This window comes from Neomonachus schauinslandi, unplaced genomic scaffold, assembly GCF_002201575.2.
Source record: "Neomonachus schauinslandi unplaced genomic scaffold, ASM220157v2 HiC_scaffold_132, whole genome shotgun sequence".
NCBI classification, from domain to species: Eukaryota; Metazoa; Chordata; class Mammalia; order Carnivora; family Phocidae; genus Neomonachus; species Neomonachus schauinslandi.
In genome coordinates, this window is record NW_025408833.1 from 1 (window position 1) to 63,078 (window position 63,078).

The window sequence follows — 63,078 nt, forward strand, 5'->3', positions numbered from 1 at the left end:
GCGTGCGGGGAGCGTGCGGGGAGCGTGCGGGGAGCGTGCGGGGAGCGGGGACGACCGACGCGACCCGCTGAGAAGTTCAAACCAAAACTGCAGGCAGAGAAAGCGCCTTGTGGTGCGTTTGAGGTGAAAGGCCAGATTTTGGCTTTGTCTTTACTACGGGAACAGGTTTTGAGTCGTGCCCCCTGTCATTCTTCCTAGGGTGGTGTTCAGAAAACCTCCTCAGTGCTTTCTGAGCCAGGAAAATGGTGTAATCTTTGGGGAGAGCAAAGCGAGAAGCGAAAACCTAGGAACATTCCGCGTCCTGCCTTTTTCCAGCGGAATGCTCCCTCGGAAGAGTTGCCACAAGTCCTGGCCGAAATGGGTGTGTTGAACGTGTTCCGAGCTGCTGGTGGACACCGGGTGGTAGCCTGCTTGTGGGGAGAGCGGGGCTTCCACGGCCATGGTCAGGGTTCGGCGGCCTCTGCTTATTAGCTTTTTGCTCACCGTGGCCTTGACCTCCGCACTTTGCTTCTCTGGGAAGATTCATGCTTTTCAGGACACCTGTTAGGTAGCTCTCGGTTCTCTAGGCTGTTATCGTTATGATGACATGGAGGATACATTCAGAAGAAGGTTGGAAATAACCGTAGTAATTGGTAAATATGCACGGAGCTCAGTTTCCTAACCACCTGGCCCTGCACAGGGAGTCTGTGTTTGACATGAGCAGACCAGGGCGGTGCAGATGTGGGCTCCTTAGAATAAATGTTTACATACAGCTCTCGGCCTTTTCCTCTGCTTGTAGGAGCGTATTTGGGAGGCAGAGTGTGAACAGAGGGTTGGGTGGGAGTGGGACACTGCTGCCACTTCCTCTTCAAGGGAAACCTGTCTGGGGGCGGTCTGTGCGGGGACACCTGTCATTCCTGCCATGCTGGTCAGTTCTAGACTGTGAGCAAGTATGACTCTCTCCCGTCTGTAGGGAAGGAATCGATTAAGCCTGCAAGGGGAATTAGGTTCAGGCTGCTGCTTCGATCCAGTCTCTGCATTGTCGAACTTGTATTTCCTGAGGATATTTGCATTAACAAAGATTACTTTTGCTTTTACTGTGTTTACAAAAACCTCATCCATTATTTCAATCCTGCTGTCAGTTTGCTGTAATAAAATGCAGGTAACACTTGACTTCCCAAAGTTGTATCACAGAAGGGTATTATATATGTTTTTACGTGTTAATGTGACATCTTGGGGTATATGTGGAAGGCAGAACCCTAAAAACGTCTCCCTAAGCTTGCTGGCCCCTGCTCGCCCCATCAGACACAAATCTAGCACTGCTGTGAGAGCACTCTGGAGGTGTAACTTAGAGGTTACTGAGTAGCTGACTTACAGGTAGGGAGATTAACCTGGATTATTGGGGTACAACCCAATAATCACTCAAGGCCCCAGAATTGTAGAGGTAGGCAGGAGGGGAGGTTCAGGAGATTCAAAGCATGAGGAGGACTCCACCTGCCGTGATTGGCTTGGAAGATGCATGGGTGGCTGGGAACAGAGGAACGTGGGCTGCCTCTAGAACCTAGGACTGATCCCTGGGGAACCTCCATCCCACAGCTGCGGGGACCTGAGTTCTGCCAAGAACCTGAATGAATTTGGGATGGCACCCTGCCAAGTAGCCCTACCATGTTGCTGTCTTGTGAGACTCTAAGCAGAGAACCACCTGCCCCTTCTGACATGGGAACTGTGAGGTCATCAGTGGGTGTTTTTCTTTTCTTCAAGGTTTTTATTTATTTATTTGAGAGAGAGAGCAAGAGTGGCGGCAGGGGGTGGGGGGGAGAGGGAGAAGCAGACTCCCCGCTGAGCAGGGAGCCCGACATGGGGCTCGATCCCAGGACCCTGAGATCATGACCTGAGCCGAAGGCAGATGCTTCACCGACTCAGCCACCCAGGCACCCCAAGTGGGTGTTTTAAGCCGTTGAGTTCGTGGTGACAGCGGTAGAAAATGAATACAGTATGTCACCGAGGGGAGTTCTGTTTTTGCTGTATCTTAGAAACATCATAAAATTCCAATTAGTGATCCTCATCTTTCGTGAATTAGCATCTAGTTTGTCTTACCACATTTTAAGGTGGCACATCCATTGGAAGGTGGACTTGAAACCTCTCTGTGAAATGGGGTTTCAATAGGTTATTGGGATAGGGTTCAGGCATACTTTTTCATATTTGGGAATAGTCCCAGAACTGCAGAAATTTAGAGGTGGTGGAACCTTGGATAGGATTCTGTTCAGCCCCTGGTTTTTCACATTTTGCAGGAAATTGAATAACAGAAGCAAAATGATTTGCCTAGGTTCTTACAACCAGGAAAAAGGAGAGTCAGAAAAAGAACCCAGATTTTTTTTTTATATTTTTAAAATTTATTTCATTTTTATTTTTAAAGTAGGTTCCACACCTAGTGTGATCAAGACTTGAGCTGAGATCAGTAGTTGGTTACTTCACTGACTGAGTCACCCAAGCACCCCAGAACCCATATATTTTAAATGGGTATCTTTTTGATGTTTTATTGTCACACATCATCCAGCCTTTCTGAGAAGTGTTAAAAATAGACTTAGGTATTTTGGGTTTTGGGGGTCTCCTTAACAAAGTAGCACAGGCTGAGTGGCTTAACAAAACAGGAATTTGTTCTATCACTGTTCTGGAGGCCCGAAGGCCCAAATCAAGGTGTCGCCAAGGCCACACTCTGTAGGCTTTAGGGAAGAGTCCCTCCTTGCCTCTTGCAGCTTCTGGTGGTTGCCAGGAATTCTTGGTGTTCCTTGGCTTGTGGCAGCATAGTTCACGTCTCTGCCTGTCTTTGCTTGGCTGTCTTTCCTCTTAGGGAGATGCCAGTCATGGTTTAGGACCACCTTAATCCAGTGTGACCCCACTTTAACAGGATTACCTCAGCAAACAAGGTCGCATTCACAGATTCTGGGGGACATACTCAGCCTAGTACCGTATTGAATAAGAACAGCAAACTTGAACGTGGAGAACTGAGTGCCTGATCTTCCTGCACTGGTGCTGCCCCCGCAGTCCCCATGTCTTCATTGCTGGCAGCCACCTTCTTCCTTGTTTTGGGGGCTCAAAACCTTAGATTCGCCCTTGACGACTCCCTTTGTTTTCTATTCACATGGAACCTGTCGTCCTACCTTCATACTTTATCAGGAGTCCCATGCTGGTCAAAGCCACTCACCTGTGGCCTGGATTACTGCCAGGATAGTCCGGACAGGTCTGCTCTGCCATTGCCCCGCTTTGTTCTGTCTCAGCACAGCCAAAAGAGATCCCCGTAAGCTTGTCAGCTCAGGTCACTCTGCCCAGGACCCTCTGTTGCCGTAAGAACCAAAGTCCTTGCAATGACCCTGCCTCTCTGACTTCTGACCCTTGTGCCCTCAGCCCCACTGGCTGCGTCCTAGGCGCACTTCTCCCTCGGGCGTTAGCACTTCCTTCCCCTGGATACCCTGCTCCCCTGCAGAAGCCTTCCCCGAACCCCCGGACTCCCATCTGTCCCTCTGGTCACCATCCTCTTTCCCTGGCAATATCCCTTTTGAGCTTTTCAAAACATTTCTGTATTGTGAAGTGTATTGTATATGTAAAGGTAGATGGGTCTGTTCAGATGAAAAGTAAAATGAACATCTGTACACATGGCTCCCAACCTAAGAAATAGAACATTTGGGGTAACCTGGAAATCTTTGTGCTTCTTCCCTCCACCCCTGCAAGTTACTGCCGCTAAAGTCTAGTAACTGGTTCCCTTCCTTTTCTTTGTAGTTTTACTGCTCAATATACTTATAAGCAACATACTGTTTATTTTTGCCTGTTGAACTTAATAGTTGAGATGGAACCGCACAGTGTGTGTTCTGAGAACTTTTGCTGAGCACTGATTCTGAGATTTATGCCTGTCATAGCATATAGCTGTGGTTCGTTTTCACAAAGCCAAAATTTGTCCAGTACGTTATGGATGGGCGTTTGGGTTGTTTCCAGTTTTCGGTTATTGTACATAGAATGCTGCTGTGGACATTGCTGGTGCATCTGCACAAGGTCTGCATCCGGGGTGTACTAACAGTCCTGGAGCACTCCCATAATCCACATTCCTGGCTCGTTCCCGACTGCTTCCTTGTGCGCGTGTCCCCGTGCACGCTGCCTTGAATGTTCACTGATGCCTTGGTGTTGGGCACGGTCTATGTTCACCAACATGATTGTGAGGCCTGGTGCCTTGTGGTTTTAATTTGTGTGTTGTGATTAAAGTTGAGCATCCTGTCGTGTTTGTAGGTGGTTTATGGGTTTTCCTTTGTGAAGTGTCTGTTTGTGTCTTTTACCAAATTTCCATAGAGTAGTTTGTCTTTTTTTATTGATTTGTAGATGTTCTTTGCATATTCTCTATTCCTTTATATATCCCTAATCCACTGTTGGTTATATATGTTGTAAGTATTTTATCCCTTTTTGTTCTTTGTCTTTTCAGCCTTTGTGGTGTCTTTTTTTTTTTTTTTAAGCAGTTTTAAGGTTTAAGTTATATACAATAAGTTAATATACTTAAAGTTTACAATTTGATGAGTTTCGGTGGATGCACACACCTGTGAAGCCGTTTCCACAGTCAGGATGATGGGCATAACCACTGCCCCCTGAAGTCTCCTCCTGCTTCTGGAATCCAGCTCTCCTGTGCCTTCCTGTGCCCCCAGATCCCAGCCAGGGACTGACCGATCTGCTTGGAGTCACTATAGAATGTTTTGTCTTTTCTTTTGTCATGATTCTTTCATCCAGCATAATTCTGTAGCCATCCATCCTCCGAGTTGTTGCTTTTCTACTGCAGAGTAACATTCCACTGTATGCACAGACCAGAGCATGTTCATGCATTCACCTGTTGGTGGACCTTTGGGTGGTTTCTAGTTCTTGGTTAATACAAATAAACCTTCAGCAACATTGGTGTGCATGTCTTTCTGTGGACATACATGTTCATTTCCCTTGTGGAAATACATGGGTCACCTGTGAAGTTCATGTTTAATTTTTAAAGAAACAGTCACACTGTTTTCTCAAGTGGTCGTACCATTTTACATTTCTACCGTCAGTGTATTAAAGAGTTCCTGTGGCTCCACTACCTTGTCCACACTTGGTATGGTCGGTTCTTAAATGTTCAGCCATTCTGTTGGGTGTGTAGTGGTATCTCATTGTGGTTTTTAATTTTTTTAATTTTTAAGACATCTTAATTTATTCTACCATTTTCTGTGCCTTTTTTTTTTTTAAGATTTTATTTATTTATTTATTTGAGAGAGAGCGAGAGCGTCAGCAAGCACAAGCAGGGGGGGCTGCAGAGGGAGATGAAGAAGCAGGCTCCCCACCAAGGAAGGAGCCTGATGTGGGACTCGATCCCAGGACCCTGGGATCATGACCTGAGCCAAAGGCAGACACTTAACCAACTGAGCCACCCAGGAGCTCCTCTGTGCTTGTTTTTTAAATTAAATTTTTAAATTCAATTTATTAAAAAAAAAAAAGAACCCCAAACCAAAACAGGTCACTCATTTCCCCCACCCTCCCACTCCCTTGCCTCTGGCAACCACCAGTCTGTTCTTTCTTTGTATGACCTTGTTGTTTGTTTTTTTTTTAAGATTTTATTTATTTTTTTGACAGAGAGACAGTGAGAGAGGGAACACAAGCAGGGCGAGTGGGGAGGGAGAAGTAGGCTTCCCACTGAGCAGGGAGCCTGATGCGGGGCTCGATCCCAGGACCCTGGGATCATGACCTGAAGCAAAGGCAGATGCTTAATGACTAAGCCACCCAGGTGCCCCTATTTTTTAAATATATTTTAGATTCTGCGTGTATGAGAGATCATACAGTATTTGTCTTTCTCTGTCTGACTGACTTCACTTAGCATGATGTCTGTCCGTGTTGTTGAAAATGGCAACAATTCTTTTTTACGGCTGAGTAATATTCCATTGTGTACAGGCTTACCTTGGAGATATTGTGGGTTGTGTTTCAGACCACCACAATAAAGTGAATATCACTATAAAGCTGGCCAAGTGAATTTTTTTTTGGTTTCCTGGTACATATAAAAGTTATGTTTACACTGTACTGTAATCTGTTAAGTGTACAACAGCATTATGTCTAAAAAAACCACAAACAATGTACTTACCTGTGTTTTCCTCATTGTATAAACTTGGCTCCTTTGTTGTAAGTTAATGGACCATATATGTGTGGATTTATTTCTGGGTTATTTTGTTCCACTAATCTATGTGTCTGTTTTTATGCCAGTTCTACAGTGTTTTAACTACTACAGCTTTGTGATATAGTTTCAAATCAAAGAGCATGATGCTTCCAGCTTTGTTCTTTCTCAAGTTTGCTTTGGCTACTCTGGGTCTTTTATGGTTCTATACAGTTTTTAGGAGTGCTCAATTTTTAAAAAATGCCATTGTAATTTTGATAGGGATTGCATTGGATCTGTATATTGCTTTGTGTAGTATGGACATTTTAATAATGTTAATTCTTCCAATCCATGAGCATAGGGTATCTTTCCATTTGTATCTTCAGTCTTTCATTAATGTCTTATAATTTTTTTTTTAAAGGTTTTATTTCTATTAATTTGACAGAGGGAAAGCACAAGCAGGGGGAATGGCAGGCAGAGGGAGGGGGAGAAGCAGGCTCCCTGCTGAGCTGGGAGCCTGATGTGGAACTCGATCCCAGGACCCCAGGATCATGACCTGAGTTGAAGGCAGATGCTGAACCAACTGAGCCACTCAGGCACCCCAGTGTGTTGTAATTTTCAGTATACAGGTCTTTCACCTCCTTGGTTAAGTTTATTCCTAGTTTTTTATTCATTTTTATGCAATTCTAAATGGGATTCTTTTCTTAATTTCTTTTTCTGATAGTTCACTATTAATGTATAGAAAAGAAACAGATTTTTATGTATTGTTTTTGTTTGTATCCTGCAACTTTACTGAATTTGTTTAACAGTTTTCTGATGGAGTCTTTAGGGTATTTTATGTATAATATGTCAGCTGCAGATAGTGACAGTTTTAATTCTTCCTTTCCAGTTTGGGTGCCTTTTACTTCTTTTTCTTGCCTAAATGCTCAGGCAAAGATTTTGAATACTCTGTTGAATAAGAGTGGTAAGAATAGGTATCCTTGTTTTGTTCCTGATCTTAGAGGAAAACATTCCAGCTTTTCACCATCGAGTCTGGTGTTGGCTGTGGGATTTTCATATATGGCTTTTATTATGTTGAGGTATGTTCCATCTCTGCCCACTTTGTTGAGAGTTATACATGGATGTTGAATTTTATCAAATGCTTTTCTGCATCTGTTGAGATGATCATATGAATTTTATTCTTTTGTTAGTGTGTGCATATTGACTGATGTGCAGATGTTGAACCATTCTTGCATTCCTGGAATAAATTCCACTTGATCATGGTGTATGATCCTTTTAATATATTGTTGAATTCGGTTTGCTAATATTTTGTTGGGGATTTTTGCATCTGTGTTCACCAGGGATATTGACCTGTAATTTTCTTGTGGCATTCTTGTCTGGTTTGGTATTATGGTGAAACTGGCTTTGTAAAATGTTCCCTCTGCTTCTTTTTTGTTTTTGGAAGAGTTTGAGAATGGGTATTAATTAATTCTTCTTTGCATGTTAGGTAGAATTCACCAGTGAAGCCATCTGGTCCTGGACTTTTGTTTGTTGGGAGGTTTCTGATTACTGATTCAGTCTCCTAACCAGTAATCAGTCTGTTTAGATTTTCTATTTCATCATGATTCACTCTTGGTAGGTTATGTGTTCCTAGGAATTGGATTCCATTTCTTCTAGGCAATTTGTTGGCATACAGTCGTCCAGAGTAGTCTCTTATGATCCTTTGTATTTCTTTGGTGTCAGCTGTCACATCTCCTCCTTTGAGTCTTCTCTCCATTTAACTCGGTGAGTCTAGCTAAAGGTTTGTCAATTTTATGTTTTCAAAGAACCAGCTCTTAGTTTCATCATTTCCATTGTCTTTTTAGTCTATTTATTTCTGTTCTAATGTTTGTTACTTCCTTCTGCTATTTTGGACTTCATTTGTTCTTTTTCTAGTTTCTTGAGTTGTAAAGTAAGGTGGTTTATTTGAGATTTTTCATGTTTCTTGACATAGGCATTTATCACTATGAACTTATCTTTTAGAACTGCTTTTGCTGCATCTCATAAATTTTAGCATATTACATCTCTTTATGTTTTAATTTTATGTCTCAAGGTATTTTTTTCTTTTGATTTCTTTTTTGACTAATTGGTTATTCAGTAGCATGTTGTTTAATCTCCATATATTTGTGAATATTCTAGTTTTCTTCATGTAATTAATTTCTAGCTTCACATTATTGTGATCAGAAAATGCTTTATATGATTTCAGTCCTCTTAAATTTGTTAAGACTTATTTTGTGGCCTAACATGTGATTTGTCCTGAAGAATGTCCCACTTGCACTTGAGAAGAATGTGTATTCTGCTGCTTTTGAATGAAATGATCTGTAAATATCTGTTAAGCCTATCTGGTCTAATGTGTCATTTAAGGCTAGTGTTTTCTTACTGATTTTCTGTATGTAAGTGGGGTATTAAAATCCCCTACTATTATTGTATTGCTATTTCTCCCTTTAGGTCTGTTAAAATTTGCTTTATGTATTTAGGTGCTCCTGTGTTGGGTGCTTAAATATTTACAAGTGTTACATCCTGTTGGATTGACTCCTTTATCGTTACATAATTCTTTTGTCTCTTAATACAGTCTTTGTTTTAAAGTCTGTTTTGTCAGATGTAAGTATAGTTGCTCCAGATTTCTTTTGGTTTCCATTTGCATGGAACATCTTTTTTTATTCCTTCACTTTCATGTGTGTGTCCTTACATCTGAAGTGAGTCTCTTGTAAGCAGTATATAGATGGGTCTTGATTTTTTTTACCCATTCAGCCATTCCCTTTTGATTGGAGAATTTAGTCTACTTACATTTAAAGTAATTATTGATAGGCATGTGCTTGTTGCCATTTTTGTTAATTGTTTTCTGACATTTTTTTAAATAAGATTTTATTTATTAGAGAGCACAAGCAGGGGGGAGCGGCAGGGAGAGGGAGAAGCAGGCTCCTGACTGAGCAGGGAGCCCAACGTGGGGCTCGATCCCAGGACCCTGAGATCATGACCTGAGCTGAAGGTAGACACTTAACCCACTGAGCTGCCCAGGCGCCCCTTCTGACATTTTTTGTAGTTCCTCTCTGTTCCTTTCTTCTTCTTTCCTTTCTTCTTTGTGGTTTGATGACTTTCTTTGATGGTATGCTCCTATTTCTTTATCTTTTGTATGTTTGCTACAGGTTTTTGCTTTGTGGCTACCATGAGGTTTACTTATAACAACTCATGTTTACAATAGTCTATTTTAAGTTGATAATAACTTAAGTTTCTAAAGCTCAACATTTTTATTCTCCCTCGCCCCCACATTTGATGTTTTGATGTCACGCTTTACATCTTTTTATCTGTATATTCTTTAATTATTATAACCATAGTTACTTTTACTTCCTATGTTTTTTAACCTTCACCCTAGCTTTATAAGTGCTTAACCTGCTACTTTTACTATATATTTACGTTTCCAGTGAGATTTATTCTTTCACATGTGTTCTTGTGACCACCTTTTTCAGCTTAAAGAAGTCCCTATAACATTTCTTGTAAGGCCGGGTTAGTGGTGATGAACTCCTTTAGCTTTTGTTTCTCTGGAAAACACTTTATCTCTCCTTCACTTCTGAATGATCGCTTTGCCGGGTACAGTATCTTGCTTAGAGATTTTCCTTTCAGCACTTCGAATATATCGTGCCACTCCCTCTGGCCTGCAAAGTGTCTGCTGAAAATTCTGATAGACTTGGGGAGGATTTCCTTGTACTTAATAAGCCGTTTTTCTCTTGCTGCTGTTTTGTTTTTTTTAACCTCCTTCCCCCCCCGCTCCAACCCCATCTCCTGCTGCTTTTAAGATTCTCTCCTGGTCTTTAATTTCTGACATGTAATCATAATATGTCTTGGTGTGGGTCTCTCTGGGTTCCTCTTATTTGAAACTCTCTGGGCTTCTTGGATCTGGATGTCTGTTTCCTTCCCCAGATTAGGGAAGTTTTCAGCCATTATTTCTTCAAGGAGATTTCTGACCTTTTCTCTCTCTCTTCTCCTTCTGGAAGCCCCATGATCCAAATATTAGTCTGTTTGTTGTTGTCCTATAAGCCCCTAAGCTATCTTCACTTTTTTTTCATTCTTTTTTCTTTTGCTGCTCTGATTGACTGAGTTCCACTGCCTTGACATTGAGCTGTCTGGTCCTTTCTTCTGCTTCATCGAGGCTGCATTTCAGGTCAGCTATTGTAGTCTTCACTCTGTGACTTTTTTAATTTTTTTTTTTTTTAGAGAGGGAGAGTGAGTGCAGGGGGAGGGGGGCAGAAGGCAAGAGAGAATCTCAAGCAGACTCCACCTAGCGTGGGGCCCTCCTGCACAGAAAGACCAGGCTCCTGAATCTGTGGCTTCTTGCTTTCCCTGGAGGTGGTAGCTGTTTAAGAACTCTTTCTTCATTGGTTAGAGTCCTCTGGGACCCATGGCATAAGTCCAGCTGATCGCTAGAGTCAGGTGATGTAGGGAAGTCCCCAGCAGCAGTCATAAAATTTGGGGCACCAGATGAGTGAGCTCCTTCCTGTGTGGTACTGATTATTACAATTTCATGGGACCAGGAACTCAAGCATCCCTGGCCTCCAGAGCCATGATCAAGAGGTGTCCCATAGGTGACAGCCCCAGAAATCAGGACACTAGCTGTGTGTAAAAGCTCCCTTCAGGGAGATGCTGGTGCCCTGGAGCGTGGCAAAGGGAGAGGGCGAAGGTGGCGCCCTAGTCTCTGTCCACAGAGAAGAGTGTTCTAGCAGGCTCTTGACGTGTGTGTGTTAAATCAGATGCCTGTCCTCAGGCTGGTGCTCCGATACAAGCAGGTGAGCCTCCTTCACTTAAGTCTGGGCACAATCCACGGGCTCCCTCTGAGCTGGGCCCTGGGACAGGTGAGTCCCAGCATGCAAGCCCTTTAAGGGAGGTTTCACAGATTGCTCCTGTGTTGTGGGTCTCAGGATGTGAGTCCTGTGGGATTTCAAAGTTAGGTGTTTTGGGGGCTTGTCTATCTAAGTGTATGTCTTAAAAATTGGGGTGCTGCTGTGGGGTTTGAACCTTTTGCTCCTCAGGGAGAAGCTCTGGGTTTTGAGTTTTCTCCTGGTTATGAGATACTGCGAGGAAGTGTTATGATTGTATCCCAGCCTCTCTTAGCTGCTTCCGTGTGGTTTTCTCCTCATTTGCTTGATGTGCACTTATGACCCAGCCAGTCTTTAGTGTTTTTGCTTTTTTTCAAGATTTTTATTTTATTTATTTTAGAGAGAGAGTGTGTGTGCACGCGAATTGGGGGGGGGGCAGAGGGAGAGAGAATCTCAAGCGGACTCCCCGCTGAGCACAGAACCCAATGTGGAGCTTGATTCCATGACCCTGAGAACATGACCTGAGCTGAAACCAAGAGTCGGAGGCTTAGCCAATTGAGCCACCCAGGCACCCCCAGCCTTTTAGTGTGTTTTTAAGAGGAAATTGTTCTGTATGTAGCTGTAGACTCTGTGTCCGCGGGAGGAGGGGCGCTCAGGGTGTTCCTAAGGTGCCATCTCCTCCTTCCTGGCTTTGATTTGTGCTTTCCTTTTTTAAGATTTCATTTATTTTCTTAGAGAGAGAGGGAGGAGAGCACGCACAAGCAGGGCGAGTGGCAGAGGGAGAGGGAGTGGGAGAGGTAGAAGCAGGCTCCCCGCTGAGCAAGGAGCCCAATATGGGACTTGATCCCGGGACCATGGAATCATGACCTGAGCTGAAGACAGATACTTAACCCACTGAGCCACCCAGGCACCCCGATATCGCTTTCCTAATAACCGATGACATTGAGCATTGTTTTGTGTGTTTCCATGCCATCATAAGTGTCTTGAGTCTTTTGCTGATTTTTAATCCTGTGTATTGTTTTCTTAGTAAGTTGTAACAGTTCTTTATATAATGTAACTACTAGTTTTTCATTGGATATTTTGTAAATATTTTCCCTTAAACTGGGGCTTGCCTTTTTTTAAATTGTGGTAAAAAAACCCACATAATTATATCTTCTTCTTTTATTTAAGATTTCATTTATTTATTTGACAGAGACACAGGGAGAGAGGGAACACAAGCAGGGGGAGAGGGAGAAGCAGACTCCCCGCAGAGCAGGGAGCCCGATGCGGGGCTCGATCCCAGGACCCTGGGATCATGACCTGAGCTGAAGGCAGACGCTTAATGACTGAGCCACCCAGATGCCGTATAATTTTATCTTCTTACCAGTTTTTAAGTGTACATTATGGTATTGTTAACAATATGCATATTGTTATATAGCAGAGCTTTAGAACTCCTTGGTTTTGTGTGACTAAACTTCTGCATCCCTTGAACAGCACCTCCTGTGGCTTGCTTTCTAATTTCCGTAACGGTGCCTTTTAAAGAGCAGAGGGTTTGGGGGGCGCCTGGGTGGCTCAGTTGGTTAAGCTTCTGCTTTCGGCTCAGGTCGTGATCCCAGGGTCCTGGGATCGAGCCTAACGTTGGGCTCCCTGCTTGGCAGGGAGCCTGCTTCTCCCTCTCCCTCTCCCACTCCCTCTCCCTGCTGCTCCCCCTGCTTGCACTCTCCCTGTCTCTCTCTGTCAAATAAATAAAATCTTAAAAAAAAAAAGAGCAGAGGATTTTTTTATTTCACTGAAGTCCAATCTGTTTATTTCTAAAATATTTCATGCTTTCTGTGTTAAGAAATCTTGGCCTCCCACGAGATTACTACGATTTCCTCATATGATAGAAATCGTATGTTCTCGATGATGTTTAGTTTTAGCTTATGTTTAGATTTGTGACCCATCTAGAGTAAAGGTTTGTTCGCGCCATGAGGTAAAAGTCAGGGTTCATTTGCAGATTACTTACAAATGGCCATCCACCTGTTCAAGGACCGTGTTCGTTTCCTAGGGCTGCCATAACAAAATACCGGAGACTAGGGGCTTCAACAACAGAACTATTTTCTGATGGTCTGACATCAGACTGTGGGCAGGCCTGGCTCCTCTGGAGGCCTCTCTCCTGGTCAGGTGGACGCCATCTTCCCTGGGTCCTCACGTGGTTGACCCTCTGTGTGTGCCTGTGTCCTCAGCTTCCAAGAGCACCAGTCATGTTGGATTGGGGCCCTTAGCAACCTCATTTTAATTTAATCACCGGTTACAGACCCTAGTTACAAGCTTTTCTCCACTTTGCTTTCTTTCATTTAGTATATATTGGAGTTCACTGTAAACTAGTACATAGAAGTGTGCATCTTTCCTTTTCCTAGCAGCAAAATACTCCATTGGTAACTATATCATGATTTGACTGGTTCTCTAGTGATAGATGTTTGGGTCAAATTTCCAGTGTTTTGCTGTTACAAATAATCCTGAAATGAATAGTCTCATGCATGCATCTTTTCCTGTTTTTACCAGTGTATCTGTCTCTCGTGGTGATTCTGAGATGTGGGATTGCTGGGTCAAAGGTTGAGTTTATATTGCATTTTGTGTGGTGGCTGTTTTTTAAACCCCTATTAAAAACATGTTTTTAACAGATTAAGTCTCAAAGATTCAGTGCTATAGTTTGTGCAGATTTCTCTGATATTATTAAGAGTTTTTCTTTTTGAAGTTGCTTTTAGTAGTAAACAGGAAGCCGTGTGTGTGTGTGTGTGTATGTGTGTGTGTTTGTTTGTTTGTTTTTTGGAGAGAAAACCCGAGAAAGGAGAGTGCAGTCAGGAAACATTCCCTCATTGTAGTTCTTCCCTGACCAGTAGGTGCCACTGTTGAATCAGGATGCGGGTGGGCCGGCCGCTGGGTTCGAGGTCTCTGTAGTGGCTGTGTAGACCACCCTCCACCTCCCTAGGAGGAGGGGATCTCAGAGGGAGGTTCCAGTGGGCCACAGATGAAGAAGAAAGCCAGCTTTCTGGGGGAAGCTCCCTTTCAAGGTTCCGGAAGAACAAGTGGTATCTTTCCTCTGTCCTGCTCTCAGGCACCCCCCCCCCCCCCCCCCCCCCAAGGAGTTTGTAACTCATCTGCTTTCACTTGGTGGGTTTCTTCTTATACTAAGTTGATTTGACTTTAGACATGAAAATTAGACTGGATTTCAGATGCTTGGGTGTGTAGAGCCTGGTGAGCTGGGTTCTGGGGTCCCCTGGGCCCCTTTTCCTGGTCTGCTGTCACGCAGAGACGGGAAGAGGGGCTGAGACAGAGTCTGTATTGCCACACCCAGGGGGCTCAGCCTTCCTGGTGCCCCTCCTCATTCGCACCTGATTCTCCCTCCGTGAAGCCTTTGCTGTCCTGCTTCCCGGGCCTCCTCTGGGCGGCTGTGCCGCCCCTTCCCTTCCCGCATGCTCCCAGGCTGGCATGCCCTGGTGACGCACGTGGCTCTCAGCTGTGCCTGCACCTGTTGCTGGCCAGGTGGTCTGTCTTAACAGCTGTTCCTCTTCCTTGTGGAGGACTCATTTGTGGCAGAAGGTTGAGCATTCCCATTCCCGGTCCCTTCTCCCGACATGGCGGTAGCACTCCCTAGTCATTGTGGAGACCTGACGGTGGTCTCTGAGTTCCCAAGTGTCCCCTGGGAGGACTGCTCCAGCGGCTCCGTCTCTTCCCTGTGCACGCAGCTCCCAAATTTATACGGCTAGTGTCGTTTCTCCCTGGAGCTTCACACTTGTTCCTCCAACCACCTGCCTGTTCTACTTCTTTTTTTTTTTTTAAGGTTTATTTTCCTTATTTTAGAGAGAGAGTGAGAAAGAGTGGCGGAAAGGGGCAGAGGGAGAAGGAGAGAGAATCCCAAGCAGACTCCCTGCTTGAGCTCAGAGCCTGAAGCGAGGCTCGATCCTGCGACCCCGAGATCATCACCTGAGCCAAAATCAAGTCAGACGTCTAACTGACTGAGCCACCCAGGCGCCCTCTTACTTGTCTGTTTACTAGTCTCCACTTTCATGTGTTTAAATTAGAATTCCTGCTTTCCCCTCAGACCTGTCCCTTCCCGTTCCATCCCAGGAATAGTGCCGCCATTCACTTAGTTCTTTGGGCCAGGAACCCGGGACCAGCCTTGTTCATCCTCACATGCCACATCCACTTCTCTCTACCTGCAGAACAGATCCCCAGTGGCACTTCTGACCTGCCACTCTGACTCAAGCCATCATCTTCCCTGCCTGGACTGTTGCAGTAACAACTTTTAAAATATATTAATTTGAGGGGCGCCCCAGTGGCTTGGTCAGTTAAGTGTCTGCCTTCGGCTCAAGTCATGGTATCAGGGTCCTGGTATCGAGCCCAGTGGGTGCGTGTTGGGTTCCCTACTCAGTGAGGAGTCTGCTTGACCCTCTCCCTCTGCCCTCCCCCCACTCATGCTCTCTGTCTCTCTTTAGTCTCTCAGATAAATAAAATCTTAAAAAAAAAAGTTTGAAGTGAGGTAAATACAGCTGGTAAAGGACAGGTGCAGGGAAAGACATGTTCCCCTCAGTGAGCTCTCAGAGCATCACTACCCAGGGTAAGCAAGAAGTCTGCCAGCTCTCCAGAACCCCACAGTGTGGGACCCCCCACCCCCCAAAGCAGCTCTGTCTTCACAGGATAATCACCACCTTGCTTTGTTTTTCCACCAAAGCATGCATTCTTTAACATTGTAGTTTAGCTTGCCTGGATTTAATGAATGTAATCTATCAGTAAATGTAGTTATGTATTGTGTATTCTGTGTTGTGTGTATATATGTAGTGTGAGGGTTTTTTTGTAAAGATATGTACAGACCTGGCTTCTTCACACGACTTTATGTTGTGTGTAGCTGTGCATCATTTATTTTCATTTTTGTTCCATTGTATGACTATACCACAATCTCTTGACCTCTTCTACTATTGATAGATATTCTGGTGTTTTCATTTTTTTGGCTATTATGAACAATACTGCTATAAATACATAGCACATATACAACGGAGTATTACTCAGCAATAACAAAGAAGGAGATCTTGCCGTTTACGACAACATGGATGGAGCTAGAGGGCATTACGCTAAGTGGAATAAGAGAACGAGCATGTCAAATGATCTCTCTCACATAGGGAATCTTAAACAAAACAACTCGGATAGAGTACAGGTTGGTGGTAGCCATGGGGGTTAGCGGGTGAACAGAATGGGTGAAAGTGGTCAGAAGGTACAGACTTGCAGTTATAAAATGAGTAAGTCCTGGGGGTGTAACATACATCATGGCAACTACAGTGAGCAATGCCGTATTGTACATTTGAAAGTTGCCAAGAGATCTTAAAAGTTCTCATCATAAGAAAAAACAATTTGTGAGTGTGTGTTGGTGGATGTTAACTAACTAGACTTGTGCTCATTTCAGAATATATACAAATATCGACTCCCTGTGTTGCACACCTGAAACTAATATAATATGAGAAGTCAATTATATCTCAATTAAAGAAAAGAAAAAGGAACCCCCTCCAGTATCTCCTTCACAGCAAGGCCTTTCTTGCCTACCGTGGGCTGCATCTTTCTCTCACTTTATCGTGTTCTTCTCTGTACTCTTCCGTACCTGAAACTCTCTTTTCACCTGTGTTTCCTTGTCTGCTACCTGTCGTCCTTCACTAGTACATAAGCTCATTGAAGGCAGGGACCTTGTTGATCCTTCGCCCCTGCGTGTCCACTGGCCAGAAGAGTGCTTGGCAGAGAGAAGTGCGATTGATGGGTAGTGGTTGGCCACTTCTGGTCACGTGGGCCACGCAGGGCCACTCAGACCACTGCCCCATGGCTTTGGGTTGTTCCTCAGAGCTTCAGAGGGGACCAAGAAGCAAATGTAAGGATAAAAAAATAGCATCTGCACTTGAATGGTTTTGTGACTAGAACTGTAACTGTGTACTTTTCAATACATAAAATTATGTAGCAAAATAGAGACACATGACAGGCTTTCCAACCAACAGCTGGAACAATATTCTCATGACAATAGTGAAATATTTAAATTGTCCAGGGTTTATGGTTTAGATTCGTTGTGAACCTTCATCAGTGACCTTAATGAGTTCTCACTCACTCTTCAAGCTGTTATCCTTGGTGTAAGTCTGCTTTCTCTGTCTCTTCAGGGAGAGTGTGAGGTGTTACAGTATCAAGCTGTGTGATTACATCCAGGGACATTTCATTCCCCCTTATTCTTCCAGAGGCGGATTCTGGAGGGGTGGGGGTGGGGGGGATGTTAATCATTTGTTATAAGGCTTTCTGCATGGCAGCATGTTGGTTGCTACCCAGAATCAGAAGCGCTTCCGCTGGCTAGAAGCCTTCTTGGACGTGTCTCTTGGTGCACGATGGGCACACTTTTCGGTGTGGTTATACTCTGGAGAGGAAGTACTGGCTGAGGGTACTAGCTGACGGTAGCATCGTTTCCAAAGTGGTTGTACCAGTTGACCCTCCTACCTGTAGGGCGCGGCTGCGGCCCCTTGGCCGGGCAGAAGCTTCTCGCCGGTTTTCTTACCTTGGGCTTCTGGGTGGTTCTGGTGGGAGGGTAGTGCTGTCCTGTGGTGGTTGAAGTCCCCCCCCATGATTCATGAGGTGAACATCTTGTCTTTTGTTCTTCTGGCCACTTAGGTATCTTTTTTTTTTTTTTTTTTTGGTGACGTGTCTTTTCAAGTCATGAGCTTGATTTTCTTTTGGGTTGTTTATATATTTTTATTGATTTGTAAGGTGTTCTTGAGAAGTCCAGATGTGAGCCCTTTGTTGGTTACGTCTGTGGTAAGTATCTTCTTCCTCTCCGGGGCTCACCTTATCATTCTCTTAAAGGTGTCCTTTGATATCAGAGGTTCTTAATTTCAGTGCTATTAATTTTACCAGTCTTTTCCTTTATGGTTAGTCCTCTTTGGTTATTAACTTTATAGTGAGTCCAATTTAAGAAGCATTAAGATACTCTCCTATATTATCCTCTCAGAAATTTATTGTTTTCTATTTCATAAAACAACTGAAATTAATTTTGGGGGGGTCTGCTTTATTGAGATAAAATTTGTAGCAATAAAATGTGCTACTTTAAGATGGACCATTCCTCGAGCTTTGACAGGTGTACCCTGTGGCATGGCCGTCTCTACGGTCAGGATGCAGAACGTCTGTGGCCCCAGAGGGTTCCCTCGTGCCCTTTGCAGTCCCTTCCTGCTTCCCGTGGCCCCTGGCCCATAGCTCCATTTGATTTGCTTTCAGATTACCGTAGTTTTGCTTTGTCTAGAATTCCATGGACATTGAATCACACAGTGCGCCAGACTTCGCTCACTTAGCACAGGGCCGTGAGAGTCGCCCATGGTGGTGTGCTCCGTTCTGTTGCCCTTGCTTCTCCACTGTACGAGAGACTGCGCCGTGCTCACGCACCCGCGGCTGCACATCTGGCCGTTTCCACGGGGGCTGCTGTGAAAGCAGTTGCTGTGAATATGCACATCAGAGTCCGGGGACGTGAGTTCATTTCTCTTGGGTAGACGTCCACTGGTGGAATTGCTGGGTCTCAGGTAAGCACAGGGTTAAACTGTTTTTATTAGGAACAGCCAAACTGTTCCCAACGGGTAACCGGATCATTTTGTATCTTGACCGGTAATGCACGAGAGATTCAGTTGGTAAACTTGCCAACACTTGGTATCGCCAGTCTTTTTAATTTGAGCTGTTCTGTTCTAAGTAAAAATATTTCTACTAACGAAGATGTGTGGCCGTATCTTCTTGTGGTTTTAATGTTCACCTCCCCAAGGCTCACAGTGTGGAGCAGCTGTGATGTGCTTCTTTGCCATCCGTGTCTCCTTTGGTGATGGTCTGTTTGCATCTTCTGCCGTGTTTAGAAAACGTACGCCCCGGGTATCTTCTTCACTCTGGCATGGCTTCCCCTCTCTCAGCACTCTGACAGCAGGCGTGCGGGGCCGGGGGGGTTCTGCAGATGCCAGCCGGGTGTCCCGCAGTTGAACTCAGTTCCGACAGCATCTGCCTCGAGACAGCGTCAGACCCCACAGGTCAGGGACTCAGTCCCACAAGACTGCTCTCTCTCTGCCTGCCCTTCAGGTGCATTTGAAGGTCCAGCTGGTCACCTGTGCTTCTGACTCATGGGCTCTAAATTGGAGGTTCCCACAGCCCCCTCCTCAGGGTCGATTAACTTGCTAGAGTGGCTCGTAGAACTCAGGGAAGCAGTTTGCTCATGTTTATCGGTTTATCATAAAAGGATGTGATGAAGGGTACAGATGAGCCACCAGATGGAAGAAATGTGTAGGGTAAGGTGTGCGGGAAGGGATGGAACTTCTGTGCCCTCTGTGGGTGCACCCCTGTCCCAGCACCCCCACATGTGCCCCCGGTGGAAGCTCTCCGGACCCCGTCCTGTTGGGATTTACGGGGGTTCCTCACGGAGGCCTGCGATGGCCCATTGACCCATTCCCAGCCCCTCCCCCTCCCTGGAGAACCGGGGGGGAGGAGCGGGGTGGCCTGAAAGTTCCGAGCTTCCAGTCACCGCTGCACTTTCTGGGGACCAGGCCCACCCAGGAGCCCCCCCGAGTCACCTCATTAGGACAGAAGATGCTCCGAGTGCTCTTGGACGTAGGCAGTGAGGAGGGCCCCAGGAGCGCCGTGCCGGCCCCGGGTCAGAGACCAGTATGGAGATTTTCTATTATTTCACATGCCCCTTTTCTCCTTTGTCTTATATATTTTGATTTTGATCTTTTTTTTTTTTTTTTTGGTAGCGTGGGGGGAGAAACTTTATTTTTTTTGCTTAAATATTAGCATCATTTGTGGAAAAGACTGCCCTTTTAACCTATGTTGAGGTTAGGGGTACCGACCCCTATACAGTTGAAAATACATGTGTAGCTTTTGATTCCCCCAAAACTTAACTACAAATCGCCTCCTGTTGCCCAGCAGCCTTAAGGACCATGTACACAGTCAACACGTAGCTTGTATGTTGCAGGCATGCGCACTGAGTTCTTCCAAGACAGACAGCTGGAGAGGGAAGGTTACTAAGGGCATAAGGAGGAGTGGACTGTGTTGTTCAGGGCTCCAGCTGTGTTTGCACGGGTCTGTTTCTGGGCATTCTCTGTTTTGTTCCCTTGGTCCAGTTCCCTTTGTGCTGGTGTCCCCCTGCCTCACCCAGGCTTCGTAATAAGTCTTGGTGCCCTTCGATGGACTTCTCAACTTACTCTTCTTAAAGAGTGTCTTGGCTGTGCGCGGTTGTTTCCATTTTCATGTATCTTTTAGAATTGTCTTGTCGCATTCAGAGAAGAAGCCTTGTTGACATGTTGGCTGCAGTTGCATGGAATCCATAGACTGAGTTTGAGGAGGACTGAGAACTTCCTAACGCTGAGGGCTCGACCGGTGAACTTGCTCTGATCTCCATTTATCAAGGTCTTTAAACCTGTGATGGTTCTGGCACGTTACAGATCTGCACATCTTTTAAAAACGTACTTCTGCGTGTTTCCCATTGTAATTGCTGTCTTTGTAAGATTTTTCTAGCTTACTTGTACATAGAAACGCAGTTTGGTTATATGTATGGACCTCGTAATCAGCAATGCTTGGAATCTTTCTAATAACGCGTCTTGTTTCTTTTGGACTTTGTTCGTATGTACGCATAGCACCTGTGAGTAATGACTGTTTGACTTCCCCTTTTCCAAGCCTTTTATTTGGCAAGGATTTGTTAATTTTATGTCCCTTCAAGGAACCAATTTTTGGGTCAGTTTATCTTCTGTTTGTGTGGTTCTTACTAGACCAGTGATGTGTTCGGCACTTGGGCCCAGTAGGAGGTGTATCTGTGGCCTGAGTCCTTACTCCCGGTGGCCCTCCTTCCTGCCCATGATTGTTTTAACCTTGTGCTCTTTACCTTTGCCCATTTGTGTGCAGGTTTGGTTTCATTTTGGTGCTTTGCATATAAAAGATGAGGAGGCCAGGACTTGAAATGGCATTTCTTAGTGGCAGGGCTGGGCCTCATCAACAGCTACTGACCTTTGCAAATTGCTGCAAACCGCTGCTGTCTACTTGTTTTCACTGAGTGCTCAGGTCTGACACCATGGATCCTCATGCGGGGGCTCACAGATTTGGTAGAGAGGCACGGGGGGCCGACCGCTAGCCTGTCCGTGCTCCCTGTCCTGCTTCATGAGCGCCGGCTCAGTCTCTAGTTTGTCATGTTCAGAAAAGCTTGTGCTGCCTCTCAAAGTCACGGGAAATACCATTCCATTGGAAAATAATATACTATGCTTGATTTGTGAAATTTAATCAAAATAACTACCAGGAGTATTTTCGAAAGATAGTTAACCCCTTTTGTCTTTTCATTTGTAAAATGAGAGGGTTTATAGCTCTAAAATTCTACTTTTTGCTGATATAAAGAGCTGTTTATGTAGTCTTTGTTGGAAATATAACTGGACTAGGCATCCACTTTGGACAAACAGAATTTTAATCAGTTAATACATATAACTCTATAATTTTTAATCTTATATACTTTTAAAAGTTGTTTTGTTGAAATGCCAACCTAATGTGCATTCTATTTCATAATGGTTTTACTTTTTCATTTTATAGAATTAACACTGAATCCTCCGGAAGGAATTGTGGCAGGTAAGGTACTAAAGTTAACCTCTTTATAATCTACTTCTGACTGCCAACGTTGCCTTCAGAGTTAATTGTGGAAATTTTTTTTTTCCTGCAGGCCCCATGAATGAAGAGAACTTTTTTGAGTGGGAGGCGCTGATCATGTAAGTTAGTTATATGTGTTTCTAGTTTTCAAGACTTTCTTGGACATTAGACCTTTGAATCCATTTAGCAGTGGGGCTGTGCTTAGAAATGTCCATTAGGAAAAAGGGTGTGTGCATCTCTTGAATTTAGCTCTTTTCTAGTCTGCTAGTCTGATACCAGATAAGAGCACAGATGTGTATCCTGAGAAATGAAAATGTTTCCTTAGAACCAGTAAAAGGTTTAGTCGATTTTATATTTCTAGAGTTTTACAATAATAAGGGTTTTTTCTTTTTTTTTAAAGATTTTATTTATTTGACACAGAGAGAGCAGAAGCAAGGGGAGTGGCAGGGACAGGGAGAAGCAGACTCCCTGCTGAGCAGGGAGCCCGATGTGGGGCTCCATCCCAGGACCCCGGGATCATGACCTGAACCAGAGGCAGACACTTCACTGACTGAGCCCCCCAGGCGCCCCCCAGTAATAAGTTTTTTTTTTTTTTTTTTTTTTAAAGATTTTATTTATTTTTTTGACAGAGAGAGACATAGCGAGAGCAGGAACACAAGCAGGGGGAGCGGGAGAGGGAGAAGCAGGCCTCCCACAGAGCAGGGAGCCCGATGTGGGACTCGATCCCAGGACCCTGGGATCATGACCTGAGCCGAAGGCAGATGCGTAACGACTGAGCCACCCAGGCGCCCCAGTAATAAGTTTTGAATGTTGTGTGGCTATGCTGGGTTAGCCTCAGACAGTGTCGGTGGTTTTGACTTCAGGAAGTCCCTAAGAGCCCGCAGCTTTGAGGGAGGAATGGCCCCTCGGGGTGCGAGTGAGCCTCTGGCCCTACCCCCCTGTGTACCCGCACTTCCCTTTTCCTCTCGTCCCCAAGGAGCTCGTCCTCTGCTGCTCTTTCCCTGTGCGCCTCATCTGGGCTTCCGTCGTCCCTGACCCCAGGATGTGGCTTAGTTCTGAGGCCAGCAGTGTGGTTCCTGGCCCTGTTGTAGAAAGATCATGAGTGGACTTCCTGTTTCACTTAGTGATGTTACTTAGAAAGGGTCACAAATGGACCTCCGATTCTTTTTTTTTTTTTAAGATTTTATTTATTTATTTGACACAAAGAGAGAGAGATAGAGAGAGAGAGCACAAGCAGGGTGAGCAGCAGGCAGAGGGAGAGGGAGAAGCAGGCTCTCCGCTGAGCAGGGAGCCCGACGTGGGACTCGATCCCAGGACCCTGGGATCATGACCTGAGCCGAAGGCAGCTGCTTAATCGACTGAGCCACCCAGGTGCCCAGGACCCCCGATTCTAGAGTGTTCTATAGCCCTATGACCCAGGCCCTTTGTTTGCCTTCCTCTCTCTTTGCATGTACAGTTTTTGGCCATTCTTAGACTTGCTGTGTTTTCAACAAAATGTGGTGAAGTAAAATATATGAAGTTGAGACTGATCCTCAGTCTCTCCGTTTTCTTATTAGTAAAATGAGATGGTTCAGTCAGTTGGCAAGTGTTGGGGTTGGATTTCATTGGGTTGAGAAGTGCTCTGTGGGAAGGGCGGGGGCAAGTGTGCACTTCAGACATCATCACACCTTGTGAGTCTGCCCAGGGCCAACGTCACATTAGTTCTTCATGCTTTACAAACAGATTGCTGATAAATGTTGTCCGTGGAGGTTAGATTAATACATGGAAACTGATGAGAAAGTGAGGGTTTTTTGATAAGCAAAATATTTTAAAAATCATCAGTAAACACTATCCAAAGAAAATACAGCATGCGTGACATCTGATAATTTGTAATATTCTAATTCCTTGGGCCTGTGATGTCCATTGTTTTTCCTGTGTTTAAATGTTCCTGGCATGAGGATGTCTTTTCAATTTGTATTTCTTTCTTTCTTTTTTTTTTTTTTAAATATTTTATTTCTTTATTGGGGGGAGAGAGAGAGACAGAGAGAGAGAGAGAAAGCACAAGGAGGGGGAGGGGCAGAGGGAGATGCAGGCTCTCCGTTGAGCAAGGAGCCTGATGTGGGACTTGATCCCAGGACCCTAGGATCATGACCTGAGCCGAAGGCAGACACTTAACCGATTGAGCCACCCAGGTATTTCTTTCTTTTTTTTTTTTCTAAGATTTTATTTATTTATTTGACAGAGAGAGAGACACAGTGAGAGAGGGAACACAAGCAGGGGGAGTGGGAGAGGGAGAAGCAGGCTTCCCGCTGAGCAGGGAGCCCGACTTGGGGCTTGACCCCAGGACTCCGGGATCATGACCTGAGCCGAAGGCAGACGCTTAACGACTGAGCCACCCAGGCGCCCCTCAACTTTGTATTTCTGTCTCATCAGCTGTTGTGTCTTTTGTCCCCTAAGGCAGTTACAGTGGGGTGGTGAGTCTCCTGCTCAGAAGTGTCCTACGTCTAATGGAACATGGCATTGTCCACTGTGTCAGCCGTAGATCCTTTTATTTTTAAGGAAACAGGAGATTATATCGTGTGAACTTAATTCGTAACCCTCTTTTTCCGTTTACTGGATCCTGTGCGTTGTCTCTGTGTTAATGCAGGCATGTGGGCAGCAAGCCTGGTGGTAGGGTACATGGGGTATTGGGAGGCTTGAGTGCAGAGGTTAGTGGGCCCCTGGCAGGTCTTCTAGCTTGCGGGATATTGGCTTGTGCCCATCAGCAGACATGTGAGCCCTCCAGTATGGTTTCTAAAAAAGCGTTGGGGTAACTAAACCTGTTAGGGTAACTATTACTAATTTTAGATAAACACTATAAAATTAAAGCAATATTTTGAAAACACATAGTAGCAATCAGATGCAAAGGCAACAATAGCAGAAAACAACAAGTAGGATGTCAAACTGAAAAGCTTCCGCTTAGCACAGGAAACCATTGACAGAATAAAATGGCCACCTACAGGATGGGAGAAAATATTTGCAATTCCAGATCTCTGATATGTCCAGTATGTATAAGGCACTCGCAGAACTCAACAGCAAAGAAATAATCTGATTAAACAACGGGCAGAGGATCTGAATAGACACTTTTCTAAAGAAGACATCCAGGTGGCCAACAGGTACATAGAAAGGCGCTCACCATCACTCATCATCGGGGGAGTGCACATCAGAACCACAGTGAAACATCACCTCACACCAATCAGCATGGATGTTACACAAAAAGACAAGAAACGACAGATGTTGGCAGGGATGTGGAGAAAGGGGAACCCTCCTACACCGTTGGTGGGAAGGCAAGCTGGTGCAGCCGCTCTGGAGAACAGTATGGAGCCTCAGAAAGTTAAAAATAGAGCTACCCTACGACCCAGCAATAGCTCTTCTGGGTATTTACCCAAAGAAAATGAAAACACTGATTCAAAGAGTTGTCTGCACCCCCGTGTTCACTTGCAGCATCATTTACAACAGCCAAGACCTGGAAGCAGCCTGAGTTGCTCTCCAGCAATGGATGAATGGATAAAACAGATCGGATGTGTATACACATGTACACACACACACACACACACACACACACACACACACACACACAGGTAATACCCATAAAAAAGAGTGAAATCTTGCCGTTTGTGAAAACGTGGATGGACCTTGAGGATATTATGCTAAATGAAATAAGCCAGAGAAAGATAAATACTGTACGATCTCACTTATAGGTAGAATCTAAAAAACCAAAAACCCCCCAAACTTATACAGAGAACAGATTGGTGCCAGAGGTGTTGGGGGGGGTTGGTGAAATGGGCGAAGGAGGACGAAAAGGTACAAACTTGCAGTTACCAAATCTGTCCCGGGAGTGTAAGGGACAGCATGGTGACCATGTCGTACACTCCCCAATGTCGGTGACATTGTCGTAGGTATTTGAAAGTCCTCAAGAAGTAAGTCTTGCAAGTTCTCATCACAAGAAGAAAGAGTTTGTAACTTTGTCCGGTGACGGATGTTCACCAGGTTGACTGTGGCGATCGGTCTGTAGCGTCTCCGGGTAGTGACTCCTCACGCTGTGCTCCTGAGACACAGAATGTCCCATGTCGGTGTCGGTTACGCCTCAGCTTAAAGTAACGAGAGCCTTTCCAGGTTTCTTCAGCGCTTTTACATTTGAATAAGGCTTTTGCGTTAGTATGGAATTCCCCTGCTTCAGGATTTGGTGAGCCTGTGGGTCTTGGTCCTGTTCCAGACCCTTTTACAAACAAGAGGTCCTTTACAAATGTACTTAAAACATCTATTAAGGAATTAGCTGTCCTCCCATTGATTGGTCTCACGCTGCTATTTTGGCAGACAGCTGGCCGAGTTTCACTCCTTAGTGATAGGTTTTCTTTTCTCTCTTATTCTTTGATTGTCTCCAGAGTTTTTCCCGTGCCCCGGTGTTTCTGAAACCATGCTTGCCCCATTTTCTGGGAGGCAGGGTGCCTCTGGGTTGGTAGCTCTGCTCACCCGCGGGGCCTCCATTCCCCTCGGCTGTGCAGTGAGGAAAACAGCTTTCCAGGTGCTCAAGCCACAGCTACTAGGATACAGGTGTATCATAGGTGACCCCTGATGTCCCCCTGAGAGAACGAGGTGGAGGGTGTACAATGGAAACACAGCAAATTAACAGGAGGAGAACGAAAGAATAAAATTGCCACAACCCCTTGTCTGATGAAAAGTAGAAGGCAGCTCTGGGACACCTGGCTGGCTCCGTCAGAAGAGCGTGCCACTTTTGATGTTGGGATTGTGAGTTCAAGCCCTACGTGGGTGTAGAGACTCAAATAAAACCTTAAAAAAATAGTTAAAAAAAAAAAAAGGTAGAAGGTAACTCTACTGGCTGTCGGCTGAGCATATGGTGGAGTTTGAGCCTGTGGCCAGGAAGAGGGCTGGGGCTTCCTATCAGACGAGATGTAGGGCTCGAGGGCTGGGTGGCTGGCATGGCTTCGTGCTCTCGGACCGGCCACTCTTCACTTGTCTGGATCAAAACAAAGAGGCCCGTCGTCCTTTCAGACAGGCGGCATCACGTTCTGCCTCTTCCAGGTCCGGAGTCTCTGGCCTGTGCGACCTTGTTGCCCTGGGCTGTCCGAGGTCCTTGACTGCCCAGGGTGGGTGTGCTCCTCAGGTGGAGCCTTCAGTGAGGACAGGAGGAGCCCGTGGTGCAGGCTGGCTGTTTGTCCTCTGTGGCTAGGAAAGGTGCGAAGGCCTCTGGGATCTTGCTGCCCTGTTCTGTCCTTCCCCAGTGTACCTGGAGCAGCTGGTGTGAGTGATCTGCCTGCCTGAGCCACAGCCTGGCCACTGTCCCCTCCAGACCAGAGGCTCTGGTAAAATGAGAAGGACCTCCCACTCCCTCCAAGTGGTTGGGGACCCTTCGCTGGCTCCCCCCACATGTCACGGCCGTGGGCGTGAGGACCCGTAGGGGGTGCTCCTCTGTCTGTGCTCTGCGTAGGGGGCTGGGCACAGAGGTCAGGGTCGCGGCAGCCACCCTCTACGCCAGGCCTGCTCATTTGCAGAAGACCATCTGGCGTGTCTCTTGTCCGTGGCGTGCATCCTTACAGAAGCCTGTGGCACTGAGGTGGCCGTCCCCATCTGTGCGTGGGCTCCCTGGCCCTGCAGCTGCGGCCTGGGGCTTGGTCAGTGGCCCTGTGTGAGGAGGTTTCCTGCAACGCTCATTGCAATAATTAAAGAATGGAAACATCATTGTCCAAGGTAATGCATGGAACACTCATGCTGTCCAGCGTTGGGTGGCATGCAGCACGGAAACAGTTCAGGTGGGAGCTGCGTGCTGGTGTAGAAAGGTATCCAGTGTGTCACTGGGTGGGAGAAGCCAACTGGGGAACGGTGGGCCTAGACCAGTGTTGTCACTGGGATGATTTTGTTGCCCCCCCCCGCCCTGGGTGGTGTCTGGAGACATTTCTTGTTGTTACAGCTGGGGAGCCGGGGGTGCTCCACTCCCAGCATCTGGGGGGAGGCTGCTGACCGCCTCATGGCCTGGACAGCCCCTTACAGCAGCCCAGCCAGGCCTGTTGGGCTTGGGAGTCAGTGCTGAGGCTGGGAAACAAGTTTCATCTGTGTTAAGTGTGTACGTCAGAGGTTTTAGTAAATTCGTAGAGTTTTGAAGCCATCCCCACAGCACTTTTACAACATTTCCGAAAAGGTCTTCGTGACTCTTGTCAGTCCACATTCCCACCCTCAGCCCGAGGCAGCCTCTCTTCTACTTTTTGACTCTATAGATTTGCCTTTTCTGGACTTTTCCTGCAGATGGAATTATAAAATTGCCAGTCTTGTGTATCTGGCTTCTTTCACTCCTCATTATGCATTTGTGATTCCTTCACTTGCTGTGTGTGTCATGCCTTCCTCTTTCCCACCGAACCGGGTCCCCTGGGGGGACGGGCTGCACCTGCCGTATGCGCTCACCCCCGCCTGAGGGGCTCACTGGGGCACACAGTCTGTGTGGGTCTTTGTTATCATTGCATTTCTGCTCATTGCTGGATCCGTAGGACTGGAGTTGCTCTTACACGGAGTAAATTCATGTTTAATGTCTTTAGAAACTGCCACACTGCTTTCCCAAGTAGCTTACCATTCTACCTTCCCTCCAGCACGGATGAGAGTTCTCATTTCTGCACTCCCTTGCCCACGCTTGATGTGTGGTCACAGCTGCCCCGTGGGTGTGCGAAGGCATCTCACTGTGGACTTGATTTGAGTTTTCCTGATGACTAATGGTGGTGACTGTCTTTTTATGGACTTGTTAGCCATCCATGTAGCTTTGGTGAACTTGAGAACTTTTGCCCATTTTTTAATTGGATTATCTTATTGAGTCATAAGAGTTCTTTATATATTTTGGATACAAGTCCTTTATCAGATATGTGATTTTCAGATGCTTTCTTGCAATCTGTGGCTTTCCTTTTTCATTTTCTTAATGGCGTCTTTTAAAGCTCAGAGGTTTTTAATTTTGATGAGGCGCAGTTTAGCAGTTTTTTTCTTTTAAGGATCATGCTTTTGGTGTCATACCAACCCAAGGTTACAAAGGCTTTCTTTTATGTTTTATATCTGTAGCTCTTACTCTTACCTTTTGCATTTTTGATCCATTTTGGGTTAATTTAGGCTATGGCATTCGGTAGGGGTCCAGCTGCATTCATTGGCATGGGGTTGTCCAGTTGCCTTGGCAGCTTTGTCAGAAATCAACGGACCACACGCATAGGGGTTTCTGTCTGGCTCTGAATTAGGTTCCATTGACCTGGGCCTGTCCCCCTCCCGCCGCACACAGTCTTGGTTCCACAGCTTTAGAGGAAGTTTTGGAATTGGAAAGCATGAGTCCTCTCGTTTTGTTCTCCTTTCTCAAGATTGTTTTGCCCCTTCCTGGGTCTCTGCATTTCCATCTGAGTTTTAGGATCAGTGTGCCAAGTGTCTGCAGAAAAGCCAGCAGGCGTTTCCACGGGGATGGTGTGGAGTCTCCGGTCAGTTTGAGGACTGTTGCCGTCCCCCCAGTCTGGAGGGCTCTCGTGCGGGCACGTGGCCTGTCTCTCCACTCGTTGGGTCTGTTCAAATTCCTGTCAGCAGTGCCATGATCCATTTTTATTTATTTATTTATTTATTTTTAAAGATTTTATTTATTTATTTGAGAGAGAGAGAATGAGAGACAGAGAGCATGAGAGGGAGGAGGGTCAGAGGGAGAAGCAGACTCCCCGCCGAGCAGGGAGCCCGATGCGGGACTCGATCCCGGGACTCCAGGATCATGACCTGAGCTGAAGGCAGTCGCTTAACCAACTGAGCCACCCAGGCGCCCTTCCATGATCCATTTTTAATTTGAAAAAATCCAGTTTTGTGGATGAAGGTGTGTGAGTTTATGAGCATAGAGATGAGCTTGGAGAGTAACGAGGCTTCCCTGTGTCAGCCTTGGGAAGGCGATTCCGGAGGCGGCGGGCAGGGGAGCATTTTGTTTTTAGTTTATATACCTCCTGTATTTGAATATTTTCCAACACATAATTTTCTAGTTAAAGTCAGTTTATGTTGTAAAAAAGTTGTTTGTCAGAACTGACTATGAAGTTCTTGGAATGAGAGACTTATTTAGTACATGTTAAATATAGATCAAATACATTTGATTTAAAGTTTTCAGAGATATCTATATCACAAAAATCCCCACATTAGAGTATGCCTGCAGCCTCCTTTTGGACAGATTCAATCTGAGAAAATTACACGGAAGAACACCTGTGTTCGCTACTGCCATGCTCTCCCGAAGCGGAGGGCCTGCCCGCCTCCGCCCATGGTTCTCGGCCTTGGTTCTGTACAGTAGGACGGTCAGGGTGCACAGAGCACAACAAAGGAAGAAACGTGCAACAGAACAGCTGTCCGGGTCCGTCCCCAGAGACCCTGCCCTGGGGCTGGCTCTGTCCCGCTGAGCACGTGTGCTCCTGCCCTGGGTGCTCCCCTCAGTCCCCGAACCCTGGAGCCCCTGCTGTCTTTCCTGCCAGGCTGCGGGTTCCTGCGGCCCGGAGAGCAGCCTGGGCCCTCAGGCAGCTGCTGGTGCTCCTTCCGTCCTGGCATGGGGTGAAGCCCAGCGGCTGGAGGGATTGAAGGCCAGGAGCTCATGGCAGAGCTGGCGCGCTCAGCCTTCCAGGGCAGCCCAGCACAGGGGGCTGTGTGGGCAGCCACCTGCGTGGGTGAGCTGGGGCGCTCAGCTGTGGAGCAGCGATTGCGGGAGGGAGGGGACGCCTGTGCCAGGGCCTGCAAGTGGAGGCTCTTTTCTGCTGCAGGTGGTCGTGACTTTGGAGAGTTCATTCTCCCTTAGCAATCCAGTTCAAGTTGGAAGTACTAACGAATGGTGTACAGTCTCCAGGACTTAAAACCTTGTCGTATGTATGCTTGAGACGTTTTGTCCATGTGCTGTGACAGACTTGCAGCCGGAGTGACGTGCAGGCGGCGGGCAGGAACAGGCCTGGCGGGCAGATGGCTCACCCCCACGCAGACACACCCAGGGTGCACAGTAAGCACTGTGGTCTCCCTGCGGCCTCCGGTATGCAGGCCTGGAGGCTTCTTCTGTTGTGTAGACGCAGTTTTAGAAGGGAGAAGCAAGGAAGAACAGTTTCTCACTTGAAATAGTGTTGAAAGACTAAACGAGCATTTCTCCAGGTTTCAGGGACTCTGCACGTGAGCGAGTGTTTTTGGTGGTGCATGATTGCAGGCGCCCCGCAGCTCTGGGCACAGGGTGAGCTAGGCAGTGGACCTTCTCGAAGGGAGAGCATGGCCTGTTGGTGGCCAGCTTCAGACCGTGGGTGCTGTCCTCTCAGTATCTGCTCAGCCTCTCATTCACCTGCAGCCAGCCAGGAGTGAGCGGCTTGAAAGGTGGTTTCCTTTACAGAGTAGAGCATGGCTGTGACGTTTCCCTCAGATACTTGTCTCAGGGAGTGAGAGTACTACCTCAGAGCTCTGAAATATTGTAGACCGTTATTTTAAGGAATAGATGGACAGTAATTTGCTGGCTTTGAAGATTTTCTGTTTGTTTTAGATAAATTTGTTTCCTGTCTTCTTCTTGTACTTTATTTTACCTGAGGATTTTTGAGATGAGGCCTTTTAGTGAGAGAGAAGTGAGGCAGTCTGGAGTGTGGCACCAAAGTTCATCCAAAAATAACACTCATTATCTTTCTCGGTCTCGGTTCAGGAGTTGACATGATAGCATTTTACAGAGTCAGCAGGCTGCACGCATGGGCCCCCTGTGTGCTTGTCCTGTGCAGCAGGGCGTCCTGGAGGAGAAGGAAACCCTCGTTTCAAACCAGTAGCGAACTAGGGCATTTGAAAACAGCTTTGATATTTAAGATGTGGGAGCACTTTAGGAAATGTTTGATCATGCTTCTGAGGCTATGGAAGACCAGTGGATTTTTTTTTTTTTTTTAATGTTAAAGAAAGCCTTATTATGAGAAACAAAGAACTGTTATCAGAGTGTTGAGCAAATACCATTTGGCTCATTCCAAAACACTACCCAGACTTTTTTTTTCTCTTCTAACTCTGACGTGCCAGAAATTCGGAGGCATTGGCAAGCATTCCTGACATACGACAGTGTTGCTTTCAGAGGCCCGAGTTTGCCCAGCCTTCCGAGTGGGCAGTTTGAACCGTGCTGTACCCCTCACTCCTGTAACCAGACCGCCTTAGCACCTCGCTGCGCCCTGTGATCGTTGGCCTTCGCAGCTTTGCTAACAGTGGTGGGGAAGTGGTACTCGCAGACACCCTTCATCAGGGGGCCAGTGGATGACTAACGGGGCGGCATTTATCATCTGCCGGGAGCTCTTCTGCTGGAAGAGGCATGGGATGATCATAAATCTCTCATTCTGGTCTGTGCTGGGTCTGCGCGTAGAGGAAGAGGCGTCCAGGACGGCCGTTGGGGAAGCGCAGAGCAGGCCTTGGACCGCCTCGCCCTGCAGCCCGCTGGGGGTGGTCGTGGTACTGGTTCTCTGCCCCGTCTGCAGCCCCTTGTGTGGGACGGATGCCCTGCCTGGCCCTTGTCCCTCTTCATGTGGCTTTCCCCATCCTGGTTTCCTGCCAAGGCTCTGGGTGCTGTTGGGACGCTCACCCCTCCAACACAAAGTAGCTATTCACTGTGGTTTCCCCCCAGAGTAGCAAGGGCACAGTTTTGAAATCAAGGTCGGTCTTTTAAATAGAAAAAAAAAAAAGGGCTCTCCAAAACACTTTTCCCTTTGTTCTCGTTTTGACTCTTTTACTGCAGCCCAGCCCCCTTTCTCCCGGGATGCAGTCCTGGTGGAATCCGCTGCGGGGCGCCATCGAAAGCCCTGAGCGGCTTCACCAAGTGATAGGAAAGCCCTCTGCTCAGTTTCCTTTTGAGTTTTTTGTCTTTTTTCTTTAATTACGGAGGTAAACACTGTTGATACTTTTTGCAAGTTTATATTATTTTGCTGAATCAAAGTAATTTATTGATTTGAAACAAATTTGTACTTTGAAAAAATGATTTTAAAAAATGAGGGCTGTCTTGGAATAAATCTGTTCCAGCTCTCTTTTTCCTGTGCCTTATCTGGTTTTCATCTCGAAAGGTGGCGCGTCTGCTGTGTTGAGCGGCTCCTGCAGTGGCCTGGGCGGGTGTGTTTGTAGAGCTGCGAGAACTCGTCCTGCTAGCGAGGCCAGGCCCAGTGGGACGCCTCTGCTCACGTGGACGCGGGTCGTGGCTGCCGCTGTCTGGTGTCTGTCGTTTGCCAAAAAGACTTACGTAGGGAGGGGTCTTTCTCTCTTGAGCTGGGGCTCTTCCTCTCTGCTGCCTTCGTGTCTCGTACGTGGGTCAGGATAGGGTTAATTTATACGCGTAGTGCTCACGTGTGATGGGACTTAGAAATGGTTTAGTCCGTTTCTGCCCCTCCCCGTGTGACGAGGACAGAAGCCCAGTCAGACAGGCACGCAGGTGCCTCGTGATGGTGCGCCCAGGCGAGCAGGCGGGCTCTGATGCGCGTGTGCACGCCTGGCCTTGCGTGGGAGCCCGAGTCAGTGGTTGTGTGTATGCTCTTTATCTGTTTCTCTGAGGTTACCGAATCATTTCTTAGGCACACTTAAAAATTTAAAATAGCCTTTGAAATAACAACTCTTAACCCTCATTCAATACAGCGGTGCTTGTAACGTCTGCCTAATGTGTGTCTTTACCTTCAAGTAAAATGAGAGCATGCATACAGGAACCAAATCCCTTGGGTCTTAGGATGTTGCTGTTAGTTCTTTCCTCGGATCCCATATTCTAGGTTGGCTGTGCTGCCCCTGAATACCTTCATTAATGCAGATGCTGTGCCTGAAATTCAGTGTTTGTGCTTTAAACCAGATTGCAGTGGGACGCTGAGACATTACTTTCCCATTCAGAACAAGTACCAGTTTATCATTATTATTTACATAATCTTTCTGTGTGTGTTTGTGGAGCAGTAGAAATTTCCTAGCTGCTTACAACAGTGTGGTGGACATTGAAAAACCCACTTGAACGTCTCTGTACTTTCTGTCTCCTAGGGGCCCAGAAGATACCTGCTTTGAGTTTGGGGTCTTTCCTGCCATCCTGAGCTTCCCATTGGATTACCCATTAAGTCCCCCAAAGATGAGATTTACCTGCGAGATGTTTCATCCCAACAGTAAGTGCTGTGGGGTGTGGTTCCGACAGCGAGGCGTGGGACTGTGTGGGTCGGACAGGTACTGTCAGTGATGTAGAGCCCGGAGGGTGTTACCTGGGTGTTGATCTGCAGCCACTTGGCCGTCATGGTGTTGACATCAGTTGAACGACAGTGCGACATAGATGAAGGAAAATGCGGACCTGATGCTGGACGCCATCTGACCTGTCCACTCCCGCCTCCGGCGGGTCGGTTAGAGGACGCAAGCGTGGCTGTGTGCTGAGGGGGATGCCAGCCCCTGGCCCCGGGTGGTTGCTAACAGTGGGGACCGGTCAGAGCAATCTAGGTTTTTGGCGACAGAGAATCGGTCAGCTGCACTGCACTAGACCATATGTTAGAGTTCGATACAGATATTTTACATGATCTATGGTAATATTTGATAATATAGAATGATAGTTCTAGATTCGATGAGAAAAGCAGGTTATGTTTAATCATGGTTGTTACATTTTTTTGGAAAAAAATTCACATGTAAATATATATAACTGGAAATGTAGCACAAAAATGTTAAAAATGATTCTCTTTCAATAATGGGATCTTTTTTTGTTTTTATAAATCTTTTTTCTAAAATAAACATGTATTTTAAAGAGGGGGAAATGACATCATTAAATAAATTTATTGGACTTAAGTTGGAAAAGTGTCTGGTAATAGGCATTGGAATTCCTGAGTGGCTATGGTTTTTATTTCTACCTTTTATAAGAGGGGATTGTAGATAAGACAATTAGTAAGAAAATATGTTGTGTCTTTAATGATCATATTTAGGATAATGTTCCTTTTAAAAAAAATTTTTTTTAAAGATTTTATTTATTCATCTGACACAAAGAGAAAGAGAGAGAGAACGAGCAGAGGGAGAAGCAGGCTTCCTGCCAAGCAGGAAGCCCGATGCGGGCTCCATCCCAGGACCCTGGAATCATGAACCAGCTGATCCACCCAGGTGCCCCTAGGATAAAGTTCCTTTTTATAAATGGTGATTGCCACTAAAATCATGATCTTAATAGTTCTAGAGAAGAAAAGCAAGTAAGATACACTGTTTTGTAGAAATGAAATATTCTCTTATTTGAGTCGGATTCCTTTTCCCATGCTTTTCTGCATATAAAATAGCTCAAGGCTAATTTAATCCACGAGAGCATTTACAGAACTTTCGGAGCCTTTGACACCCCTTGGCTTACAAATGAACCCACCTCGCAGTTCTCCCCTAGCCTGCACCTGTCTGAGCACCTCCACAAGGGGGACGCCTGCCCAGACCCCTGCCCCCGCCGAGAAGGGTCTCAGGATTACCCGCCTGTTAGACATTCTGTCCAAACCCTCATTTGGAATTTCTCATGTCCCACTGATGTTAACATGTGGGTAGTTAGCTCCCTCCTCAGAGAGACCATTTTGAATTTTTCTCATCTCACACTGATGCAGTTCTGTGTGCACAGTAGGTGCTCAGAAACCCTCCTCCTTTTGAGAAGGCTGGCCATGAGGTGCCGTGGTCAAGGTTGGGCAGTGCCTGTGTATGGGCGTCCATCATGTTGCTGTTGACTTTGGCATGTGTTTAGGATTTTCTGTCATGCAGAGTTTAAAAATATGGTGCATAGAGTTGATTCAAGAAGTCAACAGTTTCAAATTGATTGACTGTAAAGTGCAACAATAAAGAGGATTGTGGGCAATTACGAAACAGTGAGGTTGTATTGAAGATGAGCACGTTCTTGAGAAGAGCACCTGGGACGTGGTGTCAGAGACCGATGTGGCCGCCAACAGATGATTCGATCATATATCCACAATAGTCTGATGTCCAGATAGTTAATACAAGTAGCTTTTAAATTTGGCCTTAGTGTAAGTGGATGTGTGTTATTTTTATTTTCTAAAAATTATTTTTGAGGTTTACCAAATCGGTCAGTCCATAAATACTTTAAAAGAGTAATTCAGCACATGTGCTGAGACTTGCTGGGATACAGGAGTGAAAAGATAATAAAAGGTAGGGGCCTCGACCGTCACGAGCTCCCTGTCTGAGGGCAGGGGTAGACACGGATGGAAAAATACGGATAAATATCAAGTCACACTGGGAGGCCAGGGAGGGCGCACTGTGGAGGTGGTGGTTGAGCTCACCGTCTGCAGAGAGAGCAGTAGGAGTTACCCAGTGATCTGTGGGGCGTCAGGAGGGTCTTGCACATGCGAAGGCCCCGTGTAGGAAGCAAAGGGGCCAGACCAGTTCAGGTTGGTCAGTAAGAAGGAATATTTGCGCAGGAGCAGTGGAGATCCACTGAGCGAATCAGAGTGAGGGAGGGAGTAGCGTGGCCAGCATGGTCTTTGAAGGGTTCCTGGCGGTGGGACAGATTGCAGGGCTGGGACACCAGCGTGGTGGCCTGGGGAACAAGAGACCAGCAGTGTGGAACCAAGCCTGGGCATTGACAAGGGAGGGATGGGGGCGGGGAGGGATTAGAAGGAGGCTTGGGGTGGGACACTGAGGCACCCCATGAGAGAGGAGGGGGTGGGGACACAGCTGCGTCTCTGTGTTTCTGGGTGTGCCCGGTCACCATGTGGGGTGCCGCTGGAGTCGGAGACCTCATGGCAGAGAGACTGCCCAGCGCTGTGGGCGCCCAGGCCCTGTGCGGGGCCCTGCGGACAGGCATCCTGATGTCGACGGCAGATTCGCACACGCTTTCCCTCTGCGGGAGGTTGCACAGGTTCTGGGTGGTCAGAGCAGAGACCGCTGGGATAGGGGTGGTCAGAAGAACAAGGAACGATCTATCAAAGGGAGGTCCTTAGAGCCGCTCAGGTTTCTCAGTGGTCAGGGGGTTCTGAGCTCACGAGCGAAAGGGACTTACATAAATTTATTCTGAATGGTCTGTTTTCTATTATTATAAGTTACCGGCCTTACAGTTTTATAGTTGAGTCTATCCTGGGTATACACTGAACCACCCGAGAATCTACCGTGTGTAACAGAGAGACATGACAGACACCCACAGTGTCCTCGATAGCGTTGGTCACACACTATGAATAGAAACGCCTTTTTCTTTACCCAGACCACAGGCGTCTGGTTCCTGGTGCTGCGTGGTGGGGGTGGTGTAGATTGGACACAGCTGACCCCCAGAGACACAGATGACCGTCGTCTGTCTTCGTTAGAGTGAGTCCCCAGGAGAAGCCAGGGCACCTTCTTCCTTCATGGTGTTTCAGTAATCCTGGTTGCCTTCATCCTGGCGCTGTGGATATAGATTTTTCACAGTCCAGTTCCAGGATTTCATGGTGGAATTAGGAACATCTCAGAAATCAGCTCTGAAAGTTATTGTGAGTAATCCTAGTTACAAGAGTTACTTGGGTGAAATATTTCACTGCCAGGTAACCTTTCATGTATTTAGTGCTTTTAGATATAGTACTAAAAAAGAAAAAATCCCTGTGAAGGTGGAACCATTGGGGGTGCCTGGGAACCAGATGGGCCTAGAGCCCGGTCGGGGAGCGAGGGGTCCACCTGGCCGTGTGGACCTGAGCGTGGCGCCTGGGGCTTGGGCTCTGCTCCAGCCCCGTGAACAGCCGGCTTTCCATGTCTGCACCGCTTACCCTCTTCCCGCAGTGGGGCCCGGCCCCGTTCTCTCGGCTCACCTGCTGTGTTCTGACCCCTGCAGTCTACCCTGATGGCAGAGTCTGCATTTCCATCCTTCACGCTCCGGGCGACGACCCCATGGGCTACGAGAGCAGTGCCGAGAGGTGGAGCCCCGTGCAGAGCGTGGAGAAGATCCTGCTGTCGGTGGTGAGCATGCTGGCAGGTAATGCGGCCGTCCCGGCCCCGGAGGAAGGAGCCAGACAGCCTGGGGGCTGCTTCTCTGTCCTCATGTAGTTTTGCCTTTATAAGTCATTTCGGTTTGAGATCTACATATGCTGTTTTCTGCCTTTCCGTTGAATTATTTGCATATGCTTTTCCAAGTGTAAGCACACTTTACATACTTAGGAATTTTAAAGTTGACTTCGTGTTGTATCTATTGTACGTTGAGCAGAATGAGCCGCGCTCCAGTCCTCAGGCATCGAGTTCGTGGAGTGGGTGTCTGCTCTGTCGCAGACGCTGGGTCCTGGGGTGTCAGGCTTGGTGTGTCCTAGACCCCATCTTTAAGGCCCGCTCTCTGAGGGGACTTTCCAAATCCACAGTGGCTGCCAGTCACTGATCCATCCCGACGGACACACACACGGGCTGTTGGGCCCGGTCCCGGGACGGCACTGTCTTGGATGAGTTTAGAATGTGTAGGAGGTGACGAGCCATGGGGGAGGGAGAGGCACTCGGGGTGAGGCCGCTGGCTCTCGTGGGGGCACTGCCCGCGCCAGTTACGGCTCGAGCTCAGCTGCGGGCAGGGAGCCTGAGCCTCCCGGGATGCTAGCAGTGCCTTAGCAAGACTGTCCTTGCGGCAGGGTGTCTGTCGGGCAGCTGTCGCAGCGGCCTGGGGGAAGAGGGCTTCCAGCAGGCCAGGGACGGCTGCGGGGCCACGGGGACGGGTCGTTGGGAGACTGAGGCCTGCTGATGTGCATGGTGACCCCTGTGTTTCTGACCTCAGCGCCGGGGTAGAGGGCTGCCGTCTCTGGGGACAGGACTCCGGAGGGGCCGGATTGAGAGAAGAGTCTGGCGTGGGAGTGTCTGTTCTTGGTGGTTGCTCGGCCGGGGCCAGCTGTGGAAATGAGGCTGCAAGCTCGTGTCTGGATAAGATGGTGGGTGAGGGGCCGGACAGAGGGGATGAGAAAGGGCACGGGGGAAGGAATGACCTAGACAACCAGGAAGGAGAGAAACGGAGGAGAGTTGGAGGAGGGCCGAAAGTGCTGTGGGAGGCCTCCGTGGGCCCTTCGGGTACCGGAAAGGCAAGATGTCCGTGCGCGTTTGACGGCGGAAGCACTCGCCTCTCCATTCACACGCTGAGGGAGTGCATCAAGTGAGTGGCGGTGGTCGGCTGTCTTCAGATGAAAACTGTAGATGGTATCATGAGACACGGTTTTACTATAGATTTTTTTCTTAAAATGTTTTATTTATTTTATTTTAGAGAGCGAGGAGACGCAGAGGGAGAGAGAGTCCCAAGCCGACTCTTTAAAGGTTTTAATGTAGGGGCGCCTGGGTGGCTCAGCCAGTTGACCATCCAACTCCTGATCGCATCTCAGGTCTTGATCTCAGAGTTGTGGGTTCCGAGCTGGGGTTGGGCTCCACTCTGGGTGTGGAGCTTGCTTTAAAAAAAAAAAAAAAAGGTTTAATGTATTCCTTACATGCTGTTCTCACAGAGTACATGCCCTCTGTTCTGAGCTACTTTCCTAGCTCCGCCACAGCCGGCTGCCCCACTCGGTGCCCTCCGGCCTGACCTGCTTTAAGAGGCTGCAGCCCTTGGTCCTCTGTGAGCTGTCTGGGCCCTGGGGTTTCTGCTGTCATGGGTGCTCTCTTCAGTCGGACCTGCTCAGGAGTCCCCTGAGCACACACCCTCCTCGAGGCCTGCAGGACCTCCAGTCCTCTGCCTCCTGCTCTCCTGTTTCCCACTTAGTAGCGCTGAGTTTGAAACGATGCACGTGTGGATGTTCACGGTCTGTAGGCGCACTAGATGGTGTGCCCTCTGCACACCCAGTGCCCTGCATAAGGCCTCACGCACAGGATCTGCCAAGGAAGGGTTTGTTGAATAAATGGGAGGAAAGAAGTCATCTTGGTTGGAGAAACAGAGACGTGGTGGCCGCAGAGGGAAGCGAGGCTGGGGCATAAGGGAATGGTCAGGGTCCTACTTGCGGCCGTGCTGGCCTCTTGGCTGTCTTTTCTGTTCTGATCCAGCGCTTCCCAGTGTTCTAGCTCCCTGCCCTGCGGGCCCCGCTCCCTCTGTGTGTGTGTGTGTGTGTCTCCTGATCTGTCTGGGGCACCTGCTGGGGTCAGGTGTGCCCCTGGGCCAGACATCCACCTCGCCTTGGCCTCTGGCAGGAGCTGCGTGGGCAGCTGGAGGGAAGAGTGGGGCCCAGGGTTTCCAGATAGAGAGAACATCTTTGACACTCGGGAGGTAGGGATCACGAGGGTGGGTCTTCGTGCCGCATGCGCGTGTCCCTGACCTCACGCCGCCTCTCAGCCCTCCCTCTCTCAGTCTGTCCACGGAGAGCTGACTTCCTTCCCTAGCTTTTCACAGACTCCTGAGTCTTCCGTTTGTCTCTGGGACACAGCTCCGGAAAGGTGCGTGGGAGTTTTAAGTGATACACGGAAGACCTCGCCAGAGCCCCTTTCACAGGGAGCGCAACTCCTTCTCTTCTCTTTCAGAGCCCAACGATGAGAGTGGCGCTAACGTGGATGCTTCCAAGATGTGGCGGGATGACCGGGAGCAGTTCTGCAGGGTGGCCAGGCAGCTGGCGCAGAAGTCCCTGGGGCTCTGAGGCCCGCCCTCCGCACACGCACACAGGTGCCCAGCTGCGGCCGGCGCTTCTCTGCTGAACGCGCGCTGACGGTGACGCTCTGTGCTGGTACCAAAAAAGGCAAGCTTGCAGAACCACAGCGTCTGTGTTTTTCCCTGCCTTTCCCGCTCAGCAGGCTTCTCTTCTGAAATTATGATGTGTGTAGGATGATGGCAGTCGGATGCAGTTTTACCGTATGCCTGGCAAGGCAGTTCGGCGAGATGGTGAGAGCCGTCCCCACCCCCTCTCCCGGCCGGAGCGCCTGCACACCGCGCAGTGGCTTCCCTTCTGTCGCGGTCGGTGGGGGGCGTGTGTGTCACACTCCAGGGGGCTCGAACCAGTGCTGCTCCTTCGAAGAAGCAGGGCCTCGCAGCCAGAGCAGAGGCTGGGCAGGACGGCTCTGTGGGCCCCAGGACAGGGACATACCTTTGTTTCCGTGTTTTCTAGTACTTCATATGTGTTTCCTTAGCATCTCGATACATCTTTTTTGTCTGTTGTGTATTGCAAACTGTCACACTTAGAGATACTTTCAGGAAATAAATACTTTTTAAAAATGTGGATTAATGAGAAACGGGGTGTGTGAAGAGGTTTTACTGCTGGTTGTAAAGACTGACACTTTCTTTCCGGTCATATTTAGCCAAGATTTACATTTGTGTCCTCGTTGACTTGCGCAATCACTGGGGCAGAGGGACACGCGGAGCCGTGTGAAGACTGGGAGCGCTGAGCTTTTGTACGCGTGGCCACAGCAGGAACGTTAGCTACCGAGACAGAATTGTTCTTTGCAGCTTGGTGTCGGAAGGGAACGTTCACCCTTGTGAGCACAGAGCGCAGAGGCGTGCCTCATCCCCGACCTTGGGTGGCGCCCAAGGCAGCATGGCGCTGTGAGGGGGCTGGGGGGCAGTGGCACTTAGTTGTGGTCTGTGATTTTGCTGCAGCCCCGAAGCTCGCCAGCCTGGGCGGCTCAGCAGCAAAGCACCAGGGCCTCCGTTATAAGCAATAACAGAGCTGTTCCATGTAGAATCAGATATTTGGCCTGTTTCAGACAGGTTAAATTTAAATAGGAATCTCTATTTTTGAAATAAGGGACCGTCTGTACGACATACAGTAGGTTATACTTTCCATTATCCTTTCCCCCCTTTCGGACGCAGGAGTCTGTCTTGCTGAAAGCTGACGCGTACTTTCTTTGTGTTGACAAGTGCTGGTGGAAAGGGCTCCGTCCATGCTGGGCTTCTCTAAGGAAACCAGACTCTTCCTCGGATCTCCTAGGGGAACCGTTTTAAACTTGACGTTCAGTACGAGAACTTGTGTTTGGAAGGGCATCAGGGAAGAGAGAGGTATTATAGCCAGAAAGTATTTGCAGGCCTCTGCACCCAGAGGGAAGGAGTGGTTTGTGGGGGGATGTGGCCTGGGGGTGGCCGCAGCAGAGCGGGGCTTCCATGAAATCTGGAGAAGGAAGAGAGGCAGTCTCTTTGCAAACAAAGTATTTTTATTCACTTGTATTTATTAAATGGAAACAAAGAATCTCATGTCCTTACTCTGTGGTGGAGTTTAATAACTATGTTAAAAATAAAGTTCTATATTTTCCCCCTAGTCTGGATTGTATTTTTCCTTGTTGAATTTTTCCTACAAAAACCCAAGGCTGGTTGCGTCCGGGGCCCATGGCAGAGGCCCTGAACGAGGTGTCCCGCAGCAGGAGCCGTTTGGAGCGCCACTTTACCCCGAGGCCCGAGTGTGCTTCAGAAAGCTGCGGTCTCCTCGCTCCCGTGCTCGGCCCACTGCGCCCTCTGCCCAAGGGGCCCCCGTGGTCAGCAGCGCGCTGTGGCCGGCCTCTCCTTGGAGCACGGCACTTCCTGCCGCTGGAACACGGGCCGTGGGGAGAAGCCAGCAGGATGATGACGCCACACGGTTCTGCAGACACCGGAAGGTGGGTGACTCTGGCCCGACTCTGAAGCGACAGGCTGTGGACCGGCCTTGGACACTGGTTCTTCACCGTGAGTGTGAGGAGGCGCACCTGCCTGTTCGGTGACTTTTGACTGGCTTGCTTTGGCTCCGGGTGCTTTCCTCTGAGCCACCTCACTGGAGATCCGAGGACAGGCCGCGCCCTCCGCGGGTCGAGGAGTCGGGGTCCCGCCATCAGCACCCCTCGGCACAGCCCAGCCCAACCAGGCTCATTTCATGGACCTTGGTGCCTGCCAGGTGTGTGCCTCCACCTCCTGGGGTCCTGCGGCGATGGGAGCCCCGCTCTGGCTCTAGCTGAGCTGACCCGCAGAGCCCGCCCCGCCCCGCCCCGCCCCTCCCCTCAGAGTTTCTCTGCGCCTCCTCCCCTGCCCGCCGTGGGCCTGCCCCTCTCCCTCTGCTCCTGCTTCGCCCGCTTCCAAGGGTGGGGCCCTGGAGGTCACCACCACCTCCTACGGGGCTTCCTGTCTGAACCAGGAGAGGCAGATGTCCCGGGCTGGGGGCGTGGCGGGCACAGGGTCAGCACCCGACTCCAGAAAGGTCCGTGGAAGCGTGTGTGCGGGGTGGGTGGTGGCCCTGCTGGTGGAGGCTGGCCTGCCAGCCTGAGGACACGGGATCCGCGTGGTGGTCTTTTGCCCTTACTTTCCTTTTTGACTCCGTTTATCCGTTCACAGTGGGCAGCTGTAGGTGAAAGGAGCTATGAGAAGCGTAGAATGCATAGGTTCACCGGGGAGGCGGGTCTCGTGGCACGGGGAGGTGGGGCTGGCCCTCACGGCCCCCCGCACAGCTCAGGGAAACCCTGCTCTAGCTGCAGACGAGCCCAGCTTTCCTGTAGTTCTCAGCTCATCCTCCCGGGCTGTCCTGGTGCCGGGCCTCTCCGGGGTGGCAGGGGGCTGAGCATCTCCATGGGAGCCCCACCAGGCCAGGGCATCAGGACCCCGCTCAGAAGGGAGCTCAGCACTTGGGGCTGGGGGTGGGGGTCCTGAGGGACGCCAGGTGCCTGGTGAGGGTGGGGGTCATAGTTGGGGGGACGCTGTGGGACTGCGCTGTTCCTCTCCAGGCTGCTGTGGTCCTCGCCACTGGCCTGTCGGAGGTGCCGACCCCCTGCATCGAGCCAGCCTAGGGGCAGCTCCCACCGGCCCCGGCTGTGGGGACTGCTGTTCATCCAGTGCAGGGAGCAGGGCCCGTAGGCCTCACAGGGGCTGGGCCCCGTTGGGTGGGGGTCACAGACCTGGAAGCTGCTGCCAGGTTGGTGGGATGGGCTTGTCCATGTGGGCAGTGGGGAGGGCCCTTGGGCCTCCACGGCGAGCTGTGCGTGTGAGCGTGTGCACGGCAGCGACCTCGTGGGCCGGCCTTGGTCCCCGGCCTCCTGTTTGCTGCAGGGAAGCGGTGGTGACAGGTTCCTTTCATGTTGTGTGTGTGCATGTGCGTGTGCATGTGGGCTCACCTCTCTGGCAGAGGACCTGACGTTGGAACCCGTTCAGATGGAAACAAGAGACTGAGGGATTGTCTTGGGCTAATGGCTCTTTGAAATCCTGGGTAATGCGCTAAATGAGCTGGAACCACATTAAACAGTCGCAGCTTCAGGGCAGAGCCGGCTCGGGGCTTCTCACGGGGTTCTCCCACCTGGACCGCTGCCTGCCCGATGGAGCCGCTAAGTGGGCACTTGACGGCAGCGTCGTCCCTCCCGCCAGACCCAGGGCACTACCCTGCCAAGCATGTCCCCCGTCCTCACTAAGACCTGCGTACTTAACACACACGTACATCTGTACTCGCGTGTGTGTGTGCCACTCCTCCGGGGATGGACTGAGCAGTGGGCGCCTGACCCCCGGCCCCTCCACTTGGCAGGAAGCGCAGTGTCTGCAGGGGCAGTAGACACGGGCCCGAGCCGGTGCCCGCTCAGCGGGGACCCCAGAGCAGCAGAGCCCGGCAGCCTGCGTCGGAACACGTCGCTCCTCCCGTGGTGGCAAGAACGCAACCCGAGACCAGTGTCCTTGGCGTGTCCCTCAGGAGCAGACTGCAGGGCCCGGTGGAGGTGCCGTGGCCCCCGAGGGCCTGGGCAGCTGTGCTCCTGGCTACGCGGTGGGGACAGGGCTGAGGGGTGCTTACGGGCCCTGCTGCCACTGGCTGTGTGAGCCCACCTGGGCCGTGGATCCGAACCCTCCGTGCCTGTCGGGCGTCAGCAGCACTCTGGTGGGGGCTTGGCACACGGCCGCCCTCCAGAGCTGGCTCGGTCAGGGCGCCCCCTGGGAGCAGGGTCGGGAGTCCCGCCGCTGCCTCCCGGCCAGAGACCCTGGAGTCAGCTCACCTTCCGGGAGGCTTCTGGCCACACACTGGCAAAAACAGCACCCGTTTGGTGTGGTGGCCGGTCCAGCCCATGGGTGTGTGTGTCACTGGGGCTCTCAGCTCGGGCGCCCGGGCGGGCCCTGCAGACCTGACTGATGGTCGCGAGGGGGCGGGTGTGTGTGCCGTCGGCCCCAGTGGGCAGAGGCTGGGGCGCCGCTCCCGGCTCAGCCTGCTCAGGGCACAGGGCGACCGCATGGCGGAGCAGGATTGGGGCTGACGGGGGAGGGGCGGGGTGCCGTGAGACGGGGCGGGCAGAGGCTGCGGGAAATAGAAGCACAAGCCTCCCTGCTTTGCCCTACCCACCCCCCAGCATGAGCCCGGAGGGTCTTCCCTGGGCAAGCACCTGCCACCCTGACTCCTGGTGGTTTCTGGGTTAGCGTGCGTCACACCGGGGGTTCTGTATTCACATCGTCCTCGTATTTCTGGGGGTAGTCCAGTTCGGGGGTGGTGCGTTCCTCCTGAGAGCGAGCCGTTCGGTTGGATGGGCTGGCGCCTCGTCCGGCAGATGGTGGGGGCCTGACGTCAGCTTTCTGCTGATGCCTTTGGTTCTGACGTCAGAGCTACGTGCCTCAAGGAATGCGGAGATTCTTCAGTCTTTTTTTCTCCTAGGATAACCTGTTCCTTGAAAGTTTTGTAGAACTAAGTTGTTTGAACCCCCCAGGCCTGCTGCTCTCTTTGGAGAAAAACAACTTTTTTTTTTATTTAACATTTGAAGCACCTATAGCCTTATATTTAAAGTGGATTTCTTATAGACAGCATGTATTTAGGACTTTTAAAAATCTTTTATCTTAATTATTACTTAAAAATTTTTTATCTTTTAAGTAATCTCTGCACTCAATGTGGGGCTTGGACTCATGACCTCAAGATCAAGAGTTGCATGCTCTTCCGAATGAGCCAGCCAGGTGTCCCAGTTTTTATTATTTTTTATCCAATCTGACAATCTCCATCTTTTAATTATAAGTGTAATTATGTTTAATGTAATTACTGAGATGCTTGGATTTCGGTCTACAGTTTTATTCTTTGCTTTCTGTTTGTCCCCTCTGGTGTTTATGACTTGATGTTCTGGCTTCCCTGCCTTCCTTCGAATTATTGGAATAATTTTTAGTATCCCATTTAGTTTATCTGCTTTTTAAACATGATTGATTTGCATTAGAAGTAAACAAATTGTATGTTACTGTGTGTTGTACTCATCTTTCAGTGGTTGCTTTAGGGATTACAGTAACCCTCCCTGACCTTTCAGTCTGCTTAGAGTCACTGTTTTACCCTTTCAAGTAAAACCTAGAGACCTGGAGCCGCGCAGGACCCGGTCCGCCCTTTGGCTCTGTCCCCGTGGTACGTCTGCACACGCCGGGCCACCCCAGACCTGTGCTGGCTTTTGCTTTCAGTGGTTAAAGAATCTGAGGGAGCAAAGAGTGTATTACACTTGCTGAGATATTCCCGATTTCTGTCTCCTTCTCTGCGTGTGGAGGCCGCTGATGCGCGGGCTTGGCGGGGTCGCCCTCGGAGCCTGTTGTCATCTGCGCCGGTCCTCATTTGGCCTTTGTCCCCGCAGGTATTTTCCTTCTGGATTCGGGCTGTCCTCTTGCAGACTTGGGCAGTGCCGCCCGCTGCTTGCGCCTGGCTGGTTTCGGACGAGAAGCGCCCGCCATTCAAAGGGCTGCCCCTTTGCCGTCCTCCGCCCCGCTCTCTGGCACTCGCAGGCCCTTGTCTTTGTCTTTGGTTTTCAGGAGGTGGATGGTGATGTTTCTGCTTGTGGCTTCCTTTGACTCTATCCTGTTGAGGTTCCACCGGGCTTTGTCAGGACGTAGACTTACGTGTTCGCCAAGTTTGGGGAGTTTTCAGCCATTATTTCTTCAACCGTGTTTTTCTGCGCAGATCTTTGCTGTCCGTCTGGGACCCCCGTGCTTGGACGCCCGGCCTCGCGGTGCACGCTCTCCCCCGGAAGCTGTCCTTCTGTCCTTCAGGACGGACGCTTTGTCCTGACGGTCCTCAGTGCGTGGACGCTCCTCTGTGCTGTCTCCATTCAGCCGTCGAGCCCTCAGAGTAAAATCTTAACTTCATGTGTTGTATTTTCTCTTGTTCTCGAGTTAGGTCTTCTTGATGCTTTCTGTTTCTCTGCTGAGAACCTCCGGGTTTCCGGTCTGCTCGGCGCAGGCCCCTCACCTTGTGGAGGGCGGCCAGGTGTGGATGTTTACGTGGACTGTGGGGCAGCTGTCAGGTTACGTCGTGTTTGCCGACTGGGGTTCTGCGCAAGCTCCCTGGAGACTTTCTCCTTCAGAGCGGGACCTCAGCCCTCCTGGCTCGGATGGAAGCCCCGGCCTGCCTCTGTGGACGCGGGCTCCGAGGCTGGCAGGTGTCCAGGGCCTCTGACGGGGCAGACGCCATGCAGGGTCGGACTGGGCGTCACAGGCTCCGGAGCCTTCTGAGCCTGTTGGGCCCGCGCCGCTCTGTGTGTGTCGGGGGGCCCGGGAGCTGTGTTGGTGCATGGAACCCGGGGATCCCCTTCTCCAGCGCCCCGCTCTGCTGGCCCCCCCACACCCCCCGGCCAGAATGTGGCATTCTCAGCCGCCCAGTGAGGGAAACGAGAGACGGGAGCAGGTCCCTCGCTGGGGCCTGGGCAGCCATTCCGTTAGCCAGAGGAGCAGGTGCTCTGCCGGGTTCTGAGTGCCCGCCCCGCTCTGGCTGCACAGGGGCAGCCCTGAGACAGGCGGCCTGGGGGCAGGGCTGGGCCGGAGCAGGAAGGACAGGGTTTCCCACATTCCTTGGCTCGAGGCCGACCTTTGCCTGGTCCTCTGGTTGGAAACAGGGTTTCTCCTGGGGAATTTGCTGCCCACGCTTGCCCAGTTCCGCCGCTCAGCCACCTCGCAGTGCAGGCGGAGTGGGAGGCAGACGGCCCCCCACGAGTGGGTCTTCATGGGCCGCACTCTGCCCTGCTCTGCTCACCGCGTCCACAGGTACTCTTGTGTGTTCTGTGCCAAGTTTGAGTTGTCATCAGGGGTGGGGCCGTGGCAGCCCCGTCTTGGACATTTCCAGTGCCCGTCCTCCCTGCAACGGAGCTGAGCCGTAGCCGCAAGGCCAGCGGTACGCGTCCTCAAGTTAGGAGCCCCCCGGGGTCCTCCGTGCACCCCACTGCTGCCACTTCGCCCACCTCCGTCCCGGCGCCTTCGGTCTCAAACGTGCGGGCTGCTCCTCCCTGCCCCCTCTGCTCCTGGCGCGTGGCTCCCTTCCCAGTGCAGGGGTGGCGAGACCCCGGCAGGCTGTGGGGCTGCCTGCCCCCGTGTGGGCCACGCACGCCCCGCTTTGCGCTCTCGCTTCCCTCTGGGACCACCTTTCTGCCGGTGGCCGCGCTCAGCACTCTTAACGGGGAGCATCTCGTCTCCTTCCCTGGGCGCGTTTTTTCTGGGTTTGGGATTCCGGGTGGGCTTTCTTTCTTCCAGCCGCTTGCAGACATGGCTCCGCTGTTTCCGAGGCCAGCGGTCAGGTTCGTCCCTGCACCTGGTTGCAAAGTGCCCCTTTCCTCTGTCCGCCTTCAAGCTTCTCTTTTCTTTGGTTTTTAGCAGTTTGCCTGTGATGCGCCTTCTTTGTACCTGTTCTGCTGGGGGTTTGCAGACCTTCTCAGATGCCGAGTCTTGAAGTGTTCCATCAAATTGGGGAAACCTCGTTCACAATCTCCGTATTTCTCTGTTCCACGTGCATCCTTCTGAGCACTAGCCACAGGAGGGTGGCAGCACTGAGGATTCTCTGTGATCCCCGTCCATCTGTGTCTCTTCCTCGGAGTGGGTGGTTTCTGTTCATCTCTTTGGTGGTCAGGCCCACCAGTGATTATTCATTTCGGATATTCCAGGCCTGAGAAGTAGAATCTGACTTTCTAGTTTCTCGCTGCTGAGATTCCTTATGTTCCTGTGGATGCTCCTACTTTCGTTCTCTGCGGCTCTGGAGGACGCCAGCTTCACAGTCTCGGCGGCGCCCGGGGCGCGCTCCCTCGCCACGTGTCCACGGAACTTTGCCGCTGAGATGGTATGGGCCCTGGGGCCTTCTCTTCCCCTGCCGCTGCTTTTGAGGGTTGCATCTGAGGCGTGTCCCGGGGCGTCCAAAGCTCTGCTGCCCCAGAGCGCACCCTGTCCACAGGGGTCACCGCTGACTTGCAGCGCCCTCCTACACACTCCACTCTGACCTCTACCTGCCATGCTCTGCCTGGAGGCCAGCTCTGTGCTGCTGTGGACAGCATCCCTGGGAGGGGATCCGTGGCACCCGTGGCCTCATGTTCCCGTCTCTGGGGCTCACGGTCTGACACCAGCCCTTGCCCCCTGCCCGGAGTCACGTGCTTGCTGTCTGTCCACCGTGCCGGCCCAGGACTGGTTGCCACCTGAGCCGTGGTGCGACCCACGCTCTCACCGTCCTTGCTTTGTATCGAATGCTACAGCTGACGCGTGTTATTGGCGGAACTGGACAAATAAAAGGTGAAGAGACTGAAACTCTGGGGAAGCCGTGGCCTCCCCGGTGCAGGGGCCTCCCTGACCGTGTTTCGGGCTGTTGGGCGGGCTCACTGGCGGGCGCTCGCAGGGAGGGAATGGGGGAAACGGGGGTATTCTGCCTTTCCTCCTCTGACGGCTTGGGCCCAGGGGAGGGATACGGAAATAGATGCGGTTCCGTTTGATGCCAGGTCTTCACCCTTTAGAGATCACCTTTGATGGGTATTTCACATTAATTTTTGGTTTTAGACCATCATCTGTATGAACACACACTGTTTTGGGGCCTCACGCAGACCTTGATGTCAGGCCTATTCAAAGAGGCAGAGAACCAGACGCACCACAGGGCAAGGCCACTGTGCAGGTGCGCCTGGCCCACCGGACTGTGGGGGCCGTGGTTAGTGGACTCTGCACAAGGGGGGCATCCGCTGTCTGGGGCAAGCCCGCCCAGCGGCGGCCCCTGGCAAGCAGGGTGAGGGGAGATGGGAGTAGCCCCGGGCAGCAGGGCACCCTTGGCTTCTGGCACGTGGCGGGCACCTAGCCGTGGCCGTGTGTGCCCCTCGGAGCTGCTCTGCAGGGGAGGCAGGCCTCACTTCTGTGCTCGGCCAGGGAGCCAGTGGGGGCTGGGGGGAGGCCGAAGCCTGCGTGCAGGGGGCCGGTGAGGGTCTGGGGCGGGGCGGGGGTGGGAGACCCTGCTGGTGTGCCCTGTGGGTGGGCCCTGTCTCCGTGTGCCCAGATTCACCATCTGGAACGTTCAGTTGTGCTGCCGAGGGGAAGGGTGGCTGGGAGGAGGAGACCAGGGAGAGGGAGCTGGGAGGGTGCCCAGGGGCCGGCTGCTGACGCAGGAGGAGAGGCTGCCCCAGGTCTCCGTGTCCAGGCTTTCCAAGCAGGGCCACGGGCTGGACAGGCCGGCCTGCTGCCCTGTGTGCACATTCATGTCTAAGTGTCTGAAAACCCCGTGTGGGGACCGCCACTCCGCACGCCGGACCAGAGACGCACCAGGCCCCCTCCAGCTGGCCGGCCAGCCGCCCCCCGTGCCCGCCGCCCCTGTGCCCGGGCTGGTGTCCAGTCCGCCCGACAGGGCCCGCTTACCACGCTGTGCTTGGCGCGTGTGGACCGCCTTCAAGTGTTTTCATGTACCCTCGAGAGAATGATTAAAAAGCCATTAACCTAAATTTAGCCTGATTGTCCTAATAAGTGAGCCCCACGAATCACGTGCAGTGCGCCAGCCCACACATGCTGGAGCTCCAGGCGAGCGCCACCACAGGGCAGACGGCTGCCCCCGCCAGCGGAGGGGGCCCGCCTCAGTCAGGAGGAAGCTGCACCCTGCGGCTGTCCTGTCAAACCGCAGGTGGCCGGGGGTCCCTGGGCGGGCCGACGCGCGGGTGGGGGCAGAGCCCAGCGGGCTTGCGGGGGACCGGGGGCACCTGCACTCCGGGGAGGGGCATCCTCTGGGGCAAGACCCGGGGGTTCTCAGGATCTGGCCGTGGAAGCCACGCGTGCTGCCGTCCACGTCTCCCAACCACATGGGACTTGGTGGTTAGCCAGGGTGGGCCTGGTGCCATGCGGATGCAACCCTGAACCTCGGGGCTCTTCCTGCCAGCGTGGGTGGTGCTGGGGGCTCCGCTGGTGGAGCCCCCTCCCCTCCGTGTGGCCCTCCCGGGAGACGGCAGTGGGCTGCAGTGAGCGCACCGGGGAGGCCACTGCAGGGGCCACACACGGAAACCACAGAAGCCATGCTAACTAGTAAAACTTTCCGCCCACATCTTGAGTGAGATGTGTAAGGCTCCGTGTTCCCGCGCCTGGCGGAACACCCAGAGTCTAACGGTCACCGTGCGGGTCTGGGTGTTCTGCGTAGAGCTGGTTATGCTGGATGTGTAATAAAGTACAGATGGTCCTTGTCTACGCGTCGTCACATATTTATCCCATACAATTTCTATTCCTCACCCTTATTTCAACAAAATCACTAATTCTGTTATTCAAGAGTTTCATTAAATTAGTATCTATTAACAGTGTTGGTCTAAAGTATCTTTAAAAACTACAATTATGTTCAAAATGTACAAAATGAATTCATTTCCATAAAATATGTAAATTAAAGTTAAATAAATGTAAAAATTAGAAAGTATTTTTTGGTGTTTACAAAAAAATTATTTTCCGCTAAGGTATTTAAATGTATATATTGAAATTAAAAATGCAAATTATAATTAATTTGTAAAATACAAATTATAATGAATCCAAAATGTAAATAAAATTATAAAATTAAGCTTTTGAAAATGCAGTTAAATCTTACTGGGGGTGCTCTAAAGAGAGAGTTTGCGATCTGAATAGTCCTGCGTGAGGCTGTCACCGGCGGCCGTGCGAGCCGGTCTGGACCCACATCCGCAGGGCATTTCAGGGCGTGAAATGCCCCCCCAGACGACTGGAGGTCCACGGCAGGTTCTGCACCAGCTCCTGAGGACCCTCGAGACCGCCAGCTAGAACGCGGGGCAGAGCCCAAACTCGGTGGCCCTGCACTCTGCCTCGTCACCTGCGCACGTCCCTCCACCAGGCGGCTCGGACGTGGGCCTCTGGCCCCAGGACCTGGATGGTGGTTGGGAGAAGGCCACGGAGGGCCACGCCGGGCGGGAGCAGATCCCGGCGACGGATCCCGCCGGTGACAGATCCCAGCGATGGATCCGCTCCCTGCTCTCCAGTAAGCGTGTTGTGTTTGTGACCTGCAGTCTGATGCGTGGGCCCAGGGCACGAGACCTCATGCCTGCCCTCTGGGATGGGGGTCCCTTCGCTCACAGCCTGTGGCCAGAAGCGGTCGCCCTGGGCCTGGCACTAGGGAGGTGGCCTCTCTGGGCTGAAAGGATTGGGGAACAGCGGTGCCCACACCTCCTCCAAACACGAGTCTTAGAGCACGGCTTCCCTCCCGAGCCCTCCCTCACCTGGCACCTCCCCCTTCTCAAGAGCCGTGGGCACACCTGGGAAATAGAGTGTGTTCCAGGTACTAATCCACCAGCCAAGATTCTGCTCAGCTGTATTTTTTTTTTTTAACTGTTAGTTTCCTTTTCAAATTTTGCAAATGCATGTAACAAATACGGCTCTTTGGACCACCCCCAGGTCCCCTTCTGCCCGTAAGGTCGCCTGTGCGTGTCAGGCAGACTGGCTGTCCTGAGAGGTGCAGGGCAGGGTCCCGGTGGCCAGGACCCCAGCACCCTGCATCGCCGGGGCCCTCCGTGGGGGCGGGGTGTGGGCGGGGCGTGGCCGCAGCTGGGGGCCCGCAGGAGAGGCACAGTGATCGCCCACTTGTTTCCAAACAGCGAGCCTGGTGGCTCCGGCACGTGGGACGGTTCTGTGTGAGGGCTGGGCTGGCCGCCGCGGCCTCTGCCCTGTCGTCCCTGCTGGTTCTGTTCGGGATCCCTCCCCGCGAGCGCAGGTTGGGCCTCCAGTGAGTGTTTGCCTTTGCTCTGGCCGCCCCGTTCCTGCTCAGCCGGCCTGCGGTGCCCGTGGTGGCTTGTTTGGGTTTGGATCGGTCTGGTTCCAATCACCCAGAGGACGTGGCTGGACAGCGTGGGTTCAGCCGCCCCGCTCAGTCCCAGGCTCCCCTGCGGGTGGGGCTGGCATCACCCAGAGAGGGTGGCCCTTTGGGGGTCCCAGCTTCAAGGGCATAGGATCCAGGAGACGCCATCGTGGGGGCCCTCGGGGGCAGGCAGGGGTTCTCCCTTCTGGGTTCCTGCCCCCGACCCCTGCTGGCCCTGGGGCCCCCGCAGAGGTGCTGGCCCCGGACGCCGAGCAGAGGGTGACCGGTCCTGCGGCCATCACTGCTCTGCTGGGCGTCAGGCTGGGTCAGCCTCTCCCAACCCCCACCAGCGTGGCTCCTGTGGCACCGCCCTCGGGGACCCCTCTGCTTTCAGGTGTCAGGCTGCTCCTCTGTACCCCCGCTGGGAGCCCCTCCTCCAGCTGCCCCTCTCGCGTGGGCTTCCTTGGGGTTCTCGCTCCACCCCCCGCCCCCGCGGCCCCTTGGAGCCTGCCGCCTCGTCCACGTGCCCCACGCACTCCGACCACCCCTGCTCCCTACTCTGCTGTCATCTGGACCATGGCCGCAGCCTCTGATTTAAAAAAGTGAGAAGAGTTTTAAAATTCTTAATGCAAAGTCAATTTCTGATTGTTCTGGAAAATCAGTTTGAAAACCAAGGAAAGCGGAAGGTTAGCAACTAGGATTTGCTGGTTGACGCGCTGTCCGGGCTCAGCTCGGGATGTGCCCTCCTGGCGCGTCCACCCTGCTCTGGCGCGCACCTCGCGTCCAGACACGCGCCCCGTGCCTCCCGGGGGGCCTGTCCGCAGCATGCGGGGGGCTTTCCCCAGCTGGCGGGGGCTGCCTGGACCGGCCCCCCCGCCCTCAGGGCGCTCGCTGTGCGCGTCCTGGAGTGTCCTCCTCCCCGGAGCCACCAGTGTCCGCTCCTTCAGCCCTCTGCGTCCGACTGGGGCCTGCGTGCCCACAAAACCGTGGTGAACGATGCTTCGTACGCATTCTGGATTACTCCTGTGGCGAGTGGACGGCTACTGGAGGCGGCGGGGAGGCCGAGGCCCTATGCAGGCCACGTCCACACACCCTTGTGGGAAGTGCTGGTCTGCTGAATGTGCGGTGGGCTCTGGAGGCCATGCAAAGATGCATGTGGGGTACGTGGGCCTTGCCTGGCACCCGGGACCTCCCTGCTTGTCCAGTGTGCTTGGGTTCTCCCAGTGTGCCGTTGGTCTTCCAGAACTTTCCTACGTTCCCGAACTCTAGGAAGAATGCCCACCCCTCTTCTCCATCACTCCAGTCCTGCTCAGTCCAACGTACATTTTAAAAATTAAAAAAGTAATTTGAATTTTGGGGCACCTGGATGCCTCAGTGGCTGGAGCATCTGACTCTTGGTTTCGGCTCAGGTCATGATCTCAGGGTCGTGGGATCGAGCCCCATGTTGGGCTCCATGCTCCATGGGGAGTCTGAGATTCTCTCCCTCTGACCCTCCCCCTGCTCATGCTCGCTCTCTCTCAGATTAATACACAAATCTTTAAAAAAACAATTTGAATTTTGATTAAGAAATCTCAAGGAAAAGACAAAGAAGGTCAAAATGGTATGTTTGATTCATTGCAAAATACTGAAAAATGTCCTCCCACATTCCTTACCCTCCTCAGGAGCCTTCCTGTTCTTCAAGACCCAGTGCACCCCAGGGCCTTTGCTGTTTCCCTGCTAGCCTGTCTGCCCCGCGCCCCCTCACCTCCTGGGGCCTCTCCTCGAGTGTCGGTGCTGTCTGCCTGCCCTCAGCGCTTCTAAATCAGACCGTCCCCGGCACCCCCACCCCCCGTGTGTCTTGTTTCTTGTCTGACTCAACCGCACGAATGGAGGACCCGGGTCATAGTTGGGGCTGCCGTGCAGGACGCACAGACGGTGCCGCACAGCTGGGCTCTGGGGGGGCCTCTCTCCCTGGCGTGCAGATGGCCTCCCGGGGCAGAGAGAGAACCAGCTCTGGGGCCTCCTCCTCTCCTAGAAGGACCCCAGGCCCACCCTCGTGAGCTCCTCTGAACCCAGGGTTCCCACCTCCAAACACCACCGTGCTGGGGTTAGGGCGTCGGTGCATGAAGCTGAGGGACGCAAGCCTTGAGACCGGTGCCCGGCTCAGGTGCACTGCTCTGTGCATGCTGATGGTGCGACTGGTGCCTCGGGGCAGCATACCGGGGTCCCCGTTCTCCCACCCTGCTGCTGCACAGCGGGGGAGGCGAGTCCAGGGCACCTGCAGGGGGGCTGGAGCGCGGTCCTAGAAAGGCCGGCCTACTGCCTGTGGGTTCCACGAGGGAAATCTGCCTTCTTTCTTGGACAGCCCTCACGAGCTCTCCTACGCTCGGTTTTCCCTAGTTCCGCGCTGACGTGTCCAGCCGTGCATTTCTGGGGCTCGTGGGTCGATGCGTTCAGCGAGTCCCAGGAAGCTCTCCGCGGCCGCATCTCCAGGCGTGGCTTTCTCCCGCTCTCCTCTTTCCTCCTGGACGCTACAGAAAGCGCTGGGCTCTCCACTGTGCCCACTGTGTCTCCCTCTGCCCGCCGCCTTCCATCCGGTCTCCGTCCTCACGTCTTTCGGGACCTGTATTCTGTTCTGATCTGTTGGCTACTTTACTGTTTCCCTTTTCAGTTGTCAGGTCCCTGATTCGGTAACAGCAACTGAGGGGCAGAGTAGCGGCTCTGAAAATGTGCGAGCCCCAGCCGATCGCCAGTGAACACGCCGTCTATGGAAGGCACTGGCAGGTGTAACCCGGTTACGGGTCTCGAGCTGGGAGGTGACCCTGGGTTACCCACGGGGGTCTGATGGCACCACGGGGTCAGAGAAGGAGCCGTGATGATGGGCCACGGGGCTGCAGGCCACGGGACGCGGCGCCTCCAGGAGCCAGAGCGGGCAGCGAGCCGATCCCCGCCGGAGCGGCCTTGGCTTTGGCCCCGTGAGAGCCCCGCGGCGTCTCCCGCGGAGCCCAGAGGATGCACTGCGCAGCAGTAAGCCCCGGAGCAGCTCGTTAGTGCTTCTGTAGGGAACTGAGAGCGTCCCTGAATTTCAGCTCGTGTGGTTCCTATGCGGGTGTTTCAAACACGCACATTTCAGTTTCCTGGTGTCTAGTTTCTGGTCCAGACTGTCACACGTATTGGCTGTTCCCACCGTGGGGTCTCAGGGTCTGTCTCCACGTCTGTTGATTTGGCCGGGTTTGTTCATGCAGCTCTGCCCTGTGTGTCTGCTGCCGTTGTGTGTTGGGCATTTTATTGGAAAGGGTGTTTATAACACAGTCTGAGGCCTGCGACGTTGCCTTCCAGACCGTAGTGTGAGTCGCTCTGCTGGGCACCTGCAGGCGCAGTCCCGGGGGTGCAGGGCAGACTGCAGGGGTGCTCCCGGGGGCCCCCGTGTGGGGCAGGCCTGCCTCCGGTGCTCCGAGCCTGGGGCCTCCCAGCCGGCCCCCAGAGCAGACCAGCTCCCGGTGCTGGCCCCGGTCTCCGCCCCATAATGCCCTGCGCTTGTTACCTCCTTGGTGACATCAGTGAAACATCAGAAAACGCGGTTTTCCTCGTTCTGAGCCGTCTTCCATGTGAGGAGGCCACCTGGCTGCCGTGCGGAGGCGGCTGGTCCGCAGTGAGCACTCCCAGTGCAGAGTTCATGCCCGCAGTGGCCACGGGCTCCCGGGCTCCTGCCCTGAGGAAGCCCCCAGAAGCTGGCCCGCTGGTGGTGGGCGGCCTGTGGGAGGAGCCGAGTGACCAGAGTGGGGCACTGACTGAAGCTGACCCCACGCCCCCCTCTGAGCTCGGACCACGGCATTCCATCGAGGGCTTCGCAGAGCAGCCGAGGGGCCGTTTAGGAATTTGGCTGGGGGGCCAGGCGGACCCGGGTTTGGTCCTGGATGCCCCGTGCAAGAGTGTGTGTGCGGTCAACAGAACCCGTTCTTATTACTGCCGCGTGGTGCCCAGAGCGGACGTCCTGAGTCCTCGAGGGCCCGGTGCTGTGATAGTAGGAGACGCTTTCTACGGTGTCTTCCGAGGGCTACCCCCCCGCCCCACACCCCGATGACCAGCACTGGGTGCAGCCGCCGGCCGGGGACGCGGGGACGGGTCCGGGCCTCTGAGCGGCACTGAGGTGACGTGTGAGCCCCCAGGGCTCCGCTTTCATCCTGCTGGGGAGACGCGAGTCCGGACGAGTCGTGAGCCGCCTCATTAGCGATGGCACATGGCGACGTCGCTCCCGGTGCTTTACCCTGGAAACCAGAGTCACACTCGGAACGTGTCCAGCTCCCTCCCCTTCAGCCACCTGGAGATTCAATCACTCACTTGTCTGGCGAGATCCTATCTGCCCGCTCGAAGCCACTGGCCTGCCCCCAGCTTTCTCTGCCTGCGGCGGGGGGCGGGGGTGACTCACACAGCCGCAGAATCGAGTGGGGCTAGACGGCCACACACACGTGCGCACACACACACGCCCAAGTACACACGTGTGCACACATGCACACACATACCCATGCACACCCACGCACACGGGCGCACACTCATACACGTCCCACATGGGCGTGGGCTCACGGCCCCCATGTGTAGACGCGCATGCATACACGTGTGCACACGCACACACACCCATGCATGCACACACGGGCGCACACACACGCACACACAGGCGCACACTCATGCACACCATGTATGCACATGCGTGCGTGCACACACAGTTGTGAGCTGCGGCTTCCCCAGGTGCGGCTGGGCAGGGGCAGGCCAGCATGTTGAGCTGCTGCTCTGCAGCAGTGGGCCACGGGAGATTTAAGGAGCCAGAGCTGCGTGTTTGCAGTGGTGGGCGGGTGGGGCAGCAGGCAGAGGCCGGGGCCAGCAGGAAGCTGCGGGGGAGGGGTGGCCGGGCTTTGGGAGCACCGTGAGGATGTGAGGATGCGGTGGTGGATGCATCAGAGAGATCTTCAGGGCAGAAGCAACAGGATTTGCCAGCGGGTCAGAGGACAGAGGAGAGGGGACGGGCTTGCTGGCTGGAGCTGCGGGGCAGGCCGGGGGACAGCGGGATGGGGACAGGCTGGGGGCAGTGTGGCCTGTGAGGTGCCACAGGACAGGCCTGTCTGCTTGGGCCCCGGGCCCCTCCTCCCCTGCTTTGGCGGTCTCCCTGTGTCCACTGTGTGCGGTTGGGCGGGACATGGGAGCGGGTAACCACGCCTCATCCACGAGGGCTGTACCGCCTGGCGTGCGAGCCCTGAGCCCGGGTCCCGGGGATAGACCGCCCCAGAGCACGTTCCCCTCTCAGGATGGAGTCCCGGCAGCTCTGTGACCTGGAGCCTTCCGCCCACCTCAGCCCGGCCGGCGAGCTTTGTCCCTTCCAGCCGGGGAGCCCGCCGCTGACCCCTCTGCAGCGCTCACCCCAGGAGTTGGGAAGCACAGGCGTCCTGGGTTCAAAGGACGATGGCCACTAAGAGGCGCAGGTCCTGTCAAGCAGAACTGCCTGGAGTGTGTTACGAGTCGCTGCTGGAGGGGCCTGGGTTTCACTGGACGTTCTTCCTTCAGCGCCCACCTCATTCATCGGCCTGAGATGTCCTGTGGATTCCATGGGAACGCTGCCTGCCGGGCTCTGCTTCCTTGGGGACGTTCTCTGCCCCGTGTGTCCGTCCCCGTCCCCGGGGCTGGCACGGCACCAACACGGGCAGGTGCACTCCAGGGAGTCACAGCCGGGTCACCGCTGTTCCTCGCGGCCGTCACCCTTGGTGCCCATGCCCCAGCCGTGCTCTGTGAACGCGGCCTGGCTGGTATTTAAGCCTCCCTTACGTGACTCCTCCCAGCCACGGTGGGGTAAGGAGCTCACGCGCCTTCAGGAACAAGGCACTCTCGTATCAGGACGAGAAGCCAGCAGGGCTGTGTTGCCTATGGTCAGGGTGTCTGGGCGCCCGCACATCCCTCGGACAGACCATGCAGAGCGTGGAGAGAACCTGCTCTGTCACAGCTGCATTCACGGGCAGAGACATCCGTGGGACACCATGGGCCATGGTTGTGTCACGTGGTTTGCCCCTCAGAGCCACATGGGCTCTTGGTGAGGCCTTCGGGCAGCCTCGCTCCCGGCCCCTCGGGTGCTCGGGACCAGTGAGAGCCGGGGCTCCTGCCCCAGACTGGGGTCCGGGTCCTGGGGGAGGCACGGCGTGGGGAGCTTCGGGGGAGCCCCAGATCCAGAGCAGGTGGGCTGTCCAGCCCAGGCATCAGCCACTCGTCAGTGGGGCAGGGACATGCATGATGCATGTGCTCCACACGAACGTGTCCTGCTCAGCCCGGTGGTGCAGGGGGAGCCCGCTGTCAGACCGTGGCATGAGATTTTGGAAAGATCTGACAAAATGCTTCAGACCTCTCGGACAGGGGCGGCCTGTGCTGCTGCTAGACACCTGCTCCCGAGCCTCAGCCACCAGGCCTAAGGACTGTTTTACTTGAGGGTCAGGCGCCTCTAGGTGCTGGAAAGGCTGCTGAAACACAGACATTGCAGAGTGCAGTCCGCAGCACGGCAGGTGGCCGGATCGGGTGGCGATGTTTCACCGGGGGGCACCTGGGGGGCAGTGGTGCAGGCTGTCCTGGCCAGCTGGGAGTTCCTGGGACAGGCCTGGGAGGCGTTGGGGTCCTCTGGGTCAGCAGTGAGTGTCCCGTGTCTGGAGACCCCTGGCCTTGTGGATGTGGGAGCCTGAGCACTGCCTGTCCTGCTCCCGGCCTTCCTTGTTCAGTGGCCGCAGGCAGGGCTCTGGGACGGAGCCACAGGGTGACGGGTCCCAGGGAGTGAGGGCCCCTGAGATACTGCTGTTCTGGAAAGAATCCTCCTGGGCCCAGAGCCAGGAGCACAAGCGTGCCCCCTCAGCCTCAGAGTAACCTCAGCGGCTGGGGCGCCCACATCACAGCCAGGCCAGGCCCCACCCTGCGCCCACCCGGCGGCCACAGCGCCCCAGCACCCCGCAGCGGGAGGCCCAGGAAGGGCGGCGTGCTGACCACGGATGGCCATTCTCTGGGGGGTGGCCTTTGAACGGCTGGGCAGGCTGGGGGGGGGGGGGGGGCGCCAAGATGTCGCTAACAAGGTTGTGGGCAGGTGGTGGGATGGAACCCACTGTGGCACCAGCTAGTTTGTTTTTGAGATAAAATGTGTATAAAACCAACCACTGTAACGTGAACAGCTCAGTGGCATGTAGCACATTCACACTGTTGTGCAGCATGGTCTGTTAGTTCCGGAACATTTCCATCACCGCGTGCTCTCCCCTGGCCCCCAGTCATCTGCTCTCTCCCACCATGTTCGGGTCGGTTCGTGGAAACGAAATCCCACGCTCTCTGCTCTTGGGGTCTGACCTCTCTCACCGGCATGACTTCCAGGCTCGTCCTCCTCCCACCGAGCACGGTTTACAAACAACTAACTGCCTTGGGGGAAATGCAAGTGGAGCGTGGCCTCCGGGCAGGGGCTGGGCCTCAGGGAAGCGGTTCTTGACCTTCTTTTGTGGTGTCCAGCTCCCTGACCTCTCTGGAGCGCGGTGTTGTCCCGTCCACAGCTCTGTGTGCCTGTGGGTCTGGGGGACTCGGACTTTCTGTTGAAGTTGTCCCCCTGGCTCCTGAGACCCTCCTCATCCGCAGTCTCCCCTTGCCGGCCCCCAGCACCGCTGAGAGGTTCCCCGAACCCACAGCTGTCCTTCCCCAGCATCAGAGGAACTCCCAGAGTCGGGGTGGAGCCTGAGACTTTACCTTGCTAGTGAGCTCCCAGCTGATGCCTCTGGCCCAGGGAGGACCACCTGCACGGGGAGGGGGCCACGGGTGCTGGGACACAGTAGGCGTTCTCTGAGAAGTGCTCTCTTGCTGAGACAGGGGTTTGGATTTTCCTGTAGTTGGCGTGTCCTTGACTGACGGTGATATCACAGTCACATTGGTAATAGCGGCCTCGGCCACGGGAGCACTGTGACGATGGGTGATGCACCTCGTTTGAACCAGAACTGACACTGCACTGCTGTTAGCGTGATCTGAGTCAGGTCAGTGTCTGGTAGGACCGAACGGGCAGCTCACGGTGGCAGACAGCTGACAAGGAGAAGGGCTCATGTGCAGTCGGAAGGGGCCGTGGGTTACAGCGTCCGTGCTGGTTGTCTGCTGCCCTCTAATGTGTTACCCCAAACTCGGCAGTCTAAGACAGCCACCGTGTGTCCTCTCCTCCCCGAAGACCAAGGACCCTGGGGCGGCTCAGCTGGGTGGTTGTGGCTCGGGGCGTCTCGAGGTTGCCGTCAAGGTGTCGGCTGGGCAGCCTCATCTGAAGGCTCGACCGGGCTGCAGGGTCTGTCACGAAGGTCCCCCTGCAGGCTGGCTGTCGTAGTGCTGGCTGTCGGGTGGGTGTGCACCTGGCCTCTCCAGTAGGAGAGCCTGGGCTGCTTTACTGGGGAGGGAGAAATGGGAGAGGAGAAGAGAGGGAGTTCTGGTGTGTGTCCTTGTCCTGTGCATCACTGGTCCATCAGAAGTACAATGTGAGCCCTCCAACCTCCTCCTCGAAGCTGTGCAAACGTGCAGCAGACAGGAGGCTGTGGAGAGACATGGGGCAGAGCGGTGTGGGTGTGGGGATGAGGGGCAGGGAGGACACAAGAGGCGTTCTGCCAAGTGCCATTTGGATGCGTGAATCTCCTAGTGCTGACATACCTGGATGGGCAAGGGCCGGGGCACAGAGAGACCCCTATGGCCGTCTTGGAGTTCTTCCCGGCATTGTCCGCACTCACACAGGACTGTCCCTGGAGCTGTACATCCTCAGGCAGGTGCTGGGGCAGAAAAGGTGGGAACTGCCCATGGGCTGCCTGCACAGCCTCCCGCTGTGGCCCCACCAGCCCCTTGTCACAGCACACCCTCCCCTTACAGCTCCAGGGATGCGTCTGTCCCTGAAGCTCCAGGGGACTTGGGGATCTCTTCTCTGGGTGTGGGTGTCCCCGTTCCCTCTGCTGCTGTCTTGCTGAGGTCACTGCTGCCTTCTCTGCAGGACTGTGTATGGCCTCGGCCCGTCCAGCACCCCTCATCTTTGCCCTGCTAGCTGCTGCATGCTGGCCGTGACACCCATGCCAATCGGGGGAGTCAGGTCCAGCTTCCTGGCTCCAGGGCAAGAGAGGGCTTGGCTGCAGGATGGGTCTTCCTTACTTTGTGTGGGCTGGGTGGGAAGATGACACTGGCCGGCCCTTGTGGAGGGGACTGGGCAGCTACACTCAGCAGTCTCTGCCTGAGCCCAGCCACTCTGCCCACACTCGGTACTGTCAGGCTCGGGCTGGACCTTGAAGCTTAAAATAGATTGTTTTGAGTAGGCGATGTGTGTGCACGGCTTAAAGCTGCATGGAGTGACACTGAGCTCCTCCCGCGTGTGTCTGCCAGATGCCCGCTTTGTGCATGTTCAGCAGCTGGCGGACCGAGACGCCCACGGTCCCTGTTCCTCTTGATCACCTGTCTGGGCTCTTGTGCCACGGACAGCCTGCAGCTGTGCCTCCATCCTCTCAGGGGCTGTCCTGTGTCCCTCACATGGATGTCCCAGCCACTCTCAAGGCCCTTCCTGACTCACAGTCGCCTTGTGTCCCTCTCCTGCTCTTGGACAGAACATCGCCCTCATGGCCTTGCTCACATGTCTCTCTGCAGATGCGGGAGTGAATCTGTGACAATGTCCTACATGGGATTAGCTGGGTCAGAAGGGATTGCTGTTCTGAATCCTGAGAGACTAACCACGTGAGCCACGCTGCCACCAGATGGGCGTCGCCACACAGCGCCCACGGCAGTGCTGCTGCGGTCCACCTTCCCCACCATTGGTGGTGAGCTCGTAAGGCCTCTTCTGGACCTTCTGGTGAATGGCAGGATGAGTCGCTCCTGTATGTTCTCTGCCGAGAGCATCCGTCCCCTCCTCTCTCCACCAGACACCCTTGCTCATCCTTCAAGGCCTGGCTCACGCACCTTCTCTTCCAGAAAGCCTCCCCAGAGCACGCGAGGTCTCCCCTCCACCTTTGTGCACAGACTCCTCCATCCCAGGGGGTCGTCCAGCGGAAGGGGGCTGCCTCTGCTTCCCACGTGGGGGGACTGTGCTGGCCTGGGGCGTCATTTATTTCCCATGTCCTTCTAGAAACATCTTCCTTTACTGTTCAAAATGCTTTATCTGGAATATGACACCTTTTAAACTTATTTCCCCCAAAATCACTCTTGACACTGTGTTTTTGACCAAAGTGAGAAAAATACAGAGGCCATGTGGTGGCAGTGTGTTGTCTGCAGTCTGGCCGAGCAGCGGTGTGCAAGGGAGGGTCCCCTCTTGCTCGCCTCCCACACACCTGCAACCCGGCCTGCTTGGCCTTCAGAGGGTGTCTGTGTGTCTGTGCTGTGCCCAGACGTCTGCCCTGGACATCCCAAATCCTCCTCTGCCCCCAAGTCTCAGGTCATGCGCCCCACCCTGCTCAAAGCCTCCCTGGCTCCCTGTTACTCTGGAGTAAGACCTCCTCAATCCCTTCCCTGGCCCACAAGGATGAAGGCCCTGCAGACTCCTGCCCCCCCTTGGCCCCTCCCTCTCTCCCTGGCCCCTCCCCTCTCATCCTGCCCCTCCCCCTCTGTCCCTCCCCCTCTCATGCTGTCCCTCCCTTTCCCCCAAAACCTCCCCTGTGCCCCTCCCCCTCCCCCTCTGCCCCTTCCCCACCACCTGTCCCTCCCCCCTCTGCACCTCCCCTCTCCT

General features: G+C 52.2%; 1 protein-coding gene across 1 annotated transcript; it reads left to right on the forward strand.

The window, feature by feature from the left end:
* The first annotated feature begins 233 nt into the window (after positions 1-233).
* LOC123323641 (ubiquitin-conjugating enzyme E2 G2) lies at positions 234-41,684 on the forward strand. Its single transcript, XM_044912081.1, has 6 exons — positions 234-361; positions 21,526-21,561; positions 21,653-21,698; positions 33,583-33,701; positions 37,340-37,480; positions 39,970-41,684. The coding sequence occupies exons 1-6, from the start codon at positions 358-360 to the stop codon at positions 40,080-40,082; spliced, it is 459 nt and encodes a 152-aa protein (XP_044768016.1). The 5' UTR covers positions 234-357; the 3' UTR covers positions 40,083-41,684.
* The last annotated feature ends 21,394 nt before the right edge of the window (positions 41,685-63,078 follow it).

What these genes read in the sequence shown, in the direction of transcription:
- LOC123323641 (XM_044912081.1), top strand. An exon ending in GAGTGGGAGGCGCTGATCAT is followed by an intron (nt 21,699 to 33,582) that starts GTAAGTTAGTTA and finishes TCTGTCTCCTAG; the next exon opens with GGGCCCAGAAGATACCTGCT. An exon ending in GGTGGTGAGCATGCTGGCAG is followed by an intron (nt 37,481 to 39,969) that starts GTAATGCGGCCG and finishes CTTCTCTTTCAG; the next exon opens with AGCCCAACGATGAGAGTGGC.